The sequence below is a fragment of the Leptodactylus fuscus genome, chromosome 6, assembly GCF_031893055.1.
Source record: "Leptodactylus fuscus isolate aLepFus1 chromosome 6, aLepFus1.hap2, whole genome shotgun sequence".
Classification (NCBI taxonomy): domain Eukaryota; kingdom Metazoa; phylum Chordata; class Amphibia; order Anura; family Leptodactylidae; genus Leptodactylus; species Leptodactylus fuscus.
This window is the reverse complement of record NC_134270.1, coordinates 152,663,572-152,719,379: the sequence shown is the minus strand read 5'-3', so window position 1 is coordinate 152,719,379 and position 55,808 is coordinate 152,663,572. Positions and strand designations below refer to the sequence as shown.

Below are 55,808 nucleotides of genomic sequence, written 5' to 3'. Positions count from 1 at the left end.
ATCAAGCAGGCATCACTTCTTGCTCCCCCCCAAAAAAGGCATCTATAGGGTGTATATAGACAGATGGAGACAGCACAGCGGAAGTAGGGGGAGCAATGCTGTGTCCCCCCTCTATGGAGGGGAACGTGATGTGTAGCAGCAGCCTGCACGCCCTGTTCCCTCTTAGTGACATTGCAGCCACAATTGATATTCTGCACCATGCAGTAGCAGCCACTGGGCTTCCACCTACTAACATATGCTAATAGCATCAGCCATTGTTTTAAGTGAATAGCAGACAGCCCTGAACTCAGGGAGGGGAGCTGACACCCCACCCCCCTCCTTAATATGTCATATACCTGGATACTGCCCTGAATGGAAGCCAGGTTGGTGCAAAGGATGGGGGAGGAAGGGGTTAAAACTGCAACACTAGGAAGGAACAGATGGATGCATATTAGCCATGGCATAAATAACAATCCATGGGGATAGGGGGGAAGACATCTGGGCTAGGAAGGGGTTAAATAAGCATCTAAGGGAATGTGCATGTGCTTGGATGCAGTAAAACAAGGCTGGGAAGGGGTTAACAGCCTGCCTGACATTGAGGGGAGTTCATAGCATTATATAGGGGGGGCTGTGGGAATAGGGGACATAGATCAGGGAAGTGCAATATTCAGATGAGCCCTGAAACTCTGTCCAGAAAGGGCTTGTAATACCTGGCAGTGCATTAAGGTGAATTCAGCTCATAGAGAAGGCTGCTGCAAGTGCTTACTCTCTGTCACCACCTACTGGCCCTGCTCAGGCTCTACACCTAAGAACTGGGGTAAATCCCCTTCAACCATCCAGTGCACCCACTTTTAATAAATACCTGAACTGTACCATTCAGGTTAAAGAGGTTGTCTTACTAAATCCACTGGATGATGAGGGTCTCGGAATATCAAGTATCAGAGTTTGAGACTTCGGAGATAGCTGAGGAGCAGACACGGGATATTTCCACCAGTCACATAGAGATGAGAGGACGCAAAAAAAAATGGGCAGTTGGACCCCCTCTGGATTCTGTGTCTATAGTGGGAGACCCCTTATTGGACACTTATGTTGCATTGTGGTATTATGTGCTGTCGTGTGTGCTGTCAGCGCTTTTATTGCAGTATAATATATATATATATATATATATATATATATATATATATATAATGGTGGGCACATGGACCCCATTGGGTAAGGACGGAGAACTTGGCGCAGCACAAACTACATTGACTGGAGTCAGAGGTTGTAGATGAGGTTTGCACGTGAGTGGTCACTCCGTTGGAGTATAGGACACGTCAGGTGTGGCAGCTGCCAGAAGAGACTGACTATTATGCTGCAGCAATAACCAGGTGTATGGCACAGAGATGGGCCTGGTCAGCAAGATTCCCATCAAGCTCACATTCTGTAAGGTAACAATCCACTGCCCTGTCATTTTGACCTGTAACGAGGCAAAGCCTTATGTGGGACTAACATCTAAAGAGAATCGGGGACAGAAGTATCCCTAGATATAGCAAGCAGTTCTGGATCGTTTCTTGGATTGAGTGATGGAACAGTGGGCTAAGGGGCCCTCGGTCTATAACTATAATGGAGTGTGCCCTGCATGAGATAACGTAACCATAAAATGGTGTGCCCTGCATGAAATAGTGTAGCCATAACGCAGTGCGCCCTGCCTACGAGACTGTAACCAAAAGCAGTGCGCCCTGCCTACGAGACTGTAACCAAAAAGCAGTGTGCCCTGCCTACGAGACTGTAACCAAAAAGCAGTGTGCCCTGCCTAAAAGACTGCAGCCATAATACTGTGTGCCCAACCTAAGATTGTAACCAGATGAGTGTTTGTCTTTCCTAAGAGACTGTAACCAAAATGTTGTGTGCCCTCTGTGAAACCACAACCATATGACTGTGTGCAAACCATTAATGACTATCCGTGATGGTGTGTCCAGCCAGAGACTGTACCCAGAACGCTGTGCACCATCCTCGAAAGACCATAACACAGTGTGCTGTGCCTAGAGGACTGTAACCAGAATGCTGTGTATCCTGCTTGAGATGCTGTGTAAACTCGCTGGAGACTGTAACCATATCGTTGTGCGCGTCTTCGCTGTGAGACTGTAACCATAATGATGTGGGACTGCCATCTAACAAGAATCTGTGACCAGAAGTATTCGTGGATATAGCAAACAGTTTTGGATTGAACAGTGGGCTCAGGGACCCTCCGACTGTGACCATGATGCTGTGTGCCCTCACTGAGACTGTAACCATAAAGCTTTGAGTCCTCCTTGACAGTCTGTAAACATAATGCACTATATACACTTCCTACCTGCCTGTAATCACAATGTTGACCGCCTTCCGTGGAGATTGTAGCCATATCGCTCACCCTCACTGTGAGACCTTAGTAACCACGTAGCAGTATGCCACAATTCTGTAACTAGTATTGTATCATTGTGCCTGTAACCATACAGCCTTATTAAACACAGGTAGAGCGACTGTATATACCAGGCACCATACTTGGATTGAACATGATCTGGTCATCCTGCCAGGAGGAACAGGCTGATCACTGTATCAAAATTTCCCATGGCCAGGGACCTGTATGATCAGTGTAATATGGCCAATATAACACAAAGGATACAACCGTTTTGTTTAGGACAGCAAGACACTTAGTAAGCGGTAAGATTAATGTCCAGGCCATACAAGCTGTATGACAGCTGTTGTGTGCTCATGAGGTCGGGGTTTGGAAGCCGTCGCTTGCACATCACATTTCCTGATTTATCTGTCGACTCCTCGACGCTCCGGTCTCATTATTAGATATGAGGTCACTCACATTGCTGGCTGCGAGAGTCTAGTGTGGCAAGTGATGCTGCGAGTGTCGCAAGAAAATCAGGCCTCGATTGGGGCAACACAGTGGCTCAGTGGTTAGCACTGCAGCCTTGCAGCACTGGAGTCCTGGGTTCAAATCCCGCCAGGAACAACATCTGCAAGGAGTTTGTATGTTCTCCTTGTGTTTGTGTGGATTTCCTCTCATTCTACAAAGACATACTGATAGGTCCCCCATGCCCAGGACCGACACACATGGTTGCCATCCTTACATTAGAAGCACATTGAGCACTTGCATCACTAGTGATTGAGTCGCTCATTGCCGTTACTGGTGTGAGTCATATTGGTAACGTCACAGCAAGCTCCGGAGCAGAGCGGTGGGTGATGAATGAAGCCCACCCCTCAGTCTTGGGGCACCACTAACTGCAATAATCTTACTTCTAAAGTAAGGATCGTACCCATGGCCATGTATAGGCATGAGTCCTGGGCAGGGGGGACCAGCATGCAGTGCAGTATATAATACAGGTCAGTGGTTCTCAACCATGGCAGGGCAGGCACCAATGCTCTAAGACCAGTGATGGCGAACCTTTTACAGACCGAGTGCCCAAACTGCAACCCAAAACCCACTAATTTATCACAAAGTGCCAACACGGGAATTTAACCTTAATAATGTGCGGATTCACAATTGCGGACAGTTACAGACCTGCAAAATATGGTCATGTGAATGGGGCTTTATAGAGCTTTCTGCTTCACAGTGACCCTCACACAGTACAATCTGCTCCACTGTGGCCCCCACACAGTATAATCTGTTGCACAGTGACCCGCACACAGTACAATTTGCTCCACAGTGGCTCCCACACAGTATAATCTGTTGCACAATGGTCCCATCACAGTACAATTTGCTCCATGGTGGCCTCCACACAGTATAATCTGTTCCACAGATGGGTGCCCAAAGAGGGCTCTGAGTGTCACCTCTGCCACCCATGCCATAGGGTTTGCTCTAGACAATATATTGATTCCTCAACTCATGTAACCTGCATGACCATCACCCCCGTACACTCCTATACTAGCCCTCTGTATAGCGTCATCATTCATCAGTAGCTTTGAGGGCTCAGAACTGCTGACCAGAACCTCCTAGGTCCTGATGCAACATCTGAGGCCCCTCTCTACCCTGTGCCATTTAGAAAAGTGGTATATTTTGTGTGTGGGTCCCAGTAACAACTTCTACCGCTGAACCCCTGTTGCCTGACATAACCCCATTATTACAGGGGTTTCCAGAACTTTTTAATGATCACCTACCCTGTGGAGAGGTCACCAATTGAAGATCCATAAAGGGATCAACACCGTCGGAAAGTGAAAGGCAAACGCGGGTGTCTACGTTACACTAGTCCGCCATATTGTCTTTAGAGGCATACCGCCACCTTTGCGGGTAAGCCAAGTGCATATGAATTTATACACACTGTATTATAGAAGTCTGTATGCAGTGAGCTCCCCCTAGAGGTGACTTCAGGTTGTGTTATGGCGAGCAGATGACAAGGGATCCAAGGCAGTGTGTGTGTGCTGGATGTAGTGTACAAGCTGCAGGTATACGGTAAGAAATGACACACAACAGCGCTTAGAGAGTACATTTCCAATTTATTACCTATTATTTTACAGATATTAATATTCATATTTGTAGAACTGGCATCACAACCCAAAGTGTCAGCAGTAACCCATGTACTGACAAGCAGGTCCATCAATACCCATCTTTTCCCCTCTGATAGCGAAGGGCGACAAAGCAACTAGAACCACGAAAGAAACGCCTCATTTGGAAAGTATATACTGTATATATAAAAAGATTAAAATAATACTCATCCAGCACAAATTTTAGGCAATCCTGATTGGTTTTCTTTTATTTTTTCCCCATTATTTTTTTATTTTTTTTGTTTTTTCATAGAGCTCTCTCATAGTCTATCCTATTTCCCATATATACACAAACCTTTGTACATCCCTTGTCCTTTGGGACAAAATACCTGAAGGGAAAAAACACTTTTGGAAATTTATAAAATAAAATAGAAAAAAAAAAAAAAAATTAAAGGAAGAAAGAAATAAAAAATATTTGTGGGAAATGCGCCATAATAACATAATAATAGAGGATAAGGCCTGAGTGGGTTTGCGTCAATAGAAGCAGATGGTATGGAGAAAGGTCCGGCCACTTTTGTCTTCAAATTCCTGTAGCAGTTCATCTATCTCGTTCTCCATGTCGTCTGTGTGTTGTATCTGGAAGAGAGAGGCGGACATTGTTACCCCGGTCCATGCACAATACTATACTGGTCTATATGGCACTTATAGAGTATACTGTATATCTGGCTGACTATGCCTACCGACCGATGCCCAGTGCTCGGCCAAACATATGCCCGTGGATCTCGCTCTAGCTTTTTGACTGGTTTTGTGACACAAGTGACACTCATCCTCTATCCAGGGCATAGGGGGTAATCGTCAGTTCGCTAGGGGGTTGCCCTCCGGATCTGAATGTTTCCCTGAATGCTCCATGTGGTGGGCATCTAGGGCATTCACACCAGATAGGTCTGTACTTTAAAACCAAGGGAATGCATGGCCAGGGTTTACAAGACTTCAGCCCTTTCTGATATCACTGCTATCCCCATTAAAATGTCACACAGGAGCCATTCCTTCTCAGATTGGCAAGTGTGTGATATTGTGGCCACTTCTGGGGTAACGATAATGGCGGAGGTGAATGTACAGTATGTCTTTCAAGTCTTTCCACAGCAAAGAGCATAGGACAGTGATGGCGAACATATGGCACAGGTGCCAGAGGTGGCACTCAGAGCTCTCTCTTTGGGCACCCATCTTTGGAAGAGATTATACTGTGTGGGGGCCACCGTGGAGCAAATTGTACTGTCTGGGGACTACTGTGCAGCAGATTATACTGTGTGGAGGCCACTGTGCAGCAGATTATACTGTGTGGAGGCCACTGTGCAGCAGATTATACAGTCTGGAAGCCACTGTGCAGCAGATTATACAGTCTGGAAGCCACTGTGCAGCAGATTATACTGTGTGAAGGCCACTGTGCAGCAGATTATACTGTGTGGAGGCCACTGTGCAGCAGATTATACTGTGTGGAGACCACTGTGCAGCAGATTATACTGTGTGGAGGCCACTGTGCAGCAGATTATACAGTCTGGAAGCCACTGTGCAGCAGATTATACAGTCTGGAAGCCACTGTGCAGCAGATTATACTGTGTGGAGGCCACTGTGCAGCAGATTATACTGTGTGGAGGGCACTGTGGAACAGATTGGACTGTGTGGGGGTCACTGTGGAGCAGAGTGTACTGTGTGGGGGTCACTGTGGAGCAGAAAGCTCTATAAAGCCCCATTCATATAACCATATTTTGCAGGTCTGTAATTGTGTGCAGTTGTGCATCCGCACAGTATTAAGGTTAAATTGCTGTGTTGGCACTTTGAGATAAATTAATGGGTTTTGGGATGAAGTTTGGGCACGCTGTCTTTAAAAGGTTCACCATCACTGCCATAAGACAAAAAAACAAAACAAAACAGAACCTGTGCAGGTTTTTAAATGGAGAAAAGAGTGACTTCACAATAGGCTGGCACTCTTAGCGCACAAAGAAGGGTGTCCTAGCAGGTCATAGAACCAGGGGCTGTCAATGCTGCAATGGTCTGATCTACGTCTACCCTGGCTTTACTGATCTAACCGTGTCTAACCCTGAAACAAGAACCTGAGGTAGAGAAACTGTGTCCTTGAGAGATGCCAGTAAAGGACAGCAGATTAATAGACTCTACTAGTTCATAAATTAAGATATGAGGGAGTTCTGGAAAGAATAGTCGTCCCGGGTGCCAAGACTACTGCAGGCATCCTCATGGCACACACAGTAAGCAGTGTGGGCTCGATACTGCCAAGTAGTAATAAAGCATTACAGCCGGGGGGCAGGGGGCTACGCTGTTATACTACTGACTATATTCACACCCCTAAAACATCTGCAGACAATGAGGTCAACACTTGTCATCACAGTTTGACAATAGCTCACTGGGCAGAGGTTAATGGTGAGGGATTGAGGCGTACGCAGGCCTCTGCACAGGGAGGAACTCAAGGAAAAAATTGGAGCAGACAAGGTAACAATTTGGCAGGAAGTTTTTGCAAGTTTTCACATCTCTTGCCACTTTTGGCAATTTTTTTTTTTTTTGCGTCCTGCTGTGATCTCTCCCTCCCTTTAAAACAAGCGGTGGCAGAATCTACTGCTGATTCAGGGGTGGAATTTTCCCCCAAATCCATGACAAATTCACAGTATCTGATGGAGCCTGGACAACTCTGCCGTGTATCTGAACTCAACTAAAATACAAGATATGGTAACACAGCTGTAGTACCCACTTAGGCCAGAAGGTGGCATAGACCTCCAAAAGCTTTACAGAACACTTTTTGTGTATAAGGCCTCATGCACTTTTTTGTTTCTCAAAATGGAGGTGTACTGTGCCTGTGTGCAAGTATTGGATGCAGTATTACGGATTCATCCTCCTACCCCAGACTGTAAGCTCTGGCAGACAGGGCCCTCACTCCTATTGTGTGAACTGACATTACTAAGGTCTCATCTTGTCTGTACATGAACCTTACGGTCCATAAAGTGCTGCGGAATATGCAGGTGCTATATAAATAAATCTGCTAAACTTTGGGGAATATTAGATTTAGAAAACACAAGACTTACACATTGGCAAAGTTCACAAATTAAGAAAGCTCCTAGTGTGGCCTCTTCGTGATTATCCTGGATGTCGACATTGATGACGTGCACGGGCTGACAGGTCTCCTGCTCTCTGGAGTTCAAGTCTGTGGAACAAATAATCTGGATTCAGATCATCTAGAAATACTGACCAATGCACATATCTATCATATAGCAGTAATGTTATTCCATGGAGGCTTCTGTAGTAGCAGATTATATAATATACTAACATTTCCTGCAACTTAGTCTGCAATAGAGGAGAGAATCTGACCTCTGATATATAGGTTATATGATAGAGGAGAGAAGCTGAGCTCTGTGATATATAGGGTTATATGATAGAGGAGAGAAGCTGAGCTCTGTGATATATAGGGTTATATGATAGAGGAGAGAAGCTGAGCTCTGTGATATATAGGGTTATATGATAGAGGAGAGAAGCTGAGTTCTGTGATATATAGGGTTATATGATAGAGGAGAGAAGCTGAGCTCTGTGATATATAGGGTTATATGATAGAGGAGAGAAGCTGAGCTCTGTGATATATAGGGTTATATGATAGAGGAGAGTAGCTGAGCTCTGTGATATATAGGGTTATATGATAGAGGAGAGAAGCTGAGCTCTGTGATATATAGGGTTATATGATAGAGGAGAGAAGCTGAGCTCTGTGATATATAGGGTTATATGATAGAGGAGAGAGGCTGAGCTCTGTGATATATAGGGTTATAGCAGGGGTAGGGAACCTTTGGCTCTCCAGCTGCTGTGAAACTACAACTCCCAGCATGCTCCATTCACTTCCATGGGAGTTCCCAGAACAGCAGAGCCAGTATGCATGCTGGGAGTTGTAGTTTTGCAACAGCTGGAGAGCCGTACGTTCCCTACCCCTGGGTTATATGATAGAGGAGAGAAGCCGAGCTCTGTGATATATAGGGTTATATGATAGAGAAGCTGAGCTGTGTGATATATAGGGTTATAGGATAGAGGAGAGAAGCTGAGCTGTGTGATATATAGGGTTATAGGAGAGAGGAGAGAAGCTGAGCACTGTGATATATAGGGTTATATCATAGAGGAGAGAAGCTGAGCTGTGTGATATATACAGTAGGGTTATATCATAGAGGAGAGAAGCTGAGCTCTGTGATATATAGGGTTATATGATAGAGAAGCTGAGCTGTGTGATATATAGGGTTATAGGATAGAGGAGAGAAGCTGAGCTGTGTGATATATAGGGTTATAGGAGAGAGGAGAGAAGCTGAGCACTGTGATATATAGGGTTATATCATAGAGGAGAGAAGCTGAGCTGTGTATATATACAGTAGGGTTATATCATAGAGGAGAGAAGCTGAGCTCTGTGATATATAGGGTTATATGATAGAGGAGAGAAGCTGAGCTCTGATATATAGGGTTATATGATAGAGGAGAGAAGCTGAGCTGTGTGATATATAGGGTTATATGATAGAGGAGAGAAGCTGAGCTCTGTGATATATAGGGTTATATGATGGCGGAGAGAAGCTGAGCTCTGTGATATATAGGGTTATATGATAGAGGAGAGAAGCTGAGCTCTGATATATAGGGTTATATGATAGAGGAGAGAAGCTGAGCTGTGTGATATATAGGGTTATATGATAGAGGAGAGAAGCTGAGCTCTGTGATATATAGGGTTATATGATAGAGGAGAGAAGCTGAGCTCTGTGATATATAAATCCTGACAGGACTCCTAAGCAGACTGAGAGTCCTGCTTACACCCGCCCATCAACAGTGATTGACAGCTCCTTCTGTATCAGGGTGTATACACAGAAAGCTGTCAATCACTGGGGTGGGGGTGGAGATGAGCAGAATTTTTTTTGCCTTTCCTAGCAGTTCCACCATGACCACTAAGACAACAAATTAAGGAATGAAGCAGGGCTGAATTCTGGACCCGAAACATGCTAAAAAGTGGAGAATTCCTTTAGCTCCTTGGCAAGGAGATGCACACGTATGACATATCTCCACCTGCTCCGGACATGGCGGGTACCAGCTAGTTTATACTTCTGTACGGCTTCTGTGACAATACAACTCCCAGCATGTAGATTGTCTTTGTTGTTCTTGGAACGCTCATGCTGGGGGTTGTAGTGTCACAGCTGCCATAGTGCCAAAGGTTGCAGAGCCCTGGTGGTTCAGCGTAGAGATGCAACCTCGGCTACCAAGGGATATCACCAGGTTGCCATCTTGCTACAATAGCTAAGACTATAGATAAGAATGAGCGCCGATATGTTCTTACCTTCCACTACTTGATCATAGACTCTCTCCTCGCAGGTGATCACCAGGTCAAAGTGGTCTTTGCAGTTCTGAAACCTCTCCGGTCGTGGTTTGATCCTCTTGTTTCTATCCAACATGTGTAAGATACCGTTCTGTGTATATCTGAATTGTCTCCAATTAAGGAACCTTGTTGGTAACATTGCACACATCTATACATACAATACATTACATATCCAGGACAAACCCTCATCATTGGCGACGTACTATAGGGGAGGAGGCCATATTTCCAGGCTTGGAGAAATCTAAAAATTATAAGAATCAATTCTGGGGCCTTTTCATTAGAGCGCATTAACTATTAGCGGCTGAGAATCGCCAATCTAGTGAATTGCACTTCTCAATCAATAGGAGAAAAGCTTCCGGCAAGATTCGCCTCCATGTCCTGGAATATGAAATCCGGCGGGGGCCTGGTCTGCATCTCAATGTTATGGCAAGGAGAAAGGAGGCCATTATCGTCATACATATATTCATTCACTAAGGGAGGGGGTTTAAAGGGGAAGGTACGTGATCTATCGCACAGTATTGGGTGACACTGTGTTACCATGCAATACCTGTTAAAGGGAAGGGCTACCAAAAATAACAGTCCTTGACTTGCCCTCATCTGTCAAGGTAACGGAATCAATAGCTACCATTACAGAGGTTTTACCAGAGTTAAATATTGATCACCTATCTTTACCGTTCAATGTTTTATCAGTGGGGGGGTGGACACACAGGACCCTCACAGATCAGCAGCTAAAAATAGCAGCAGTGATCGTGTGATCGCCACTTCCACTTCGCATTTGTCCAGCTGTGTCCCATTCGAGTGAATGAGGCGGACTGGCTAATTAGGGTTGAGCCAATTTTGAGATTTCAGCATTTTCCAGCCAATCCCAATTATGAAATTTGCTCGATCGCCGATCGGGATCCGATATTTCCCTGATCGCTCAACCCTACTGGCTATACGACACTGTGCTCGATCCCCAGGGATAGGCCATAAAAATGTAAGGGGAAGTTTACACAGAGTTTTTGGTCAGGATTTTGAGGCCGTATCCGCCTCAAAATCCTGACCAAAAAGACGGCTCCTATTGAAATCAATGGGAGCCGTTTGTTTTGGCTCCTGGAAAAATAAAGCGAGGTGCTCATGCCTTCAGGAGGATTCGCCTCGTGACATCCGCGTGAAGACACTCCCTCCTGCCGACTAGGCCCATTCATTTGGTCCTAATCCAGAGCGGAGTGCACAACTGGATGCTGGTGCAATTCACCGGCATCCAGTCGCAGCTACCTGTATTTTGGTATGGAACCGGAGGTGGCCTGAGGTTCCGACAGACCAGAATGGACAAACTGTTGCAAATGTGATCACCTAAGACGAAGTGAATGCCTTTAGTTGCAATTTTGAGATCAGACATGTACCATGTTCAGGGAGCACGCTTCATACATGCATGTGTCACCAGTATGGGGTTACCCCATTAAAATTGCAATATACAATGTGTTAGACTGACCGGAGGCAGATATGATATACAGCACAGGCAGATTACGATACATCGCCATGGCAAGTTTGCTACAAAGCACAGAATGAACATAAACAAAACAAACATGAAGAAAAGCAGGAAGACATTCATTGCAAAGCTTTTTCATTATCTACTAACCCCTGAGAGAATGGTCTGCGCTTAAATCTATAGGACGTGGTACAGCTAGATTATCAAATGTGCCGAATAGGCAAAAGTACACCCTCCCTATATGATGAGGGTTACATATAGCACCCAGTTATAACCGGGGAACTGATCTGAATGGTATACAAAGAATATACTCTTGGGTAAGGCCTACTTCAGTTATTTCACGTTTCCAGCTCTGCACAGGGTAAAGAATATTCACTGATGGAAAGATGTCTGACTGCTTAGGGTCCTGCGCCCTCATCTGACTGGGGTAACGGGTAACACATACGACCTGCCGCTCCATACATTCTGTATGGCAGAGCTTTCCAATCTCTGGATGCAGAAGACGGAAAGCTATCAGACCGGGTCCGGCCGTGAGCGTTTTATGCTCTCCGCCGCGAAACCATTTTTTTTTTTTAAAAAACCAGACACAGAGTACTGCATGTCCAACTCTGTGTCCGATTTTAAAAAACTGGTTTCGCAGTGGAGAGCATAAAACGCTCACCGCCGCTCACAACCAGACATCTTTCAAACCCATTCAAATGAATGGGCATGAATGAGTCCTGCAGGTTTCCATCTCCTGCCTCTGTTTTGTGCAGGAAACGGAAACCTGCAGAACGGAGACCGGGCGCAGATGTGAACGAGCCCTGAATAGGGGGTAACAAAAGTGCTCGCATCTTTCACTCCTATTCCTCTTTGCCTTTTAGGTCTATAAGACAAATGTAGAGTTTTTGCAGGTACAATTAATATGCTGCGTTTTTCTGAAAATGCCGTTTTCTGCAAAGTGTAAATGAGAGTAAATGCCGGGACTGTAAAAGGGCACTTCTTACCGCTGCATTTGTACGTTTGGACTCAGTTTTACTCACTTGCCTGTTGACTTTATACTTCCGTGCAGAAATAACAGCTGCATTGGTGGAAAGGGGGGGGGGGGGGGGGGGGGGGTATAAGAAGGTCACTGTCAATACCCCAGAGAGAAAGCAGGGGTGGCTGGGAGCCACTATAACACGTCTAACTTCTGGCTCAGCAGTCATGTGATCAGGTGAATGTAGGGAGATGTGGGCTCCTATATAATGGCTCTGTTACAGGTAAAACCAGCAAGTAAAAATATGTAAAAATATATATATATATATATATATATATATATATATATATATATATATATATAATTAAAATTGTCACTAGCACACCTACTTCACAATTCCAAACCCTGTCACCTATGTAAGTAATACCATAGCAGAGGGAAAATTTTAAAACTATTTGTATTACTCAGTGCTATATTTGAAATTTGAAAATGTATATATATGTATGTTTCCTCACTGGATAAAAATAATGCAGAAATAGAAAGAAAAAAAAAAAAGTGACAAAAATTGTGAAAAAACAAGAAAAAGGTTTAGCCATGAAATCCATGCGTCATCTAGTCCCTTTCTTGCCAGTTCCATAGACTCTGAATAGAGATGAGCGAACAGTAAATTGTTCGAGGTTCGATATTCGTTTCGAGCAGCCCCTCATTATTCGACTACTCGAATATCGAACCCTATTATAGTCTATGGGGGGAAAATGCTCGTTTCAGGGGTAGGCAACGTTCGATCAAATTATACTTACCAAGTCCACGAGTGAGGGTCGGGCTGGATCCTCCGGGCAGTCTTCTCCTTGCAGCGTCCCCGCGGTGTCTTCCGGCTGTTCTCATTCACTCTGTCAGGCATCGGGCCTGGGCAGAGCCAACTGCACATGTCCGCACTACAAGCGGACATCCGCAGACGGCTCTGCCCAGGCCCGATGCCTGGCAGAGTGAATGAAGAGCCGGAAGACGCCGCGGGGAAGCTGCACAGAGAAGACTTCTAAAGGTAGGAGAAGAACCAGCGTTGATTGGCCGACTGTATAGCATTCGGCCAATCAATGCTGGTTCTTCATTGAACTTTTCCATTCGAATAGCGAGTGGTACTCGATCGAGTTCGAGTATTTCGAATATCGTAGTATTTGATCGAATACCTACTCGCTCATCTCTAACTGTGAATGGAATAGCTGAGCACATGATCCAGCTCTGCCTCACTGACACTGCTCCTCAGCATGGTTGTGAGAGACTGGAGGACCAGGGCCCTGATCTAGCGACCATCCGAGCCCCAGCAGTCGGTAAGTTCACACGGGGTTTATTTTTGGTCGGGATCCTGAGGCCGCCTCAAGTTCCGTACCAAAATACGGGTAGCTGCGACTGTACCGGTATCCAGTCACACACTCCGCTCCAGATTAGGTCTAAATGACAGGGCCTAGTCGGGAGGAGGGAATGTCCTCAGGCAGATTTGTGAGGTAAATCCGCCTCAAAGAATGAACATGTCGCTTCTTTTTTCCAGGAGCCAGAACAAACCTCTCCCAGAAAAAAGAACTGACTGGCTCCCATTGAATTCAATGTCAGCCTCAAAATCCTGATCAAAAAACCCCGTGTGAACTTACCCTTAATAGTTATCAGAGGTGATAGAAGGATTTCATGGGAAAACTGTAAAGTGAAAAGAACATACTGAAACATGCAGAAGCCAAAATCCTCCCCCCCCCCCCCCCCCCTCATGTCAGGGGTCTGTATTACTGTTCATATATGTCTGACACGTTTCCACTACTAACCAGTTACGCAGTGTATGAGCAATTCAATTGTATTTCACCTTTTTATTTTTTTGAATGACATGCGAGAAGAAAAAAAAATGGCTTCTATTACAGCGCACAAAGTCTCCTACCCTAGGGGTAAAGTAAAGGGTTGTGAGGAAATAATCTATAGGTCACCAACATCTGATATATGTGGGGGTCAGACACCTGGCACCTCCACAGATCAGCAGCTGTGGCCGCTGCACAGTGTATGATGCCAGAAACAGACGGCTCTGTACACTGTGTAGTGCCTGTACCGTGCTATTGCAGCCCAACTCCTATTCCTCTAAGCTGTGTTTTGGACATGAGACTGATGAACGTGCCTCTTCACAAAGCTGATCCAGGGCTATCAGACTCCCATGGATCTTCCATCCGGTCGTGGAAACTTACTATAAACGCATTGAATATGGTGTTGAATGGAAGGTCTGTCTCCAGAGAGTTCCCCCTTGTGGTGGGTGCAGAGACTTTCACATTTACTAGTCGTATGGCTAGGTCAAAGGACAGCGGTGTACCAAGAAGGTCTTTGTCTGCCCTCAGAAAGGTTAAAAAAACACAACAAAAAACTAAAAAACAAAACCAAACATGACTTAAGAAAACTTCTATTGTGTTTTATACATTGGGGTAAATAGAGATGGACACCCGACAAGGAAGGGGGGGGGGGGGAGATGTGACAGCATCAGTCACTAAAGAGGACCACTCACCGCTTCTGGAATTTTCTCTCTAGTCCCCACCATTCCTGAGCAACAAGCGCAGTTAGCCCTCGTTCACATCAGCGTTTGGATTCTGTCCGGGGGAGTCCGCATGGGGACCCCCCCGAATGGAATACAAACGCAACTGCAAGCGGTGTGCAGAAAAAGCACAGACACCATAGACTATAATATACTACATTGTGAACTACTTTCCTGTCCACAAGCTCTCTGCAGAGATCTCGCAGCAAGCACATGGATCCCAGTATAGTCTATGGGGTCCGTGTGCTTTTACGGCACACCGCTTGCACTTGCATTTGGTATTCCATTTTGCCCATGCAGACTCCCCCGGACAGAACCCAAACGCTGATGTGAATGAATCTTTCACTATTCCAGATAATCAGATTGTTTATGCTAGGTCCACACCTGGTTCAGGTTTCAAAATCTGATTAAAAAAAAATAAAAATTTTTTTTTTTAAAAAAAATGCCGTTACCTTCAGAAACCTGCAGACCCCATGGACTATAATGGGGTTCACCAGGTTTCTGCCCGAATGGGGCAAAACATGCGGACAGAAAAGCGCAGCTTGCAGGACTTTTCTCTCTACATTTTTAAGGTGGAAAGAGGAATGGAATCCCCAGGTGTAGATTAGGTTCACACCTGCGCCCAGTCTTAAAGGGGTTGTCCCTTAACAAGGATCCTATCTATACTGCTAGTTTATGTGGATAGAAGACTATATAAATACATTACTTTATCAAAAATGCTTTGTTTGGCCGCTATCTTAATTTATTCACTTCATTGTTTACATGCGTTTCTATGACCAGGGGCCCCGGACCACAGGCTTATCTGGGGGGGGGGGGGGGGGGGGGGAGTGCTCGGCAGCAGCTCTGAGCTGTGTATGTCTCTGCCACAGACAAACAAACAATGGAGCTCCTCAGATAGGGGAGGTGAGAGCTCCGGGATTTCTGAGCTGTTATCTCTTGCTCTTCCACTTATCAGTCGGTTTAATTGAATTTGGCTGATAAGGGCTGAGATAAGGAGTCCGGTACCTCTGTATGTAATACAAACTGACTCAAATCCAGCTCTGCTACATCAGCTTCATACTGTGGTAATTCATTTACAACCAATCCCTCATTACTGACTGCAAACATAGCAGATAGAGCAAATGAAACCCCGCCCACCAATGTGCTGAGAAAACCAGGAAGTGAAGAGGGCACACAGCCTGCTGAACAATCGTGATGGGAATACCCCTTTAAGGTTTCAGGCTAGGTTCCTGTTTCTGTTCTGAGGGTCAGTCCCCAACAGAAACTTAATCCGCATAAAAAGCAGTTACCTTAGGAAACCCGCAGACCCCATACTGGGGTCAGTGTGGTTTCTGCACAAAAAAAAAAAAAAAAAGTGGCGAGAGGAACGTAATTCTCAAATGTAGATGTGAACCAAGCCTTAGAAACCACAAACCTGGTATCAGGTGTTGTCCACTTTAGACAATCTCTACTTGATAGTCAGCCTCCATAACAATAAGTTGATCAAAAAGTGTCCCCTCCCTTGCTGGGACCCCTACAGACCAGCTGTGATCTGTGGAGAGACCTGCCAGTAAGCATTCAGTTTCCTAGCAGTATCCCCATAGGATAACTTAAAGGGCTTGGCCAGTTTAACACCAATATTCAGAGACCAATGTTATAGTTTATGTAATGAGAAGTTATACAATTCTCCAATATACCTTTATCAATTCCTCAGGGTTTTTTAGATCTTCTCAGTTCCTTCAAGTGGATAAAAATCTGTCCAAAAGTGACATATGGTTCACAGTCATGTGATGGACATACAGGCGCACTAGATCACATGACCAGGGATGGTAGATCACATGACCAGGGACGGTAGATCACATGACCAGGGACTGTTTGTTATCCACTGGGAGAAAAGAATGAATGACAAGTAGAGATCTAAAAAAAAACATAAGGAATTGATACAAAAAGTATATCGGAAAATTGTTCAACTTTTTTTCTACAAATAATATGTTTCTCAATAGGAGTCTGAAAGTGGACAATCCCTTGAAGCATTTCACAAATCTTATTATCTATGTAAAGTAATGCAGACAAGGTTCTCCAGATGCGAGATACGGATCCTGATTAACAATCCCTTACCCTACTAGACTTAGGGTAAGTTCACACTGAGTTTTTTAGTCAGGGTTTTGAGGCTGTAACTGCCTCAAAATCCTGACCAATAAGACGGCTCCCATTGAAATCAATGGGAGCTGCTCAGGAGTTTTTTTTTCTGGGAGCCGGCTTGTTCGGGCTCCCGGAAAAAGCAGCGAGGTGCTCATTTCTCAAGCCGTTTTGCCTCGCGATTCGGCCTGAAGACACTCCCTCCTCCGGACTAGGCCCATTCCTCCCATGTGAACTTACCCTGATACTAAACTGCACAACCCCTTTCCACTACTGGAGTGTACATATCCCTACTACAGCTGTATTACCAAATGGGAATTGTTGGACAATAAGGTACAAGCCCATGGACGACATCTGAGAGGTGCCCGTATCGCCACATACCCATTCATTTAGTTCAGGACAGGAATAAGCCCCGTCTTGAGGTTTGCCCCAGGCTCATGGTCCCATATATGAACCTGGACTAATCCTAATGAAGCCTAACTGGGTAATGACCTGGCACTTCCCGTTTCTATTATCTTGATTAAACTTTTTTAGTTTGTCAATGTCCGTCAACAATAATGAATCCAGGAGACCTAAGCGCACCACCTCTATCCATCAAAAAACGGATATTGCACCACACAACCATCTATAAGTTGAGAGAGATGGATGAAGAAACAAGTTGTGTATGGTAGCCGATTTGCATCAGCAAATGTGGGTCACAGGACCCTAGTCACCAAATATAAGGGGGATCCATTTATGGCATATCCCAAGACTGAGGGAAACAGATACCCTTCAAGGAAGGGAGGGGTGACCCAAAAACGCAGATCAGCAAGCCTAATAGTGTTCAGTTATAGTAACTTTTGAGGTGAGGGCTAACAGTCAATGCCTAATGGGCATATGTTCCTATTAGGATTACGGCACAGTTTCAGACTGGCAACCTCAGCTGGGAACCCAGTATGGCTCAAATGATCTGGGATGCTAGTGTGAGCAGAGCCTTCGCAACCATCATTGCATTAGGAGATGGTGTACCCAGTGCCATGAGTTGCCCCCCACTAATCTAGGTGACGGGTTACTCGCTCTTTGGATATTCCCTCACATGGGAGCATAAAGCTCCATGACGCTACTCCATGAAAGTGACACTGATAACCAGTCGTTTGTAAAAGGGCATTTTATTGGCCCACAGCAAAATACAGACAGATTTAGTAGCCACTATAGTAGAACAGCACATATACATGGTACACAATGCAGTAGATGTACAAGGGTGGAGACGCGACATAAACCTACACAATAAACATGACTTTACATGCAAATAGGAATCCATTTTATTATCCTACATACTAGTGATCTGTCCGTCATCGCAACCACTTAGGTATAAGGCAGGTGAGGGAAAAATGCTGCAAGATAAGAATGCTTTCAGAAATAGAAGGGTTAATAGGCTATTTTTGTCAAGACACAAAATGAAGTGAAGAGAAATGTAAATCCATCAATATTTGGTGTGACCTTTGTCCTTTGGAGGAGGAGTCCTGGACAGAGCCAATCTGTCTAGGATGACATGAAGACACAGACAGATTGGGCAAAGCTTAGTGCTTAGTTCTCCAAGATGGCGTGAACAACCTCCCTGCCAAGTTCCCTTAAGAACTATCTACAAATGCCAAGAAGAACTGATGGAAGACAAAGGTCACACCAAATAGTGATGAGAATTGCTTTCATTCACTTAATTTTGTTAATTGACAAAAACCTATTTACATTGCATTTGGAAAGACTTCAGAATTTGTAACATTTTGTTATGATGCTGCTTTGTAATAAGAATAAATCCAGTTTTCCCCAGTATACTGCACTCAGTACCCCAAAATTTTCACTATTTTATTGAAAAGATAAAACTGAAACCTTGCATCAACATAACTACGCAGACCCCTTACTCAGTACCTTTCAGAGATTACGGCCTCCAGTCTTCTTGAGTAGGATGCTACAAGGTTTGCACACCTTTGTGGATTTTCTGCCATTTTTCTCTGTAGGTCTTCTCCAAGATGGTGACCACTGATGCACAAGCATTTTCAGGTCTCTCCAGAGATGCTCAATTGGGTTCAGGTTAGAGCTCTAGCTGGGCCACTGAAGAACATTAACAAGCAGTCCCCATGTTGCTCTTGTATGTTTTTGGCAATGTGCTTAGGATCATTGTCTTGTTGGGAGATGAACCTTTGGCTCAGAACACTCGGTCAGGTTTTCACTAAAAATCTCGCTACCATACAACCATGACCAGTCTCCCTGCACCAGCCACTGCATGACACTACCACCATGCTACACTGGAAGGATGGTAGGTCATGAGCAGTGCCTGGTTTCCTCCAGACATGAGGCCAAAAAAAAAAAAAATTAACTCTTGGTTTCACCAGACCAGAATTTTGTTCTCACCACCCGAGTACTTTAGGTGCTTTTTCTGGCCACTTTGCCATAAAGCTCTTGATGGTGGAGAGCTGAAGTGATGGTTGGCCTTCTGGATGTGCCTCCCATCTAGAAGTAGGATCTTTGGAGTTCAGCCTGACCACTAAGTGCTCGGTAATCTCCCTTACCAAGGCCCTTCTCCCCCAGATTAGTTTGATGGGGCAACTAGCTCTAGAAAGAGTCCCAGTTGGTTCTTCCACTCAAGAATTAGGGAAGCCCCTGTGTTCTCAAGGTCTGACCTCTATAGGCAGTTCTTTCCTTCACATGGATGAAGTGTATGGTCAGCGCTGAGAAACCTTACATAGACAGCTGTCTCCTTCCAAACCGTGTCCAAGCAACTGACGTCAGACCAGGAAGACTCCAACCAAGGTGTGGAAACCTCTTAACGATGATCAGGGCCAGTAGAATACCTCGGAGCTAAGTTTCTAGAATCCTAGGAAATGGTCTGGAATACTGGTGTCCAAGCAAAACGTTTGTTTCTCCTTTTTAATAAATTTGCATGTTTTTATGTTCTCATTCTGGGGTAGAGAGTGTAGGCTGATAGGAGAAAACAGGAAATTCTGATTTCACTACAAAGCCTCAATATAACATGTGAACGGGTCTGAAGACTTTCCAAATGCTTAGTATTAGAGATGAGCGAACACTGTTCGGATCAGCAGTTCCGAACAGCACGCTCCCATAGAAATGAATGAAAGCAGCTGGCACGTACACTTTGTCGGCGGCCGGTCGCTTAACCCCCCCCCGCGTGCCGGCTACGTCCATTCATTTCTACGGGAGCGTGCTGTTCGGAACGGCTGTTCCGAACAGTGTTCGCTCATCTCTACTTAGTATTGATTAGAGCACCATTTGCGAGCATAGGCTTCAAAAGTACAGCTCCATTTGTTACGTCAGTCCATCCCCTACCTGCGCCTTTTTCTTAAAGAGGACCTTTCACGTCCTAAGCGATGTGAGGTATTACATACAGCGAGAAAGATGACAGCTTTCCCAGCATGCGCTCAGGTGCTGGAGATAACACCACAGGATAACATAGTCCTCCAAGACTGAGCAGAGCCTTTAATACTACATTAGCCCCATACAAGTCCCATTGATAGGAGAATGTTTCCAGAAATACCTGGCAAGCCTTAGGCTAGGGGTACATGGTCACTTACTGCAATAAAGGTTTGTATTGGTTGCACTGCCAGTATCACAGGTAATAGAGGTGAACATGATCGTTGCTAGATCCCACACCTGTCAACTCAACTGCCCATGAGAGTGTCGGCCAAAAACAGTTCAGCCGTGCTGGATAGGTCGGTGCTCAGTGTGAGCAGCCAAAAGTGACCAGGCATCGGCCAATCTGTGCGGGCTCATTGCCTTGTTTGTTTTAAATTTATTAACTACATTGCCAGCTTAGTAGATTAGTGTGAATGTTGAAGGTGGGATCACTCCTATAATAACCTCACCATTGATCAGGTGGCTGCATCACAGATAACCAAACTTTAGTGTGTCTGGCCATCTTTAGAATGAAAATATATATATATATATATATATATATATATATATATATATATATATATTTTGTTTAATAAAATAAAAATTAAACGAAATGTTCCAAAGGCAAGCCAGGAAGAAGGCGTGATCAGCAGATGGGACGTCTTCCTACAGAACGTCCAGTCACATCCCCATCTAGGACACTCCATGTGCTACTTCTACTGGCAAAGGTCTGTTCACAGCTCAGTCACATCCAGGCTGTGATATTAAGCACACAGCAGGAAAGTGGTCCTATAAGTTACAGCAGTCACCTGAATGCTGTGCTCTCGTCAAAGAGTTGACTGGTGGGAGCCGTCACCAATCTTCACTTGCCCTATTTTAAGGAAGAGTCATCATTAATGGCTAAGACTAGAAAACTCCTTGGAGGCCTGAAGGAGACCATACACAGATTTTGATGGGATCAGCCAAACACTGAACACATATTGGGGGTGGGGGCTCCAGACTCAGCCTCAGAGTTTGTTCTCTAGATGATAAATTGCTACTAGAATCCTACAGAAACACACTTGGCTAGGTGTGCATACATACACACACTCTGAAGAGTGTAAATGGGTGTATAAATAACATTAGATAGTTGAAAAAAAAAAACAAAAAAAAAAAAAAACAACCTGTAATGGCCAGAGAACTAACAACGGGCTGACGTTTCCTATTATTGTAGATCAGTTGCCAGTTTTCTGGAGCAAGATCAACAGTACTCAGGAAACACCTTTTTAGGCCAGTCAAGTCCCTAATGAATCTCCAGTCTTCTACGTGACATCCAATAAACTGCACACATCTACCTCTCATCTCCCCTCCTCCCTATGCTCATATTCAGGATTGTGTTTCACATGCTGGGAAGCAGATAGAGATGAGCGAGTACTGTTCGGATCAGCCGATCCAAACAGCACGCATGCATTGAAATGAATGGAAGCACCTGGTACTTCCGCTTTGACGCCAGCCGCTTAACCCCCCGCATGCCGGCTACGTCCATTCATTTCAATGCGTGCGTGCTGTTCGGATCGGCTGATCTGAACAGTACTCGCTCATCTCTAGAAGCAGATAATGCAGAGTCCAGGAAGATACATCACAGCAAAAGGAATCATGGGAACTGTAGCCCTTCGTTGTAACCCTGGCAACATCAAAACAAAAGTATAGTACAATCCTGGATGAATGGAAGCGGTCGGCACGCAGACTTTGCTGCCGCTTAACCCCCTGCGTCCATTCATTCCTATGCGTGCGTGATAATCGAAACGGGAGTTCATCTCTATTCAAGAGCTATAGTGACATCATCTGGTGGGCATTTAGGGACATGCACGGACCCCTTAAATGACTGCTTTGTTACACTACTGAAGGAGTAGATAAGGATAGCTGTACTGTACAGCCATAGATCAGGCTCTGTATGCATCTTCACTACCTCTTCACTTCAAGCAGATATCTGTCAAGTGCCTCACAATAACTGTAGCTACCAAAACCACCACAACAAATTGTACTGAGCCAGAATATTACGTTTATAGGTCTGTAACATCTCATCCTACAATACACAAGTCACATGGCCTAACTCCTATGTCATTACAGCTCACGCCATGGATCTTGAAGATTTAGTTTCTATACAATTACCATGAAGTACGATGGCATATGGAGGAGCATATGAAAACTGTCTTATCTAGCCGATGCCTTTCAGTAAGTGAATAGTACAGGAGATACGAGAAACTGTAATATTTATTAACCTCTTCCCGACAGCCACATATGGTTGGCACTATATTATATAACGGAGACCTGGCAGCAATGTCCACGTTCACACCGATCGCAGGCATTTACCTTGTTAATTTTGCTAATTCTTTGGTCCCCTTTCCCTAGGTCACAAAAGTATCCCAAAACACCCATTAGAAATTCCCGAATTCAAAAATGCCCCATATACAGAAATCTTTATCATATATAAAAACTTACTGATGTCAGAATATGGTAACCAAAAAACAAATATAGATCCAGTATGGCTGCATTCGTGCCAACCCACAGAATCTAGGCAACATGTCATTTTGGGTGAACGTCATAAGACAGTCCCTCTCCCCCCCCCCCCCCAGTTTCCATATAGCCAGTACATCGTAAGGAACATTGAATTTTTCCATTACAAAGTACAGTTTGTCCTGCAAAAAACTAAGCCCTCGGCACTGTGAACGAAAAAAAAAAAAAAGTGCAGCAGGAGGAGGTTAAAGAAATGGTTTCTTTTTTCAGGCAATGACTTTCTATATATTAGTCTATGAAATGAAGGGGGGGGGGGGTAAGGAGGATACTAGAGACACCCAAATAATTGCTGCTTCTCCATAGAGGTGTATGTGAGAGGCTGGTTATAGAGGAAAAAAAACTGTGCGACTGAAGATACAGAGGCGGAGAACAGCTTAAGTGGGGAAGGAAACAGATCTTTGAGATTAAAGTTTTGTTATCATATAGAGACAACAGGAAGATAGCAGAGGATCTTTCTGTACAAAGGAGGGGCCTGAGCTGAGGACTCCGCTTTCATAGGATCACAAGAGCTGGGGCCATTTGTCCCATTTGAATGGATCAATTTAGCCAAGTAGATCACTTGGCCATCTATTCTAAAGACACTGAATGAAGTGGCAGAGTGAATGCAATAGAAAATGAAGGTGTGTGTGTGTGTGGGGCGGCTGGGACCACTGTGATTTGTGCGAGTACAAGCAGACATGCTAGTCACCAATCTTGAAGATAAATGCTTACTTTTTATGGTGGGAAAAACCTTTCAACAAAGTGATAGGAAGGGCATAAGATCTAGGCCTGCAAGAAGACTTCTGAAAGCCTGCTGTGCCTGACAGCTAGAGCTCCAGTTGTGATGTGTATGACAGGAGACTACTTACAGATGGAGGGGCTACCTACATTTCACTAGCCACAATCCCAGGATGCTGATGCTTATGATGGTAGCTGACCATGTCAGTATTAGTACACTCACTAGGCACTGCCATGCTGCCCATTTTTGCACCTCTTCTTCACTGTCAGTGAATTAACTAGTGGAATTGCTTCAATTGGAGATGAATCTTTAGGGTGACGGCAAAGTTGTTTGTTTTTTTTTTTTGAAGGGGGGAGACAGGGTTGCCACTTTTAGGAAGAATTAAAAGCGACTGTAGAATAACCCTAGGAGTAGCGAGGCTTTAGGGCAAGTTCACACAGAGTTTTTTGGATCGGAACCATTCCGATCCAAAAAACAAAAGCCGGTGCCCTGCACCAGCCATGCACTCCGGATTAGGCCCAATGAATGGGCCTAGTCCAGAGGGTAGTTTCTTCAGGCCGAATCGCGAGGAGACTCGGCCTGAAGAATGAGCACCTCTTCTTTTTCTCGGGAGCCGGCTCCCGGAAAAGAAGACCTAAGCCGCTTCCATTGATTTCAATGGGAGCAGTCTTTTTCGTCAGGATTTTGAGGCTATTACAGCCTCAAAACCCTAAACAAAAAACTCTGTGAACTTACCCTTAACAAGATGAACTATGGCTGCCTCACTGTACTGATGCGGCTCATACCCTATTACACTTTCACTAAAAGTTGTGTTTCAGAAGTAAATTTTCTATAAAGGTGATAACATTTGCCTTCTTCTTAGTGATTAGAAAATGTACCCAAAAAAAGGCACCAATAAAAACTGCAAAAAAAAAAAAAAAAATGCTGTCAAATAATCACTGTATTGATTAAAAGGGGCTTTCTAGGCATCAAGACTACTGGCAGGGGTCCTACACACAGGCCACTGACTGAACAGCTTTTTGCAGAGGCCACGTTTTGGCTCTTCAGTACGTACCAAGCACTGCGATGTACATTGGTGTAGTGGCTGTGGTACAGCTGCTCAGCCCATTCCCTTAGGCCATGTGAACAATGAATATGACATTACACGGCCTGTGAAGTGGCAGTCACATCAAACAGCTGACCCATGGCGACTTCGGTGGAAAGACTCCCACATGTCTTTAGTTGATAATCTGGCATAACCTATATGGAAAAACAGATGAACCACAGACAGAAGATGGCTTGAAAAATCAGGGATTACCTGCCTATAAGGACACACATAGCTAAAATAAAAACTAACTCTGCACTGCCAATTAAATGAATGTAGGGGAACTGGTGTGCGGGTCCCCACCATGGCTACATTCTTAGTGGATGCAAAAGTCCCTTGTTCACAGGACCTGTGGGTGCCTCAGCAGTTGGACTCCCACAAATCAGTAGTTCATCTGCTAACCTAGCAATAGAGGATCAATATCAGCAACAACAAAAAAAAAAAAAAACACTGTATGGACCTGCAAAACCTGTTAAAACGCAATTTTTTTTATTAATGCAAGTTTGGCAGGTTTATACAGTGTGCTGAAGGGGATTGGAGGAAACAGGTTTTGGTTGTTTTTTTTAAGTTTTTGAAAGAAAAAAATAAATTTCCGCCTCCCATTGACTTCAATGATTTTTTTTCAAGGTGGAATTCACTTAAAGATATGTTTGGGGTTTTTTTGCTGTAGGGAAAAGTCTGCTATTGACTCCCATTCAAATTCTCCTGCATAAAGCTCTGAGGCACCATGTGGCGTAAACGTGGTGCTTTTTCACTGCAGCCTGATACCTTTAGACCAGACCTGGGCAATGTACGGCCCCACAGGCCATATCCGGCCCTCTGTCTGGTTCTGTCCAGCCCGCATATCTTTTGGAAGTTCATACAAGGACCTGTGATGATGTCATATCCCCAGGATAGGCTAAGACTTGTTAGTGGGCGGAGCCACACAGGACAGTGTGATTGCAGTTTCACAGAAAAAGCAAGCTGCCGGCAATGGGGGCTGCTGGAAGATAAAGAGGAGAGAAGAGACAGCATGTGTGAGCAAGAGGGGGGGAACTAGGGGAAGATGCAGGGGGGCAGTTACACTGAAGGCAGATTGGGGGGGGGGGGGCATTAATGTCACCCTCCATCTTCCCCCCTAATTTAAACTGGGGTCAACTGGAGGAGGATATTAAACCATAGGGGGTAGCTGGAGGGGGACATGTCTGCTTCTAGTTGCCCCCAATTTAATGTCCCCCTCTCGTTTCCGCCAGTTTCAACTCGGCACCAGGAGAGCGACTTAATACTGTGGGAGATTTGGAGGAACATTATAATGTAAGGGTGACTGTAGGAGCATTATACTTTGCGGGGGCACATGGGAGAAAAATGATTGAGAATGGGCGGAGTCAGCATAGAAGTGGGTGGAGCTAAATTTGCAACAGCACGCATATCCCTCTAGAACCGTTTCGATTTATCATGTGGCCTCATGGAAAAATTACTTGCCCACCCTGCTTTAGACTTTCATTGGTGTGATGCATCAGTAAAAAGACAGAAGTAACATGGTTCCTTTTTATTTATTTTTGAATGGACCTAAGGTCCATGATCAATTCCTGACGTCTAAAGTGACTAGATAAATATACAACCTGTGAAAAATGTGGATGGCATGTGTACGTGAAATGAAGACACATGAACAAGACCTTACTCGGGACTAGGCCTCAAGTTCCTGCAATTGATTGCGGCAGATTTCTGAAGACTGTCTTAAAGGGATACTGTCACCTGAACCCAGCATATCACGAGGGCACTGGTGATTATTAGAGATGAGCGAACACTGTTCAGATCAGCCGATTTGAACAGCACGCTCCCATAGAAATGAATGGAAGCACCTCTGACGCCGGCCGGCCACCGGCAAAGTCAGCGTCACAGGTGCTTCCATTCATTTCTATGGGAGCGTGCTGTTCGGATCGACTGATCTGAACAGTGTTCGCTCATCTCTAGTGATTATCTCTCAGAGCAACAGATATGCCCTCGGTGCTCCAAAGAGCCCATCTCGCTCACATTTCCTAATTCTACACTTCTGCAGTCAGGGAGTCTAAGACTAGCACGCTTCTGTTCACGCCTCCACCTTTATCTGAATGTAACCCTGTATGCCCAGGCACATAAAAGGTCACTGACAGGTGAATGCTCATACAGCTTGATAACCTTTATCATAAAGATGGCTGGACCACTAGATCAGCACCTCTACATTGTGTACCCCCCTCCTTCTTTAGACTACAAGCTTTTGTGATCAGGGTCCTCATTCGTATGGTGTGAATTTATTAAGCTGTACATGAACAGTTACAGTACATACTGCAAAATATGTCAGTGCTGTATAAATAATTCTGTAAGTTGTGCTGTGTTTAGTTTCAAAGTTGATGTTTTTTCAAGATATTTCTCATAATTCTGCCCCAATGTGTTCAAGTCCTTTTTTTTTTGTAAAAACAGCTTTGAAAAAAAAAAAAAAAAAAAGCAGGCTGTTTTCCCCTCCTGTAAAGAGTGAAAACACTGCGTCATGTTTTTGCAAAAAAAAAAAAAAAAAAAAAAAAGTCGCTTACTTTTGCAAAAACGCCTTAAGAAACATCATGTCACTTCTTTTTCTCTGCTAGCAGTCTACATAGACTAACATTGTATGGAGGAGGATTATGACGTGGATTCCGCTGTCAAAATTCTCCTCCATGTCCCTGTCATTTTCCGGGGAGGGTTGTTAGTGATCTCAAGCAATATGGCGGCACCAGTTTGCCACTGGCCTTCAACTGCAATTGATCAAAGCATCTGAAGAGTTAGATGGCCTCAGTCTGTTCACTGCATAGGGACTGACTGAGCCAAATACTCCTTCAGCTCTAAAGAAGTGAATGGAGCATTGGTCACCCATGTACACTATTGTGCCATTCACATAGCACCTGAACTGAGGGTACCAGCAGTCAGGACCCCAATGATCAGATATTTATCCCCTTTGGTCAGGGAATGAGGGTTTAATTGAAAAGCTCTGGCTATTTATTAACAGTAAGACTAGTTAATCCATGTCTTAAGTACCACCGGACTGGGCCTGCTATGCTACATGACATCCCCGTCAGTAGACGTAATGACATCAGTGAGATGCCTCACTCATCCAATATGGTTGGATGCACAAGGACATTTGGCTGCTATTTTTTTAGGCAAGCAAAATGAAGAAAATGGGAGCAGAATTCGGTTTCCTCCACTGACTACCTGCCATGATATAACGTAAGGTAACAGAAGGTAAAGGGTTAGTGGTCTACTACACTGCAGAGAATACTATACCTTGTGATGCAAATTTGCCAGAATCATTTGTTGTGGGTAAATTAAATGTATGAAGGGATTTTGTTGTTGTTTTTAAGATTAAAAAAAAAAATAAGGTGAAGTGTAAGAATTACTTTAGCTAGATATTGGAATAAAGCACACGTTATGTCATTAGTCCTACCTCCCCCCTTGCATACAGCAGCTACAGCTACCGTAGGTTATATCCTCATAACTGATAAAGAAACCAGGTCTGCCACCCCCCAACCTATAATCCTACCATTTTGATCCACAGGACGATGCCAAATTCCTGACACTGGATCAACGGCCCTTCTGCAGAAACCTAATGGCTACAATGTCATTTATTTTCAAATGACAGACCACTCTAGAACTTGTATCGCATCAACCATCCCAACATCCCATGACAGTGTCTACCGTAATCTTACAGCTCTTATGGTAAAGCATAGTCTATGAGGAAGAACCGCTGTCCTCTAGGGTTAGAGGGCGCCCCCCCCCCCCCTTACTGTTAGAGACCAGGTGTCTAAACATCTCTGTAGAGTCCAGTCAGTGTATTGGGGAAAAAAAAAAAAAATAGATCACATACAATATTCCTGTTTTCACAGCAGCCCATGCTAGAATAAAGGGGTCACACTGTGATAGACACGGAGTACACAACTATTACTGCTGAGAGGGTGGTCTTTCAGACAATAGGAGATATATATATATATATATATATAAATAATGTTTACAGCAAACCTTTCCATATAAAGAGGCAATACAATCTGCAGCCCCCCCCTCTCTAAGGGCTAGTTCACATGTGGGCAAAGGGGCGGATTTTGACAGCGGATTTCGCTTCAAAATCCGCCCCTTTACAATGGTGGTCTAAGTAGACCGCCGGGCTTTTTTTTTCCGCTAGCGGCGGGCTGCCGCTAGCGGAGAAAAGAAACGACCTGCCCTATCTTCAGGCGGAAGCCGCGCGGGGCAGCTCCCGGCAGCTCCCTCCTATGTCGGCTCATTCATTTGAGCCGACAGCGGAGGGGAAAGTCGCGGCAGGCGGGTTTTGACAAGAGAGAGACGCGGCTCACCGCGTCTCTCAGTGTCAAAACCCGCGCGGGCAGTTCACGTGTGAACTGACCCTAAAGAGGCAATACAATCTGCAGCCCCCCCCTTCTCTGTCTGTCCTACCCAGGGTTTTACCATTTACTATACATTTATGTATTTACCCTTATATTTCTCCACCTTCCGAATCTCCCTCTAATATCATATCTTTATTGGAGTTGGCAAAGAGCCGCTTATGACAGGACATGAGTATTTCAAGGGATTTTTTTTTTTTTTCTGGAATAGACCAAGACCCTGTAGGACTGGACTGCTTATTACGCCCAACAACTGCAATGGTATCTACCTTTCTATTAATGCCTGTTAAAAGGACAAGGGCACATTAACCTACTAAAAAGGTTTATAGAACGGCTATAAATCCATGAACAGCTGCAATACGGTTCTTTAGCACTGCCTGTCAATTTGTTTTCATTTTGTGTAAGAAAGGGTGCAGAATGACAAGAATATGTCGGAGATGAATATGCTTTTTTTTTTTCAGGACTGTAAACCACACCAACCTGCACCTCTCTCCGTCTCCGCATCAGCCATGACACAGGAGGAGGAAGGCTTCGCTGATGTACTGTGCCATAAGCTAGTCCCCTTAGCATGTCCCCAACACACACAGAGGGGGACAAAGCTCTTTGCCCGAAGTGGAACTATCTGTACCACTAAAAATGGAGGGAATGGAAATCTGGAAACAGGCCATCGGTGCAATTTCATTATGTATTTTAGTAAGTTTTATTAATTTAAGAACACCTAAACGTTATGTCACCGGACAACCCCTTTAACTGAATACATCATCAGGGCAAGTATGCAGAGCACAGCAGTGCCTGAGTATAAGTTATATCATACTTACCCAAAAGGAAGCCGCAAATGAGCGTTTTTCATATTTACCTCCTCCTTACCAATAACCCATGCGGCCAGGCCTAAAGACTCCAACTTAGAAGATGTGTGCAACACACACTTAAGACATTGCAATGGCATTGCCACAATTAGACCTGATATTTCAAGTGTGTGTCGCCACCCAAACACTGCTAGGAAAGAAAGAAACATATGCATGCATCAGATTGTCTTGCCAACCAAGTGATACCACAGTACTGAGGTTATACCTTCCCACTACCACATAGTTGAGCTGCAAATGCAATGGCGAGATTTACACCTTTGAGAGTTGAAACCTTTTTGGTTTAAATACAATGCATTCCTGGGATACAGTTCTTTGTCTTTCTTAAGCAGGTCACTGTACATCTGTTCATATGTGGTTTTGAAATCGTAAACATTTGGCTTGTCTGGTGCTGGACCCGGGAGTTTAACGTGCGTTCCTGTTCCAAATGACCGGACATTGAAGGATCGTTTGCTGAAAAACAAAAGAAAAAAAAACAAAAAAAGAAGAACTTTAGATTCAGAGACAACTGAAAAGCCATTCTACAATTTTTGACTATATTAAGTCAGTAAGTTATTGTGGTCACAAGTTCGCCTATCCACACCATGGGAGGATATGATGAGACCCCATACTAAGCATGAGAACGGGGAAGTCTGCACCTTAGATTGAACTAATGTGATCAGACATTCATCTGCACCAGGGAAAGAAACACTTTACTATACCCATCACAGACTGGTGCAGAAACACAACTTTTTGCATTGCAGATTTCATTGCCATGTTGAACTGCGTTCAGTACTCCAGACTAGTAGAGATGAGCGAGTACTTTTCGAAACTCCTGTTTCGAATAGCACGCTCCCATAGGAATGAATGGACGCAGCTGGCACGCAGGGGGTTAAGCGGCTGGACACCGGCAAAGTCTGCGTGCCGGCCGCGTCCAATCATTCCTATGGGAGTTTCGAATAGTACTCGCTCATCTCTACAGACTAGGTCTGGGCAATTCATCGAAACATAAGTCAGTTCAATAAATGAATGAACTTGCTCGCACCAATTATTTTGCACCCATGCCAACCTGTCTCCCTCAGGCATTGACTAGAGCATGTGCAAACAAATACAAATATTTAGTTCCAAATTATACAAAAAGTTCCTGCGGGGACATTTCTAGAAGGGGCGAGGCAACTTGTTTCGATTGACGGCACCGCACTTGTGAGAGCATCTGCAGCCCCTTCATTGGGAACCTCAACGTCACTGCAGTTGAGTAAATCAAAATGCAAAAAAAAAAATTTAAAGGGAACCCTTTAAGTAGCAGCTATTCTATGCATTGCAGTGTTGTCCTACTCGAGCAGGGCAATCCTGAACAACAGACAGTGGCGGACTACTCTAAGGCTTCAATGGTTTAAGTGTTTCAATGCAGGAACTTTCTATGGTCTGAGACTTGTCACCTGGCCTGGCCACGATGTCCTTATTGTGTCCGGGTTATCAGGCAGGGGCACTGTAGGCATGTGCAAGGAGATAACCTGGAAACAGTGGAAATCATGGCTGGGTTTCTGACAAGCAGAGTCCTAGACCATAGAAGGTTCCTGCATTCATGGCCGTACCCACTGGCAACTGATCAAGTCACTCCTGGCTAACAAATGGAGGTTAGATGGCCAATATCTGCCATGTGTACACGGGGGGGAATAATTGTGATTAAAAGTCTAAAGAATAAAAAACTGCGTTTCAGAAATTTTATTTTCATGCGTCAATATAACCAAATAAACCAAATACGGAGCAGCCAAATGTACAAAAGTCAGAGAGAAGAGGAGACTACGGTCACAGATACCTAACACAGAGGACACCCGGCGGTCCCCAATATAATAAAGGGATAGGCCAGCAATTTACTTATGGCCCATTCTTAAGATGGAATACAAAACCCTCAGAGAGCAGGTCTAGATTATAGTAATGAACCTCAGATAGGATATGAAGATCAGTGGTCACTGCCAGCAATACACAAGGACATAGTCCAGATAATAAAAAGATAAGGATTTAAAGGGGAAGTCACTTCGAAAAACATTTCACAAATCGGGGATTGGATGTGGAGACCCCCTGAGGACTTTGCCAAGTGCATCTGCCCCCGTGTACGAGTGACTAATGTGGATCTCGCCACTACGAGAACGATTCTATCAGGACAGTAAGGGTTTCATCCATTTCTACATAATATGTTAATAAACAAGTCACAGACTACAGCCACTGTCAAGTGTCTAAATGGAATTTGCCTGGGTATTAGAGCGATGTAGAGCGCCCTCTCGGCTTCAGACTGCTCATTTGCAAATTTTCATAGGGAATAAGGCATTACATTCATTCAGGTGAGCCTGATCTATCTGTATTACTAGTTTAATATGCTTCTCCTTATTGACAGATTCCCTTTAAGGCTAAGTTTACACACAATTACGCGTGTGCATATTCCAGGGCGGCTCTCCGCTCTGGAGTAGGCTCAAATGAATGGGCCTACTCCGGAGGGAGGTGTCACAAGGCGGACACCACCTGAAGGGCACGCCGATTCTTTTTTTTTCTCCCATGAGTGCCAACATGCCGCTCACGGAAAAAAGTAGCCTGGCGGTCTCCATAGATCTCCATTGTGAGGGGGCGGTTTATGACATGGATTCAGCAAGATAATCAGCCCTCTCTTTGCCCGTGTGAATGAGCCCTAAAAAGGGACTGTCCAGGAATTTCAGATATCGGGGGAGGAAGGCAAATATGAAACAAAAAAATAAATCCTAGGCCTTTCTGAAGGCCACCAATTAGAAAAGGCAGCAGAGGCACAGCACATACTGGACCGGTGTTTTACCTTCCAATTTGACTTCTGAAACTCCCTTTAAGGCCGGGCTGTAAACAGTGTGAAGGTTTGCAGCCTCTTCCAACATCAAGCAGTACAGAAGCCACATACCTATAGTCAGTACAGAAGTCATATACCTATAGCCAGTACAGAAGCCACATACCTATAGTCAGTACAGAAGTCATATACCTATAGCCAGTACAGAAGTCATATACCTATAGTCAGTACAGAAGCCACATACCTATAGTCAGTACAGAAGTCATATACCTATAGCCAGTACAGAAGTCATATACCTATAGCCAGTACAGAAGTCATATACCTATAGCCAGTACAGAAGTCATATACCTATAGCCAGTACAGAAGCCACATACCTATAGTCAGTACAGAAGTCATATACCTATAGCCAGTACAGAAGTCATATACCTATAGCCAGTACAGAAGCCACATACCTATAGCCAGTACAGAAGCCACATACCTATAGCCAGTACAGAAGCCACATACCTATAGCCAGTACAGAAGTCATATACCTATAGCCAGTACAGAAGTCATATACCTATAGCCAGTACAGAAGCCACATACCTATAGCCAGTACAGAAGCCATATACATATAGCAGCGTATCAGTTTGGTTTTCTCAAACCCGTGCCACCAGGTTCACACTAGCACTGTGTCTCCATCATTCAGGGACCCAAACAATGGAGAGGCGGACCACTAACATAGCAGTTACACATGGAGACTGGCCGACCAAATTGAGTATAACAGCGTCCATTGTTTTTAAACATTGTTTGTTTGTTTTTTTAAGTCTCCAATGCAGATGTGACCCCCGGCCTTAACCGATTTATACATAAGTTTGTACACATAGGGTACAGACTGGGCACAGGCCACTATAAGGGCTCCTCTATAGCCCGGCTTAATAACAGCTTATGTTCCAGCTATGCAATGACTAAATTCTGGGGCAGACGAGAAGAATTAGTCACCGCTGTATGACTCAGCTTTACTGCAACCCTGCTAATCCAGCCAATACAACATAGTGCTGGTAATAATAAACCCAGGCTAGGGGGAAGGGACGTAATACTAGGCAATGCTCACACTGACAGTACAATGTCCATTGTCGTTATCGGTCACATATTAAAGTCTCCCTCATTAACGTATAGAAAACTTTCCAGCTGTTGTTCACTTCAATATTACACTTGAAAAAGTCGGTGCCGGCTGCTTTCTGCTATTCCAGACAGAATTAGGCAGAATTCACACCACATTATTGCATTCAGTCTGCCAAATTTTTTTCTTCTTCTACTTTTTACACTGAAATGTCTGTGCCAACAGTATGAGGCTTAGATCAAGTGTCCTGCCATGTCATCAATGTAGCCCATATACCGTATACACTAGAGTAAAAGCCAAATTTTTCAGCACAGTTGTTTGTCAGATGAGGTGTCAGTAGTAATGCATAAATGTATAGAATCTCCCATAAAATAGTGGGAAAAAAAGAGAAGCTTTCAAAAGATATGATAAAAAAAAAAATCAAGTAAATAAAAGTTGTAAATCCTTCCTTTCCCTAGAATACAGATAAAAGTAGAAAATGACTGAAACGCATACACATTAGGTATCCCTGTGTCTGACAGTGCCCGGTCTACTGAATATAGGGGATCTGCAGTGCTCCTGTACCGTCGGGAAGGGGTTAATAGGAGCACTGTAGATCCCCTATATTCAGCCAGTCTGAATTCTAAGTGGGGAGGGCAGACAGACAACCAAAACACCCCCTCCCCTTGCCCAGCACCTACTGCACCCAAAAACTCCGGCCATTTTAATTTTTGAAAGTTTCCAGTAGCTGCTGCATTTCCCCTGCTCGGCTTATACTCGAGTCAATAAGTTTTCCCAGTGTTTTGTGGCAAAATTAGGGGCTTCGGGTCGGCTTATAGTCGAGTATATACGGTAACTGCTGAGGCCCAGGACAAGTGACATCACCCTGGGGCCAGACGAGATACCAGTGGGACTCCCAGTAGAGGAGAGTGTAACTTATTGTTACTCATCTATTATACCCTGGAGTCTGAGGAAAACCCTGAGAATAATTCCAACAGCACTTTCAGATCGTGCCAAACAAGCTAGGCCTGAAACCTCCCAAATATTCACCAAAACAAGTCTCATAAGGTGCGCCCATCTCTACACATCAGTATTCACCAGGGCACCATAAGGGATGGCCCTCTTCAACCTACAGTGCCTACAAGTAGTATTCAACCCCCTGCAGATTTAGCAGGTTTACACATTCGGAATTAACTTGGCATTGTGACATTTGGACTGTACATCAGCCTGGAAGTGTGAAATGCGCTGCAGCAAAAAAGAATGTTATTTCTTCGTTTAATTTTTTTTTTTGTGATAAGTTTATTCAGAGGGTCATTTATTATTCAACCCCTCAAACCACCAGAATTCTGTTTGGTTCCCCTAAAGTATTAAGAAGTAGTTCAGGCACAAAGAACAATGAGCTTCACATGTTTGGATTAATTATCTCTTTTTCCAGCCTTCTCTGACTATTTAAGACCCTCCCCAAACTTGTGAACAGCACTCATACATGGTCAACATGGGAAAGACAAAGGAGCATTCCAAGGCCATCAGAGACAAGATGGTGGAGGGTCACAAGGCTGGCAAGGGGTACAAAACCCTTTCCAAGGAGTTGGGCCTACCTGTCTCCACTGTTGGGAGCATCATCCGGAAGTGGAAGGCTTATGGAACTACTGTTAGCCTTCCACGGCCTGGACAGCCTTTGAAAGTTTCCTCCCGTGTCGAGGCCAGGCTTGTCCGAAGAGTCAAGGCTAACCCAAGGACAACAAGGAAGGAGCTCCGGGAAGATCTCATGGCAGTGGGGACATTGGTTTCAGTCAATACCATAAGTAACGTACTCAACCGCAATGGTCTCCGTTACAGACGAGCCCATAAGGTACCTTTACTTTCAAAGCGTCATGTCAAGGCTCGTCTACAGTTTGCTCATGATCACTTGGAGGACTCTGAGACAGACTGGTTCAAGGTTCTCTGGTTTGATGAGACCAAGATCGAGATCTTTGGTGCCAACCACACACGTGACATTTGGAGACTGGATGGCACTGCATAGGACCCCAAGAATACCATCCCTACAGTCAAGCATGGTGGTGGCAGCATCATGCTGTGGGGCTGCTTCTCAGCCAAGGGGCCTGGCCATCTGGTCCGCATCCATGGGAAGATGGATAGCACGGCCTACCTGGAGATTTTGGCCAAGAACCTCCGCTCCTCCATCAAGGATCTTAAGATGGGTCGTCATTTCATCTTCCAACAAGACAAAGACCCAAAGCACACAGCCAAGAAAACCAAGGCCTGGTTCAAGAGGGAAAAAATCAAGGTGTTGCAGTGGCCTAGTCAGTCTCCTGACCTTAACCCAATTGAAAACTTGTGGAAGGAGCTCAAGATTAAAGTCCACATGAGACACCCAAAGAACCTCGATAACTTGGAGAAGATCTGCATGGAGGAGTGGGCCAAGATAACTCCAGAGACCTGTGCCGGCCCGATCAGGTCTTATAAAAGACGATTATTAGCTGTAATTGCAAACAAGGGTTATTCCACAAAATATTAAACCTAGGGGTTGAATAATAATTGACCCACACTTTTATGTTTAAAATTTATTAAAATTTAACTGAGCAACATAACTTTTTGGTTTGTAAGATTTATGCATCTGTTAATAAATCCTGCTCTTGTTTGAAGACTCTAACTTATTTGCATCTTATCAAACATGCTAAATCTGCAGGGGGTTGGATACTACTTGTAGGCACTGTATATGTATTTAACTTTATTTTTTTTTAAACACAAAATGAAAAAATAAAAAAAAAAATTCTGAAGGCCTAGTATTCAGTCACAAGAATTGGCCAGAAAGATATGTTAATACCAGAATTAATTTCCATTAACCCCTTCCCTCTATGCACTGTACTATGATGTCACAACCAACACCACCATAGTATAGTGCAGAGATATAGCAGGCACAGGAGCTCTTCTGGGTTCCAGATGGATTATAAGAGGGAGTCTGTCAGAACTAAACTGAAGTGTAAACTAACCCCAGTCCCCGGTAGGGCTGTCAGCACAGTTTATAGTGATGTGTTTCTAATTTAAGACTGCTACAAAATTCTTGCAAAAAAAATAAAATCATCCTTTTATCCCTATGGAAATGAGCAGAAAATGGGTTTAGGCTGAGGCCCCACAGGACGACCCGCAGGCAAAAAGCACTGTGGGGGTGGGGGAGAAACGTGGTGGCAACACATCAAGTTTGCAGAGTTTTCCTCCGTGGACTTTGTTTCAATTCTATCTATGGGGGAAACCACCAGTGTTTCCATAGCTATAGTTAACATACTGCGATTGCCAAAATTGGTGAAATGGTGGTGTATCCACACCACGTTTTTTACTGCAAAGTGGGCATTGAGGGGGTTAGAATGTCATCTACTTTGCACTTGCTGTAGAACACCATGATTTTTCCTGTGACGTTTCCGACCCGTGGGGCCCCGGCCTCAAGGTTGTGGCTTTCCATCTATGGGCTTCATTATCTGCTGCTCAGCTCTCCCCTCTGCCTCAGCACACAGTAATAGCTGGACTGTGCATGAAGGGAAGGAAGCTGGGGAGGGGGGGGGGGGGGGAGTAGCGGTCCTGAATAAGAAATACACCATTGTAAACTGTGCTGACAGACCTACAAGTTAGTGGGATTAGTTAATATCTCAATGCTGTACTGACAGACTCCTTTAATGCAAATGCCTTCTTTCATCCCCTTTGTCTCTTAGAGATAGTCCGCACAGGGCTCTGCGTGAACATATTCCGTTATGGCTTTCCATTCCGGATTAGGCCCAAATGAATGGGCCTAGTCCAGAGGGAGGTGTCACGAGGTGGACGCCGGGGTTGACTCAGCCGCGGAATCTGCCAGAAGAAAGGGCAGCTCACTTTTTTCTGCAAGCGGAAAAAGGAAATGACTGGCTCCCATTGATTTAAATGGGAGGCGGCAGGATTTTGACGCGCATTCTGCATCAAAATACTGACCATTTTGCCCCGTGTGAACTAGCCCTTAGCTGCCTCACCCTACTATACATAGGCAGGTAATGTACCATATACTGCAGAAAGGTATTACAGTATAGTAAACAGGGGATCCCAGGTTTAAGTCACCTTTCAGGGTTGAAATATATATATATATATATATATATATATATACACATATACACTCACCGGCCACTTTATTAGGTACACCATGCTAGTAACAGGTTGGACCCCCTTTTGCCTTCAGAACTGCCTCAATTCTTCGTGGCATAGATACAACAAGGTGCTGGAAGCATTCCTCAGAGATTTTGGTCCATATTGACATGATGGCATCACACAGTTGCCGCAGATTTGTCGGCTGCACATCCATGATGCGAATCTCCCGTTCCACCACATCCCAAAGATGCTCTATTGGATTGAGATCTGGTGACTGTGGAGGCCATTGGAGTACAGTGAACTCATTGTCATGTTCAAGAAACCAGTCTGAGATGATTCCAGCTTTATGACATGGCATTGCATTATCCTGCTGAAAGTAGCCATCAGATGTTGGGTACATTGTGGTCATAAAGGGATGGACATGGTCAGCAACAATACTCAGGTAGGCTTTGGCGTTGCAACGATGCTCAATTGGTACCAAGGGGCCCAAAGAGTGCCAAGAAAATATTCCCCACACCATGACACCACCACCACCAGCCTGAACCGTTGATACAAGGCAGGATGGATCCATGCTTTCATGTTGCTGACGCCAAATTCTGACCCTACCATCCGAATGTCGCAGCAGAAATCGAGACGCATCAGACCAGGCAACGTTTTTCCAATCTTCAATTGTCCAATTTCGATGAGCTTGTGCAAATTGTAGCCTCAGTTTCCTGTTCTTAGCTGAAAGGAGTGGCACCCGGTGTGGTCTTCTGCTGCTGTAGCCCATCTGCCTCAAAGTTCGACGTACTGTGCGTTCAGAGATGCTCTTCTGGCTACCTTGGTTGTAACGGGTGGCTATTTGAGTCACTGTTGCCTTTCTATCAGCTCGAACCAGTCTGGCCATTCTCCTCTGACCTCTGGCATCAACAACGCATTTCCACCCACAGAACTGCCGCTCACTGGATGTTTTTTCTTTTTCGGACCATTCTCTGTAAACCCTAGAGATGGTTGTGCGTGAAAATCCCAGTAGATCAGCAGTTTCTGAAATACTCAGACCAGCCCTTCTGGCACCAACAACCATGCCACGTTCAAAGGCACTCAAATCACCTTTCTTCCCCATACTGATGCTCGGTTTGAACTGCAGGAGATTGTCTTGACCATGTCTACATGCCTAAATGCACTGAGTTGCCGCCATGTGATTGGCTGATTAGAAATTAAGTGTTAACGAGCAGTTGGACAGGTGTACCTAATAAAGTGGCCGGTGAGTGTATATACACACACACACCTCAAGTTTAAACCATTAAATAATTAAGTCCAAATTATCCAAAATTAAGTTTATCCTCTACTGTGAACACCCTAAAAATACCATTTGTATTGCAAACAAACAAAAGAATCACATGTTTTACCACAACCCTGGTAAACAAAAAAAAAGAAAAGTTAATATAAAAACAAATTTTTTTGTGGCCTTTAAAATACAGCGCCCCCTAGCAAAACATTTTCACGGAAGGCAGATTATTCAGCGACTTGGGCGACACAAAAAACCACTGTAATGGTAACTCGCCATGTGATTTGTAATGCAGAGTAAACGTCATGAGAACAAACACAACCTGGAAATCCCCAACAGCGTTAAGAGCCAATCATAATATTCTATTTATGCCAACGTGGTGCCAGCTAAAAATAAAACCCATCATACAAAAAATAAATGTCAACAGAAAAAGAAAATAGAAAGAATTCTGGAAGACAAAGTATTAAAGGGGCGGCCAAACTTCAATGGCCAAAAACGTCAATATCCTCAAAGGGCTAAAGGGCTAAAATGATCTTTTGCCAATACTAAAGTGCCGTGCATTTATACTCACGGTGCATGAATTAAAGGGATCTGCTAAGCGGATGATGGAAACATTTGCTTGGTGGTGGCCATTTCCCTGACTCCACCATAGACATGCATGCCTGTGAGTGTGTGTACACATGTCTATCTCAATGGTTAGAGGAAAACAGGCTTACGCTGGGTTCACACCTGCGTTCATGTGTCCGTACTATGGTTTCCGTCTTCTGCATGGCAGAAGACAGAAACCATAGACCGGGTCCAGCCGTGCGCGGCGGTGAGCGTTTTAGGCTCTCCGCCGCGAAACCGGATTTTTTTTTATCCGGACACAGAGTAGTGCATGTCCGACTCTGTGTCCGGATTATAAAACCCGGTTTCGCGGCGGAGAGCGCAAAACGCTCACTGCCGCGCACGGCTGGACAGCTTTCTCACCCATTCAAATGAATGGGTGAGAGAGACTCCTGCAGGCTTCCGTCTCCTGCATCTGTTTTATGCAGGAAACGGAAACCTGCAATAAGGACCCATGAACGCAGATGTGAACGAGCCCTTATCCACATACAAAGGTTCTAGCATCCTGAAATTCAGTATGCCCAATGTTCCTTCCCCCAGACACTTGCCATATGACCACAGCTCTGCTATATATTCCCCGACCTCTCAACACAAAGCATCACATGACTATTCATCTTGTAGTTTCTGGGGGCTCCTGCGCAAAATTTAGGATGGAGATGCAGTCATGCAGTTTCCCCAGTAATACCACCAGTTTTCAGAAACCGCCCACATACACAACAGTGTCACAAGATGCAAAATAAACTGCTGGAAAGTACACAAGCTGCTTTTTTTTTTTTAAACTCAGATAAACCCTATAACCATGGGCTAGAAAAGCCAGCTAGACAAGTCCAGAAACCAGTAGGATACTTTCCCTTATACTAGCTAGCAGACACCACGGATGTCACCACACCATCCAGGCGTACATGGGCTGGAACCGGATACCCATGTGGTTGTGCCCTGTGTCCATTAACATCCATTGTTACACCAGAGGGCATGTCTGTGTGTAGACCAGTCAGAGAACTTACCCCTATGTGATGAGATGCATCTACGCACTGCACGTTATACCAGTACTATATGAGAAACACAAGACAGGTAATATATCTGCGCCAGAAATATAGGACACGTCCACCATATCTGGTCTCACAATGTAATCTACAACAGTGGATGTTCCTACCACGACCCAAAACCATACAGAGAGGGAATTTAGATTGCAAGGCCTGCTTGGGACAGTGAGTGACAATACCTGTAATGCATTGCGGACCCCGGAGTATAATAAGAGGAGGCGTGTGTGTGTGTGTGTGTGTGTGTGTGTGTGTGTGTGTGTGTGTGTAAGAGTTCTGCAGACAATTCACTACCACACTGCATTTTCCACAGCTTTGTCCCGCAATGTACACAAGATGAAGTGAAATCTCATTTACTTTGCTGACACTGTAACATGCAGCATTTCCACAATGGTCAAGAACGTTGCGGTGTCCACATCACAAACATCCAAGCGCCAATAAGACGTGAAGATTTTATGTATCAGGAGAAAACCATTCTGCTAGAATAAGTCCACAATGAGCGGCCACTGCAATGTCTTGTGCTAGGAAGAGTTTCATAAAGCTCAGTCAGACCTGTATCAGTGTATAGAATATTTTGCGGACGTATAACCCTGGACTATGGTTAGTTCACTCTGGAGTCAAGGCTTCGGTCTCTAATGAAGGCCACAAATATTCGACAATCTGCTCACCAAAAAGCTAAACCACAGGATTAAAATACAGAACAGAAAAAAAATAAATAAATAAATCTAAAGGAAACTCAACATTCACTCCACATAGAAGTCAATGATCCCCAAACAGCAGGTTGGATTGTTGTCCAGGTCACTATGAGCAGACAATAGACAGTGACCGCAGCAGCCCATACACATCAGGAGAGCGGTGTGACGTCTGCGGAGGACACACACCACTGCATGCTGGGAGGGCAACCATGTGACATTCAGAAACACTCACACCCTGGTCCTGGATCTTCTGACTAGGAGAATCCCCCCTCCCGTCACTAAATCAAGTGAGGGGGAAGACCCACTTAGGAGAAAGCGGGACTGTTCTGAATGGCGCAGTGATTGGTCATCTCAATGGAAGTACAGTGTGTGGCCATCTCCGGCAAAAGGAGCACCGACCACCGCTGCATTCAGAACCGACCACCACTGCATTCAGAACGAGGGACAGAAGTGTGGTCAGTCTCCCCCCCACCCCTGATCTATATGCTAGCTCCTACAGGAGATAACTTGTTTGGTGGGAAAACCTGCAGTCTTTTCCGCAGAGAGTCTGCAGAGTTTTTCCTCTGCGGACTTTCTGCTCCCATTATACCCATACAGAAAACGCCAGAGTTTCTAAAATCGCAGTATTTCTGCAATGTGTATTATCCATAATCTCACCCACTTTGCAGGTAACGTAAAACATAGGGGTTTTTTTGTCTGCATTTTCAAAATGTGTGGTGCAGGCCTTAGATGGGATTGTCTGGCTCCACATACAGTTTTCATACCGATTTCACGTCCGAGGATAGGTCATCAATATCTGATCTGCCGGGGTCAGACAGATGAGTGGCAGCGTGTACAGTGCCGCACTTAAAGAGGACCTTTCATCAGATTTGGGCACAGGCAGGTCTATATACTGCTGGAAAGCCGACAGTGCGCTGAATTCAGCGCACTGTCGGCTTTCCCGATCTGTGCCCGGTGTAAAGCGCTATCGGTCCCGGTACTGTAGCTCTTTACAGTCAGAAGGGCGTTTCTGACAGTTAGCCAGGGACGCCCTTCTGCCCAGCAGCGCCTATCGTGCTGTACAGTGTGTGTGAGGAGGAATGCCCCCTCCCTCCCTGATAATACTCGTCTATGGACAAGCACTGTGAGCAGAGGGAGGGGGCGTTCCTCCCCGCTCCACAGTACAGCGCGATAGGCGCTGCTGGGCAGAAGGGCGTCCCTGGCTGTCAGAAACGCCCTTCAGACTATAAAGCGCTACGGTACTGGGACCAATAGCGCTTTACCCGGAGCACAGATCGGGAAAGCCGACAGTGCGCTGAATTCAGCGCACTGTCAGCTTTCCAGCAGTATATAGACCTGCCTATCTAACTCCCAATCTGATGAAAGGTCCTCTTTAACAAGTACTAGGACCCGGTGCTGCAGTTCACTATGCTATGGGAATGCTGTGCTGCTCCTAATACATGAATAGGAGAGGGCTGACGCACCGCCCGGCCATTAGCAGCTTCCGGAGGCTACCAGAACAGATATATGTGGGGTCCAGGTGTCACACCCTCCCAGGTCACACACTGGTGAACTATCCTGTGGACAAATCAGCAGTATGAAAACTTGATTTGGGGCAGACATCCCCTTTAAGGATTGATAGTGAGCTGCAGTTTCGCCACACATAAAAATAACACAAATGGGGGGGGGGGAGAGAGAATTGGGACAAAAACACACAAAACTGTATATATATCTATAGGTACCCCATGGTGTATGGTCCTCAATACAACTCCATAACTAACAGGACCATAGATTAGACCCCAGGAGAGGAGGACTTATACAGGGAACAGTGTAATTTGGTGACCACATGGCAAACAGTGTCTGGCACCAGGCTAAACTGTGCGGGGTCCGGTTGTTGGACCCCACAGATCACATGCTGGCGACGTACGCTATGGATCGGTCAACAGTATGGGGGGGAACCCAACTGTTTCCAGCTGGAAAAACCCTTCAAAAAGGTCTTCCAGGATTTGCATTGATGACCTGAACTAAGGATATAGAATTAGAGATGAGCGAGTAGTATTCCATCGAATACCTCCCCGCCATAGGTAAGTGGCTGAACACCAAGGGGTTAAACATATCGAATATTCGACGCGCGTAACCCCTTGGTGTTTGGCCACTTACACGGAAACCTATGGCGGCGAGGTATTCGATCAAATATATACATACACACATACATAATGGGATGGGATCTGGACTGCCAACAATAAACTGGTTTAACCCCTTCCCGACATTTGCTGTACTAGTATGGCGCGTGTTAGGTGTTTAACTATGGCGGCCGCCAGATGTCTACTGTTTTACAAAAAGCTGACCGAGGCGCCATTTTTGCTGTGATCACGTTGCTATGCAGCTGGGAGCCTTGTGAAGGCTCCCCGGCCTGTCATTCTATTGCAGGCTACCTAGCATAGCCCGCAATAGAAGCGTCGGTATTTTGCAATGCATCAGCATTGTAATACATTACATTAGTGATCAGACCCCCTGGGGTTCAAGAACTAACAAACGCAAGAATTTTTTTTTTTTTTAAAAGGTAAAATAAAAAAATAAATAAAAATTTAAAAAAAAGTTTAAATCACCCCCTTTTCCCTAGAACACATAAAAGTACCTAAATAATGTGAAGCGCCTATACATGAGGTATCCCTGTGTCCAAAATCATCCGCTCTACAGTAAACACCATAGCAGGAAAAAAAAGAAAAAAAAAAAAAAAGTATTTCTGAGGAACGGCGCGGCGGAGACCACATCTAAGGGTAAGTTCACACGTTCCCAGTCCCGCAGGGGTTTTGACACAGAGAGAGACGCGGCGAGCTGTCTCTCTGGTCAAAACCCGCCTGCCGCGACCATCGCGGCTTTCCCCTCCTATGTCGGCTCAAATGAATGAGCCGACACAGGAGGGTGCTGCCGCTAGGCGGAAGCCACGGTCCAGCGCGCCACGGCTTCCGCATGAAGAAAGGACATGTCGCTTATTTTCTCCACTAGCAGCAGCCCGCCGTTAGCAGAAAAAAGAAGCCCGGCGGTCTGCATAGACCACCATTGTAAAGGGGCAGATTTTAGAGCGAAATCTGCTGTCAAAATCTGCCCCTTTGCCCACGTATGAACTAGCCCTAAAGGTAAGAGACGAATAGCCTTTCTAAAGGCTATTCCGACGTCTTATCCACAAAAAATGAGGTTTTAATGTAGAATCCCTTTAAGACCTGATATGGCTCTGGGAGCGGAGAAATAAAATAGTTATGGGGTTTAGAAGGAGGAGAGTCAAACAAGAAAAGCCCAGAAATCCCAATGTTGTTGCAGTAACCCAATAGGCTGTGGTCCCTAGGACTGCAGAGCCGCACAGATTACATAGTGTGAATGGTCACTTACTAATCCCTAATCCTAGCCGCCGCCATCATGGAGGACAACTGAAGAGAATATAATCCACCCGTAACTAATAGACAAGGCCTGCTGAGCCTTGTAGTCCTACACCAGCTACACAGCACCCCCTATAGACAGTGACACATAGAGCAGACACACAGGACCGGCCGCGACAATCCCCAGCGCCGCCATTGCCCCTGGTCACACGCCGCGCCCGGTTACCTGAGAATATTGTGCGCCTCCATGCTGCGGTTTTGGTTGCTGGAACAGACCACAGCTACACGGAGCGGTGTGGACGGCATTGCTGCGGTAGTGTGATGGATCGGACGGCCTCCGGAGCTCCACAATACCCGGACACGACGACGACCTGAGGCTGACCACCGAAGCCGCTGCGACTAGATGGCGGCACTTCCGCCTGCTCTCCGACACCACAGGAACTAAAATGGCGCCCGGGTGGGCGGAGGGGGAAGTGACGCAGGAACATGGCGGTGTGACGTAATGTCTGGCGACAGGAAGTTATTAGGATGCGACAATGGCCGTGACCAAATGAGAGAGGAAGTGACAGTGTCCTAATCCTTATAGGGATCAGTGCTGCCCCCTATCGGTCTGCTCGGGAACTGTTATAGCGGCTTCATAGCCCTTGTTCACACTGCTTCCGGTCTACTTCTAAGACACTAGAAAATTCTCCCATTTATTCCAATAGGAGTCTGCTGGCTGAAAAGAGAAGCGTCCGCCATATTACTTTTATAGCGCCATTGTATTCCGCAGCGCTTACACTAGGGTCACATTAGCGCTGGGCTCAACGTCATTCGAGTCCATTGGGGATCCAAATTACAGAGAGCCGCGCCACGACAACAGCAGATACATATGGACACCATAGACTGGGGTCTGCATGGTCTCCGCCCGAAAAGGCGAAGAGGTGAACGGATTGCCTGTATGGAGAATGGGCGCAGATGAGAACCGAGCCTAAGGCTCGTGCTGTCTGTCGTTGGGGTCTCACGTCAGATACGAATGTCGAAACAAACAAAAAAAAAACGGTTTCGCTGCGGAGAGGCAGAAGACGCACACAGGCGGTCATTTTCCAAACACATTTAAGTGAATGGGTTTGAAAACTGACTGACGGTTTTCCGCCCCCTGTCCAGTGTCTCAAAACAGAAGACGGAAACCGTCCAGATTGGCTAAAGCAGAGACCGGGCGCAGGTGTGAACCCGCCCTTACACAGTGGTCACCTGCGGACTCCATAGATTATAACAGTCTTTATACTGAAATTATCGGAGAGAAAAGTCCTCCAACGCAGTTTTCATCGGAATCTGTGACAGAGTCTCTTAGGAAGCTTTTTTTCTGGTGCCAAAATAAGCCACACGTTATTTACGTGTGAACAAACCCTTAGGCCTCATTCACACAAGGCAAGAAGGGGCGGATTATGGTGCTGAATCCACATCAGAATCCGCCCCCTCACAATAGAGGTCTATGGAGACCGCTAGCGCTCTTTTTTCCGTCAGTGGCATGTTCCCGCTCATGGAAAAAAGCGAGCTGTCCTTTCTTCAGGCGGATTACGGACATGACAACAAACCCTACCTGCCCACATTCAAGGGACTGAAAAAGGAGCAGAGCACTCGCCGCAGCAAGGTTCATGTAATAAGACCCTCCTTCAGTTTCCCCAACTTATAATTTGGCTCCACCCATTAACCCCTTAACGATCCATGACGTAATAGTACCTCATAGATGCAAACAATCCCCACAGTGCGGGCGTTCTTGGAGCGGGTGTTAGTTGTATCTGACAACTAACATCCTGCTCCGTCACCCTCCATCAGACATGAGTGCCGATTTTGGGTTTTAACCATTCTATTGCAGCGATCAAACAGCACACACACACACACACACAACAGTACCAATAAAAAGCGCACATTGTCCCGCAAAAGATAAGCCCCCAACCAACACTGTCAACCGAAAAATAAAAACGTTACGCCTCTCAGAAGATGACGATGCAAAAGGGCCACACGGTGGCTCAGTGGTTAGCACTGCAGCCTTGCAGCACTGGAGTCCTGGTGTTCAAATCCCACCAAGGGCATAAAACCATCTGCAAGGAGTTTGTATGTTCTCCCCGTGTTTGCATGGATTTCCATCCCATATTCCAAAAAAAGACATACTGATAGGGAAAAAATGTACATTGTGAGCTCTATGTGGGGCTCACAATCTACATAAAAAAAAAAGAAGATGACGATGTAAAAATCACTGATTTATGTCCCCAAATGTGTTTTTGTTTTGCAGAATTAGTTACGCATAAAAAAAATAATATAAATGAAGTATCGCCGTAACCGTACCGACCCGCATAATAAAGATAATATGTTACTTATACTGTACGCTGCATGGCGCAAAATTTACAAGGTAAAATGCAATGCCAGAATTTTTTTTTTTTTTTTTTAAATCCAGCAAAAAAAAAGAGTTAACAAAATGTATTCAATAAGTTGTAGGCACCCAAAAATGGTGTCATTACAAAATACATCTCATGCCACAAACAACAAGCCCTTATATGGCCGCATCACCAGAAAAATAAAGAAAATATAGCATCTAGCAATGTGAAGGCAAAAACCCGCAAAAATCGCCAAATTAATAGAACTCAACTGGCTGCATCAGGTAGAGAATATATAAGCTGTGCGAGCGAATATCAGGGGACACCCCATATTTACAGCTTATGAGGGAACGGACACCAGAAGTGACCCCCAGAGTGACTCCCCCAATCATAGGAGCTACTGGGGGTACAGTAGGGAATTTAGTGTCTGCAATGTCCTCCGCACAGCTTACATATTCCCTCTTTGCCATCCGCTGTGCAGTCACGTCTGGGATACTAATACTCACTACACCCCCTGATAAATTCTTTGAGGGGTGTAGTTTTCAAAATGGGGTCACTCCTTTGGGGAATCACCTTTTCTGGTACGTTATAGGCTCTACAAACATGACATCGCGTCCAGATACCAAACATCTGAATCTGTACTCCAAAAGCCGCATCGCGCTCCTCCCCCTCTGCGCCCTAACTGCAGTTTACACCCACATATATAATTTTTTCCCCCCGGGATGTCCCACCTAATAGTTTTAGGAGTGCAGGTCCCTGACAACACAAAGTGGGTGCAACGTATTGGGCACCGACATGGCATATTTCTTTAAAAATTTCAATTTTTGTTTTGTACATTAATTTTTGGGAAGCATTTTTAGTCTCAAAATGATAATACCCTTGATACATTCCTTGCCGGGTGTAGTTTCTACAATGGGGTCACTTTTGAGGGGTTTCCATTGTATTGATACTTTAGGGGCTCTGCAAATGCGACATGGCACCAGAAAACTTTACCAGCCCTCCAAAATCCAAATAGCGCTCTTTCCATTCTGAGCCCCACTATGTACCCATACAGCAGATTATGACCACATATGGGGTATTGCCGTGTTCAGGAGAAATTGTGTAACAAACTGTGGGGGCTTTTTCTCCTTTAACCCCTTGTAAAAATGAAAATTTGGGGGATAAAATGACATTTTAGTCATTTTTCATTTACACATTCCAATGTTAGTAAAATCTGTGAAACAGCTGTAGGGTCAAAAAGGTCACTATACCCCTTGATGAATTCTGTGAGGGGTGTAGTAATGTCCAAAACAAATTAAAAGACAATTAAAAGATGATGCCGATATAAAGCAGAGATATTGTAGATAATAGTTATTCATGTATTTGGGTGGTATGACTATCTGTCTGAAAAGCAGAGAATTTCACATTTTGAAAATTGCTATTTTTTCCAAAAAATTTTTCCCAAATTTCCATCAAATTTCCTATTTTTTTTTTATAAATAAATACAAAAATATTGATTAGTGTTTACCACTAACATGAAGTATAATGTGTTACGAAAAAACAATCTCAAAATCACTCGTGTAAGTTATAGCATCTCAAAGTTATTGCCATATAAAGTGACACATGTCAGTTTTGAAAAAAGAGGCCTGGTCCTTAACGTACTTTTGGGCTGTGTCCTTAAGGGGTTAATATCGCTTTGTGCTCCTACACCGTATAATGCCTCTATAGTGGGCTGTCATGTGCATGGGGCGGAAGTAACAGTGTGGATCCCCCATTTAGGTAGCAGAAAAAAAACAAGCACTTTGGCCTATCCTGGGAGACGAAAAAAACACATCGCACCTAATTGAAGTCAATGGGAGGCTGAAGAACAGGGCCCCCAAAAAGAAGCACCAAAAGTTAGTGTAGATGATGTTCTGTTTCCCCCCCTTTCGAAAACAGAACATCACCGGAAAATGTGCTTGGGGTGTTCACATGACCGCCCTACTATCTACGTACTGTTAGGATCTGGGGTTGCTAGGTGGGGTGGCATAGACACACGAGTCCAGTTTATTTAGTTCAAAACAATAGTAGAGTTTTATTTTCACTCAAAAAAGGTAGTGCAGCAACAAATGTAAATCCCTGCCCGGCTAGGCTCTAACTAATCATAGAATAGGTTACCTCACCTAGAATCACAGAAATCAAAAGCCAGTTGAATAATTTAGGGCACAGCTCCAACAAAACAGCCTCTCTGTCATCTCTCCAGCCAAGCTCAGCTACCCCAAGTCTGCTGCTGGAGCTGGATTCTTCAGCCTCCCTTGACGAGGAGACTCTCTGCAGCTGAGTCGCTGCTGGAACATCCCCAAAGTGTGGACTGGAGGGGGGTGGAATGACAGGTCCCACTACCAACCTACCTGCCATTCCTAAAAATCCAGCCCAGTAAAGGGACTCTGAAATAACCCTCAGCAGACAATAGTTATCTGCTGAGAAACGTTCTTTCTGGAGTTTTCTCATCTCACCAACCTTAGTAGTCTGGGTGAGATGTGCACCCCCTCCATTACCTGACCAGCCATCGGCTTACAGTACATATAGATTTTTGGTACACTAAGTGATTTAGAAGGTAGGCGACAGAGGGGGTGTTAGCTTAGATTCGATCAATTTATCCCGGACAACCCCTTAAAGTTAAGGCAGCGATACCAAAAGAAATTCTATTTTAAATGATTTTTATTGTACAAAACATAGACAAGAGAGTGAAGAGCAGTGTCTCCAGCCTGCGCACAGTGAAAAGGAGGAGCCGGCTTCCAGAGAGGATGACAGGTAAGTATGATGTGGTGGCTCACTGACAAGACCCAACTGCGCTTTCTCAGGCCAGTTTGCTGCTGCAGCAATGTGTCAGTCCTGTGCAGCCGGTCACAGCTTATCCTGCACTTACTATACTTTCCATTGATCAGTACAATACACCAAGCACACAAAGAAACCATGAATGAGGACCCCGCAGTGCCGCCCCTCAGTGTCTGCAACCAGGGCCAGAAACAATGCAATCCACATACCTGTCTGCACAAGCCTTCATGTCATAGAATCAGTTAAAGGGGCTATAGAGGGTGCCTCCTACACTGACTGCAGAGTGTGACCTCTGCCACAGCGCAGGCGCAATGACTTAAGTCATCAGTGCCTGCAGTCTGAAGGAGGAGGGCGCCTGACGGCTCTTCATGGGACTTCAGGTAAGTATAATTGTGTGGGGTGGGAGGCTACTGTGGAGCATTTAGTATTGTGTGGGGAGGGGGGCTACTGTGGAGCATTTAAAGGGGCTCTATCAGCAAAATCATGCTGATAGAGACCCACATATGCATAAATACCCTTTAAAAAGGATATTCAGGCTCTGCTAATGTTATATTAAACTACCCCCCAGTTTTAAAATAATACCCTAAAAAAGAATGTGATCTACTTACGCATCGTGCACGCTGGGCGGGCATTCAGGGTGCGCCGTCTTCTTCATCCACGCCTCCTCTTTCTCCGATAACCTTGGGTCCCGTCTTCCTCTGGCGCTCGCGAACTGACATTGATAAAAAAAAAAAATGCCCTGGGCGCCTGCGCAGTAGCCGTAATAGAAGCCGCATGCTACTGTGCATGCGCCCAGGCCATTTTTTTTTTATCAATGTCAGTTCGCAAGCGCCGGAGGAAGACAGGACCCGAGGACATCGGAGGAAGAAGAGGCGTGGATGAAGAAGACGGTGCACCCTGAATGCCCGCCCAGCGTGCACGTTGCATAAGTAGATCACATTCTTTTTTAGGGTATTATTTTAAAACGGGGGGGGGGGGGGGTAGTTTAATATAACTTTTACGGTGCCTGAATAGCCTTTTTAAAGGCTATTCACGCATATGTGGGGCTCTATCACCATGATTTTGCTGATAGAGCCCCTTTAATACTGTGTGGGGAGGAATTTGTTCATAGTTTGTTTGTTTTTTCAAACTATATTCCGTCCCTCCAATGGTCTGAGGGACAACGAACTGACCCCCTGTTTAAAAAGTTTGAGGACCCCTGATATACTACATTGTGGATGAACTTTTACATTTTTTCTTTTTGCGTAAAAAATATTTAAAAACAATAAAAATATAGACATAGATGGTAAAATCTCAAAAGTAAAAAAAACCGTACAAAAAAGTTGTGATGTTATTTAAATTACGCCATGAACACCATATAAAAAACACAAAGAAATTTCCAAAATAGGCTTTTATCGATCCCTCCACCAAAAATTGAACGAAAGTTACTTAAATAGTTCCATGTACACAATAACGGCACCTGTAAAAAAAACAACATTTCATCTGACAAAAAACAAGTCCTCGTAGGGGTCCATTGATTTGATTCATTAAGTTAAAGCAGCGGGCAGCGATATACAAAAAGAAATGAAAAGTATAAAAAATGACTCAGGTTTAGCGTTGCTGTAATTGTACCGACATAGAGTAAAGGAAATGTATTATACATTATTAGAAAAATAAGCCCCACACGGTCTGCACCGAACTGTTCGGAATGGTGTAGTGGCGATATTTGCTGGAGGTGGACCATCACAGTTTGACCCTTGTCAAAGTCACTCCTTACGCTTGCAAATCTTCCTGCTTTCAATATATCAGCTGACTACTTGCTTGCTGCCTTTAGGGTCAGTTCAAACAGAGTTTTATGGAATTCGCCTCATAATCCGCTACCAAAACCAGTTCCCCAGTGGCAGCCGCTTGCTTCTTTTTTCCGCCAGCTAGTAGCGGAAAAAAGAAGCGAGATGACCCTTCTTGCTCGCCAATTCCGCGACTGAATCAGCTGCGGGGTCCTTGGCGCAAGGCTCTCTCCCGATTAGGCCCATTCATTTGTGTCTAATCCAGAGCAGAATGCTGCGCCACAAGCAGAATCCCGTCGCAGCTAGCCGTCGCAGCTAGTAGTAATGTTCACACGCGCAATGCAAATTCCCTTAGGCCCCATGCATTGTTACAAGATAAATCCATGCTATTCACTTTAATGTTACAGCTGAACCATGTACATGTTGTTGCAGTTCTTTAGGGGTAGTACAGTGCGGTGTTATATATGGCACCTAATAATGAACCACATTACCTATATTGCTATCATGTGCCTGAACACCTCACTCGGGGACACTTTATTACCAATTACTCATCTGTACATAACTTTACAGTATATAAGTTGTAAACCGATGGCTGGTCAGGTAATGGGGTAATGGAGGGGGTGTACATCTCACCCAGACTACTAAGGTGGGTGAGATGAGAAAACTCCAGGAATGTTTGTTCTCAGCAGGCAACTTTCGTCTGTTGAGCAGTTTGGTAAATGCTTAGTATTGGGCTGGATTTTTAGGAATGGCAGGTAGGATTGGTAGTGGGACCTGTCATTCCACCCCCCCTCCAGTCCACACTTTGCGGGATGTTCCGGCAGCGACTCAGCTGCAGAGAGTCTCCTCGTCAAGGAGGCTTAAGAAGTTGCTTCAGCAGCAGACCTTGGGCAGAGCTTGGCTGGAGAGCCCAAGAAAGAGGTCATATTTTTGGAGCTGTGTCCTGAATGATTCTACTGGCTTTTGATTTCTGTTATCCTAGGTGAGGTAACCTATTCTATGTTTAGTTACAGCCTAGCCGGGCAGGGATTTATTTTTGTATTGTTTCCTTTTGTTGCTGCACTACCTTTTTGAGTGAAAATAAACTCTACCTTTGTTTTGGACTAAAATAAACTGGACTTGTATGTCTATGCCACCCCACCTAGCAACCCCAGACCCTGACAAAGTCAATAATAAGATGCCCCAGAATTATTTAATGGCTATGATTTTATTGTGTTTCACTGTACAAACACTAGATGGCAGTAACTTTTTACAAAGTGTGAATCTGCAGCATTTCTGAATCACTTCATGGCATCTATATTGATGAATAGGGAAGTTCACCAGAAACTTGATTCCCTGAATCTGTCTTTTTTCTGGTTACTAATACTATGTGCGCTACTCACTAATTATTTGCAGCGTGCAGCACTTTTCTTGCTGCAAAAATGACAAAAGCATCGCTAATGACCCTTAGGAGAAGTCAATGGAGTCCACAAATCTATTGTATGATCCGCCTCTGTACACTGTGCAGATATCAGCTGATCGTGGGGGGCTGGTGTCAGCACTGTAAAAGTACTGCACCAACAACAACAGATTAACCCCTCAGCTGCTGTGATCAATAGTGTTCATGGCATCCGGGTGGATAGGAGTACTAGCAACCCCCCCACCACCACCACCACCACCCCCCCTTCGTCCCCTTAAGTGTCCTGTGGTAAGTTTGCAGGTTTCTGAAGGATTGCCATGACGCCAAGGAGGCCAACTAAAGGTCTCCCTATTACACATAGGGAGCCTATGTACCATGTACTGCTTGGTAAATAGTGCAAGCAACACTTATCTCTCCGCATTGTTCGCAGGGAAACCAAGCAGAAACCACACGGACCCCATTATAGTCTATGGGGTCTGCAGGTTTCCTAAGGTAACGTTTTTTTCTATGTGTATTCGGTTTCCATTCGGGGGGCCCCAAAGCGAACTTGCCAAACGCCGATGTGAACTTGGCCTAAGTTATAGGAAAATAAGTATAAAGGTCTTGGACTTATCTATAGGTAAATATAAAGATTTGTTTTCATTAAATGCAGGCACAGAAGGCTTGGTACCCAAATTCACGTGACAGGATCTTATTCAGGGCTCGTTCACATCTGCGCCCGGTCTCCGTTCTGCAGGTTTCCGTTTCCTGCACAAAACAGGGGCAGGAGACAGAAACCTGCCGGCATGTTTAAAGCCCATTCATTTTAATGGGCTTGAAAAGTCTCCGGCTGTGTGCGCCGGTGAGCGTTTTATGCGATCCACGGACAGAGTCGGACATGCAGTACTCTGTGTCCGAATTTTAAAAAAAAAACGGTTTTGCCTAGGGGGGCATAAAACGCTCACCGGCACTCACGGCCGGACTCGGCATGACAGAAGGCGGAAACCTGAAAACGGAGTTCAGGCGCTGGTGTGAACCCAGCGTAAGACTAAGGCCTAATTTTGTAGAAAAGCTGCTTTTTAGATTTTATGCCCTGTTCACATCTGCGTTCAGTATTCCGTCCGGGGGAGTCTGCATGGGGACCCCAGAACGGAATACCAAACGCAATGGCAGTAACAGCACACGGACCCCATAGACTATAATGGGGTCCATGTGCTTGCTGCCCGCACGAATCATGCGGACAGGAAAGTAGATTGGGAACTACTTTCCTGTCCTCAAGATCCCTGCGGAGATCTGGCAGCAAGCACACGGACCCCATTATAGTCTATGGGGTCCGTGTGCTGTTACTGCACCAGCGCTTGCAATTGCGTTTGGCATTCCATTCGGGGGGGGGGGGGGGGTCCCCCAGATGGAATCCAAACGCAGATGTGAACGAGGGCTTACAGTTATTTTTAGCAAAGCTCAGGAGTGGGTTTGGTAAAAGGGAAAAGTATAAGAATTTCTGATATAATTCACATACCCCTTGTAGCCACTACTGTGTTTGGCTGGAGAAAATGCAGGAAAATCTGCAACACATAAAGGCCTGAACCTGTGAAAACACAATGTTTTGGCTGGGGCGGCACATTACAGCAAAAACCGTAGCGTTTTATATTATCTGCAAAGTGAATGGGACTCTGGCTAATTCCATTCGTACATCGCAGAATAAATCTGCATTGGAAAAGATACGTTTTCAAAACCATTCACATTTTTGTAAATCGCATCATGTCAATTATACTTATGGAAATGCTGTAGTTTTCCGGACCAAAAAACCCCATGTGAACTTTCCCTAATAGGGGCAGAAAGTTTGCAGAGGAAACCTTCAACGGACATAGCATTGTCATCCGAATGAGTCCCTATTATCAAAAACAGGGCCCAACAATAGGGCGCAGCTGGTCCTGAGAAGTTGTGCGTTACAGTGGAGATGAATGGGCTGACTATATAATGTACGAGCGCCGGGGACTCCTCTATATACATCCCTTGAACCCCCACTTTGCATTTATAAGAATTGCGTCTGGATCCCCGGCCATATGCCACATAGAGACGCCAGTCACATGACATGTCACATTTATTTTCAGGTATAATAATAGACCACAGGAGAGAAAGACGAAACAAAAACACCTGCTTGGTGGAAAAAAAGAGAAAAACCCATCAAACATTTCTGACATTTCCCAGCCCACTCCATCTTCAAAATCTTAGATTATTCATCTCCGGCAGACAGGCATGTGACTCCAGACAGATGTAAGAAGTCTGAAGGGAAGATGAATGTTTTCTCTTGATGTTTTTTATGAAGGATTGCACTTCCGTGGCCAATAATTGTGACTGACTGACTGCAGGCCTCTTATTTATCATCCTAGTACTTGAAAGTTTTCACATAGATTGATCTAAAGCCCCCCCCCCCTCCAAAATAAAATACCCACCAGCAGTGGCATAACTACCGGGGTAGCAGCTGCCACAGGGCTGCGTTTTTTATTTTTCTTAATAGGCCGTCACCAGCCGGAGTTACTTCACTAACAGGCCCTATTTACTTACCGATCCTGGCAGTGGCCACGGGCCCCACAAACATCATTATTATACTCTGGGGGTCTTTTCAGGCTGTGCAGGGGCCACTATGGGGC

General features: G+C 44.9%; 1 protein-coding gene across 1 annotated transcript; it reads right to left on the bottom strand.

Annotated features, from left to right (window-relative positions):
• Positions 1-4,433: 4,433 nt before the first annotated feature.
• SSU72 (SSU72 homolog, RNA polymerase II CTD phosphatase) lies at positions 4,434-45,304 on the bottom strand. The gene is made up of 5 exons (XM_075277591.1): positions 45,084-45,304; positions 30,227-30,370; positions 9,785-9,924; positions 7,524-7,642; positions 4,434-5,067 (listed from the first exon to the last, which is right to left on the bottom strand). The coding sequence occupies exons 1-5, from the start codon at positions 45,161-45,163 to the stop codon at positions 4,966-4,968; spliced, it is 585 nt and encodes a 194-aa protein (XP_075133692.1). The 5' UTR covers positions 45,164-45,304; the 3' UTR covers positions 4,434-4,965.
• Between the last annotated feature and the right edge of the window lie 10,504 nt (positions 45,305-55,808).

Excerpts from the sequence above, each read along its gene's own strand:
- SSU72 (XM_075277591.1), bottom strand. The coding sequence starts at position 45,163 with ATGCCGTCCACACCGCTCCGTGTAGCTGTGGTCTGTTCCAGCAACCAA. Across the intron at positions 30,371-45,083 it reads GAGGCGCACAATATTCTCAG|CAAACGATCCTTCAATGTCC; the intron begins GTAACCGGGCGC and ends TTTGTTTTTCAG. Across the intron at positions 5,068-7,523 it reads TTTGTGAACTTTGCCAATGT|ATACAACACACAGACGACAT; the intron begins GTAAGTCTTGTG and ends TCTCTCTTCCAG.